Source organism: Lathyrus oleraceus, chromosome 1 (assembly GCF_024323335.1).
Source record: "Lathyrus oleraceus cultivar Zhongwan6 chromosome 1, CAAS_Psat_ZW6_1.0, whole genome shotgun sequence".
Lineage (NCBI taxonomy): Eukaryota > Viridiplantae > Streptophyta > Magnoliopsida > Fabales > Fabaceae > Lathyrus > Lathyrus oleraceus.
Window position 1 is genome coordinate 79727497 of NC_066579.1, and position 72089 is coordinate 79799585.

General features: G+C 34.8%; 1 protein-coding gene and 1 pseudogene across 1 annotated transcript; one reads left to right on the forward strand and one right to left on the reverse strand.

Annotated features, from left to right (window-relative positions):
- Positions 1-13389: 13389 nt before the first annotated feature.
- On the reverse strand, positions 13390-14523 carry LOC127092454 (uncharacterized; annotated as a pseudogene).
- An 18903-nt stretch (positions 14524-33426) lies between these two features.
- Positions 33427-34316, forward strand: LOC127092469 (secreted RxLR effector protein 161-like). The gene is made up of 2 exons (XM_051031351.1): positions 33427-34084; positions 34225-34316. Exons 1-2 carry the CDS (start codon positions 33427-33429, stop codon positions 34314-34316), a joined length of 750 nt encoding a protein of 249 aa, XP_050887308.1.
- Positions 34317-72089: the final 37773 nt, after the last annotated feature.

Here is a 72089-nt window from a genome sequence, read left to right on the forward strand (position 1 = left end):
TATGTTTGTTTGCTTGCTATCCCAGCCAAGTTTTGTCACGTCTCTGATGGGTCTTGGAGAAAATGGGAAACATTTATTGCTTCAGAAATAAAGGACGAGAAACGAGAATCAATGCACTAAAAAAAGAAATTATTTAATTTAAGGGAAAATGGAAAGTTGTGAGAGAGAAAAAGCCACACACACAAACTACCTTTGAGAATTGTGCATGACTTCACTCTTTGGACATAGTCAATTAATTGCTCGTTTGCCACGCCTTATGATTTTTTCAACTCCAAGAAGTAACCATAGCAAACCTAAATAGTTACTTCTCTCTCTCTCTCTCTCTCTCTCTCTCTCTCTCTCTCTCTCTCTCTCTCTCTCTCTCTCTCTCTCTCTCTCTCTCTCTCTCTCTCTCTCTCTCTCTATCTATCTATCTATCTATCTATCTATCTATCTATCTATCTATCTATCTATCTATCTATCTATCTATCTATCTTAAATCGCTTGCTTTCACTTAAATTTCATCAAATTTCTTTCACCATCCTTTCACGTCACTTCTCAAAACCTAACACCATAATCAAACCGAAAATCTCAGGCAAGCGATTCAAGATATGTGCAAGAAAGAATGCCATAATAGTGATCAACTACTCTGACTCGAATGATTATTATGTTAAAGCTATAAATAATGACGCTCAATAGTGGTTCACTATTTTTTTTAGATTGGGGGTCCATTCACATATGGGATTTGTATACAACATGGAGGAGGAAAACATAGGATTTCCTGGCGACATTGGGCGAATCATCAAGTCTATAAAGTGGACAAAGTTTGCAAGCACCCTAGTCTGTACAACACCCAAATGTTGAAAGAGATCTATGCTAACCTTGTTGACACAAAAAATAGGAGAATGAAGGTGGTGTTCAGAGGCTCGAAGGTGGTATATTCTTAGACGACAGTAACATGGTAATGGGCTTGAGAAGTGTTGGTCACACTTACCAATATTTGCTAGATATCTCTAATGAAGGTGACTATGATGTTTTTAAGGAGTCATTGTGCAACCTAGGCACAAGATGGACTGACTCAGGCTTAGAAAAGATAGTCAATAGGACAAATCTCCGCCTTGACTCAAAAGTATGATTCCAGTTCATCAAGCATTCTATTCATCCTACTTCGCACAATGAGATCATGAAGAAGGCCAAGTATATTGCTTCTTCACTGCATTACTTTCTTTAGTGTAGTGAATGGTTCCAATATCATCTTGCAATAAATCCAGGCTTGTCCCAAAAAGAAGAAGGAAATGATCTATTTCCCTTATCTGATTACATCCCTATGTAGAAGGAAAGGTGTATATAAGCGTACAACTTATGAGGTTTTCCATCCCCAAGAACATTTGAAAAATCTTCAATTTAAACACTTATGAAGCCAAAAGTGAGAAAAAGGAAACTAGAGGCAAGACAGGAGGCGCCAGATGGAGAAACCTCCTTTTAAATGGACAGAGTTATGTGCGGATTCCTACTTCAAATGCAGAAGGACCAGAAGGATTTTTATAAGTTTACACGTGATCAATAAGCATGGCAGGGGAGGATGTTTTCCCTTAGCCTTAGAGAAGCCTTAGAAAATCCACCTATTTTCCTTAATCATATTCTGGGGAAATTAGTTCATGAAGAAAACAAGGGTGATATGGAATGAAAATATAAAGGAGAAGATAAGGAGTTGAAGATAAACCAGAGAGGATAGAAAAATAGAAAGAAAAATGCCTCCTTTAGGTCGCATCCAGATTCCAGTTCTGGCATGCCAAAAGAAGAGAGTGTTGAAAAACCCAAGAAAATGCCTAGGAAGGATAAAAAACCAAAGAAAGTGAAGATTAATATGAAGTAAGTATCTGACACTCCAACTAGGGAATTTGACATGAATCAACCAGCTGAAGAAGAGGATTCAGATAAACATGAGAAGAACTTGATTTAATTACTCAAGAAGGTTGACAAAGACAATGTCGAGTTGAAGAAAAAGGAAAATGATAAAGAGAAAGATGTTGAAGAGGACAATCATACACTACTACAAATAATACATTTCATGACAAATCTTTCACCTCACCCAACCAAAAACCGAGGTAAAATGCCAAGGTGCACATGTTTTATTATATTAATGAATAAATACCACATATTCCCTCGGTTTCTAAATATAACTGAGGGGAAAAATAATTCAGGACATGCTTCGAATCCCATCAATAACAGTTTATGTTTTTATTTCTTTAAAAGTGGTGTCTTTTTTTTTAATTAATGATCTATACCTTAACCCTAACTTATATGTAGCCGCTCCAAACTCATACATATCATTCTTTGAGATGGATTACAAGACTGAAAAAAATCTTCAATGTTCTTAAATCTTGAACAAAACATTTTTTCTTCCCTTGCAATCTATCTCACATAATGATGTTGACGCTGTTGTTGTAATTTTGGAATAACCTTCCTATGTTGTAAATCAAAGAAAACATTGAGAAATTTATTGCTTTCCACGGTTGACAACATTGAGAAATTTATTCCTAAACACAATCATCCATTTCTCTTTCATGTTCTCTTTCATGATAAATCATTTTCTATAAAAACATTTGCTCAAGATAATGAAATCTTTCTAGGATGGATTGCAAGTACAAAAAAAAAAATTCTCTTAGTTGTACTAATGAGAAGAAATGGAGGGAACTTTGTTTATTCTCTTTTGGGCCTGATTTAATGGATTGCAAGAAGACGATGACGTTGCTCTTAGGTTGTTATTTCTTTTTCATGATGTGTTTGAGAATGATTAGCTTAAGAACCAATATTGTTGTATATACTAAGCTCATTATGAGCTAAACCTTTTATGTTGAGTAGTGAGAAGTTAATATAATGTATTTGTTTATGTTAAGTGATGTGTTGTTAGTGCCATGTTGTATCATGTGTTAAATTATTATATATATTTTCTTCCTTGGTTGATCAACTTGAAAAAAATAAAAGCTTGATGTTGTGAGAGATCCAACATCAAACGGATTTCATAATAAAAATGGTTGAAAATAGTAGGATAAAGATATTCACTAGATTAGCTTCTTATACATAAGTAGATACAACCATAGAGGTCTTTCAAAATAACACCAGACATGCTTTAGGGTTACAAGCGAGGTTTAGAGATTTATCCCCTTGTCCTAAAGTATACAATTTTGATGATGTAGAGATACACCCTTAGATCACTTTCTTACCTTTCTTGACGTGACATAACTGATCATGAACTCATAAGACACAACATTATATTAATAGACCATTTCCTAACATGCTATCTATTATTGAACTCACTTACTAAATCAACATTGTTTCACTATTGTGTGGTACCAAAGTGAACTTGTGACAACCATAAACTATTTTATTCTTACTCATGCTTATTTACAAAAGATAGCTTTTTACAAAACTGTAGCGATAAATTTTTTGAGATTAAGCTATCGATTAACTTAACTCATAAAGCAATAGTCACCACCATGTTTTTATTGTTTCCAAAGGAAAAGAGAAAAGTACGAACAAACCCCGAAGAAGTTTTAAAACAAAACTAATAAAAGAGATAAGGGTTTGGGGGTTAGTTATCAAAGGGAAGGTATTAGTATCCTAAACATCCATGGTACTCCATGGGAACCTCTTTGAAAATGTGCCTTTTGGTTTGAAAAATGAGTATTGTTCGCAAAGGATTGGAGAGATGGGAAAAATATTTTTTTTTATGATTTTTGTGTTTACCAAGACCTTTTGAAGTCTCATGCCTACGTACCAACAAAGTGAAATGGAGGATCAAAACCTCGTAGTTCGTGGTAAAAATAACAAAGATGTTTGTTTTGATTCATTTTTAATGGAAAGACATTTTATCATTTTAAGGAGAATACTCAACTAGTCACCCACAAGTATGAGAACTTTGCATCCTCATGAGAAGGACTCCAACTTAGATAAGGATCAACAAGCATGCCACTAGCTCTCTTAGATGGAAAAGAATTATCATCAATACTACGGAGATAGAAGAATTATATCTCAACTATGGAAATGAGTTAGGTCTAATACTTTGAGAAAAGTTTTAAAAGGAAAAGGGCACAAAGGGCACAAAATGATTTGAGCGAGTTATGCATATTTTAAGTCTTTTGAAATTGGTCTCAATATGCTTAAGATGAATTAGCATTTATTAAGAGAATGATTTGAAAATATCTTGACAAAAGTCAAGGTTTATTAAGAAAATGATTCAAGTTTTAAAAAAAACAAGAAGGTTTTGAAAAAGAGAGAAAATTTTGAAAATTAAAGAAAGGGAGGAGAAAAAGAGACTATCCTAGAGCATAAAGTAAAAGCTAGTGAGAAAAGATCTAACTAAGAGATAACTAGCTTTATGACATAAGTCAAGCAAGAATTCCCTCCTTTAGATTAAGCATCAAACAAGCCAAATAAGCAAATAAAATCCATATATCAGATGAAACCAAAGTAACTCAACCAAGTCTTCAAAAGGAAGTCCCAATTCAAAGGTGCCAGATGGATTCTAAGGTCTTAAATCACCAGTCCCAAACAAAAGGTCAAGATCCTAATTTTTAAGTCCATAAATTCACAATGAAGCCAAGGATAGTAACCACAAGTCCATGAATCAGGATGACCAAGTTTATTTTTAGGTTTTTTCTTATTAGTGTTTTCTTTACAAAGATATGAAAGCAAAATCCAAATGGACAAAGAAAAAATGACATAATCACAAACAATATTATATGAAATGATAAACATAAATTATAAAGTAAATGACATAAGATAAAAGAGCATAAAGTAAATGACTTGGAAATAAAAGTTAATACAAGTAAAATGTTAGTAAATGAGGTTAGAAATTATAACGAAAGATGGTTTGATCATTTTTTTAAGAACACTCAACTATTCACCCACAAACATGAAAATATGAACCTATACATCATTTATGAGAAGGACTCTAACTTGGATGAAATCAACAGATGTATGCCACTAGCTCTCATAAATGGGAAATGAGCAATATTTTCACACAATACCATGAGGAGTAGGATACTTAAAATCTCTCTTATAAAAATGTCTTTGCTTTTGGGACAAATTTAGCGTTATGTTAAGCAATCGTAATTGAACTTATGTAGAAGTCACAACTATCTGAGGCCGGTCCATAATAATTTTTGTGTTAATACATGCTAGAGAAATGATATGCAAATCATTCTCCTAAATAAGTCAAATTTCACTAAGTCCATAAATGACCTATAATGTCTACAAAATTTTGATGATCCTCCAAGCATAATTGGCTCTTGTCATGTAAAGATAAGTTGTATAGGATGTTGAGAAGAGTTATATGCAAAAATAATCATTCAAAAATATTGAGATTTGAAGGAGTTGTGATCCTTAGAATTTTAACTTCAAATATTGACTTTTTGGTCAAACCTCTTGGAACAAGCTTGTGTACTTTGACTCTGCTTGCATTTCAAAGAACATGGGTGATCATATGAACTCAAAATAAGGTGTATCTAACTTCCTCTTGATTAAATTATTTAAAGCTTGAAGTTTCTTGTTGAAGAAGGCATAAAAATAAACACATGAACCTTTCACTTTCCTTGAGAAGTAAGCAACAAAACTTTGAGATGCTCTTTATTGAAAAACCCTACTTTGCATAATAAATTAAGGAAAATATTTTTTTTCTATTTTTATTAGTGGTTAGATAATCAATTAATCATATAAGCACAAAGGTAAAACAAACCAACAAATAGGTGCTTGGTGATCCCTGCAAAAAAGAAAACCCAAAGATGGATATGGGAAAGACCAAGATGTGATCTTGTTTGTGTGCAATGATGCAAATGATATGTGGGATATTAGGGTTAAAAATTAGGAATGACAAAAACCATTCTAAGTTACTTTCCACTCCCTGTGGGTTCCACATCCCTAATACTTTATCACTTACTACTTAAAACATACATGTATACTTGCACTCGACATCACACGCTTTTAGGCAATAACCCAAACTAATCCAATTATTTCCTCAAGTAACATGTAGTTTAGGCTTAAATGACGGGTGAACATGACCTCCCATAGGGTAAATTAACAACCGCTTTATGCCTCAATCATCATATTACAGCGCGATGACCATGATATAATTGTTGTGGAGGAAAGACAAATGGCGTCTTTATTTGACAAGGTAATTTTTTATTCTCGTTCTTTCCCTAGGGTTTTGGTGAAGTTAGTGAGTATGATGTTTTTCGTCAAAACTTTCTTGACACACTTCCTATGGGAGGAACATGATTCTCCCCACCAGTGAAACCTCTGACGAATGTATTGATCGTGGTCTCTAAGCTTTACTTAAACATCCCTATGGGAAGATGGCGAGAACAAACAATGAGTAACGATGAGTGTGTCACATGTCAATTTTATGAGTGTGTACATTATGTGAAAATCCATAATGATTAAGGGTTTTCAGAGTTGTTTAGGACTTGTTGTGACATTTAGAGTTAGCTCACACAGGGAGGTGAGAAGCTTTGTATGCGGTATTTATGTAAACATGCATGGTTGAGATATTTATAAAAGTTCTTTGACCTGGATCTTAGACTCCATGGAAATAACAACTGCCTCCAAGAGAGTATGGGAGTTGGGCAGTTAATCTCCTATAATTCAGGAGAGCGTGATTAACTCCCCCTACTCCTTCCCCACACTGTTATGCACTTGGGACACGTCACTTCGCACATTCTCATGTTTTGGGCGAGTTATTCCAGGAGTGAATGACATATTTAAGGAAGGAGTGGATGAATTATTTGAGGAATGTGCATCACATTCAATAAATAGACGATTGATCTAGTTAATGCGCGATCAGCAAGATGTTATGAGTGTTGGTGTAAGCCCTAGAGGCCAATACATTTTGGTACCTGTATCGAATAATAAAAGGCATTCTCTTTATTATGATTGATTAATAAAGTACCTGGAATAGATAGTCCGTTTAATGTATTAAGTGTGACTTAATCATGAGAACACATTAAACATAAGGACATTATTCCTAAAGTATCCGTAGTCGAGCTTTAGTGTGAAGTGGGATAACATTAAAGCATTAAGACTATTATGTTTGTAGACTGATGATCACATCTCATGGATCATGGATAAAGAGTTATCAAGTCTTAAACATAGGTATGAATATTAGGAGTAATATTTATACCGGATTGACCCGCTATGAGAATACTATATAGAAAGTTATGCAAGGTGTCATAAGTTATTCTCATGGTGATAATAGTGTATTCCACTCTTCGACCTAAAACCACTATGGATCCTAGATGTAGAGTCGAGTGCTTTATTGCTGATCCAACGTTGTCCGTAACTGGATAACCATAAAGACAGTTGATGGGTACTCCACAAAGCATGCTGAGGGACATGAGTGACCTAGATGGAATTTGTCCATCCTGCATAACAGGATAAATGTCTATGGGCCCAATATTGAACTGGACAAGGATGACACGGTCTATGCCTTGTGTTCAATATAGACATAAGGGTAAAAGGGTAATTATACACATAATTATTATCACAGAAGGAATTGTCAGATCACTTGACATTTTCGTGTCTTGGGTAGCAGTGATGTGTTGCTAGATACCGCTCACTGTTTATTATGTTAAATGCGTGATTTAATATAATTGCCAACGTCACGAAAACCTACAGGGTCACACACAAAGGACGGATTGATGAGAGATAGAGTAACTAAGGAATATCGTAAGGTACGGTACCCTTAAGTGAATTATAGAACATCGTAAGGTACGGTGTACTTGAGTAAAATACGAAATATGGTAAGGTACCATGGGCTTAAGTGATTTTGGGCATATTATAAGATATGGGCCAAAATACACTTAAGTGGGATTTTTAGCTTGAAGCTCACACAAGTGGTTCTATAAATAGAACCCTTGTGCAGAAGCAAAAATTGCGGTTGCATTATTTTCGTTTTCTCACTCTCTCTCTCTCTCTCACTCAAAGCCTTCATTCGTACCAGTTAGCACTGAGATTGAAGGAATCCGTTCGTGTGGACTGAGTAGAGACGTTGTCATCGTTCAACGTTCGTGATCGCTCCGTGGATCTGCATCAAAGGTTTTGATCGTCACAAGAGATCTGCACCAAAGGTTTCAATCGTCACAAGAGGTAAATATTCTATCACTGATCATGACCATTCGTAAGGATCTCTAAAGGAGAAAATTTTAATTTCCGCTGCGTTTTGGACCGCAATTCTCCTTCAATGAGGGCCATTCACCTCCCTCATAATTCCTTATAAGCCCTTTATAAATATACTAATACACAAATAAATACAACTAATACAAATAGCAAACCATTGTTAAAAGAAACACTTCGAATGTAAATACACCTTGGTAGTTAAAAGAAAACAGTTACAAAAATTGTCCTCTAAAAACCTTATAAGAAAGACACAAGTGTATGGAAAAAAAACTAATACAAATACTAAAACAAAGTAAAAAAACACTTCGAAGAAAATTACCCATAGGTAGTTAGGAGCCAACAAGTTTGGAGAATTTTCCTCTAAAAACCTTACCAGAAAGGCACAAATGGTTCCACTATCCACTTGTAGAAGGAACATGAGTGCTTTGAGGACTTATGCCAAAAAAAATTACAAGATAATTTAATAGGATCTATTAATTTCTCAACATAGTACACTTTCGTATGATAGAAAATACTCATTACACAACTTTTAACCCAACAAAATTACTGAATACTAACCATTATCTAAACTTCTTAATGGGTTCTGAAGAAACAAAACATTGAGAATAGGAGAAACAAACACATATTTAATTTGTAGTAGATTGATTTACAATATAGTACTTAAGATCACACACAGGTTTGTTACATAATTTTTTGTTCAAGATCATTAGAACACCTAGCTTATTGATTATTGGACACAATTACATGAGTAGACTATTGGAACATAAAACATAAAACTGAAAATTGAAGGTTCAACAATGGTGGAAGAAAAGAAGATTGAGGAAGATGAAGTTGAGAGAGAAAAATAGAGAGAATAGAGTAATATTTGGATGAGTATGTATTTTTGCATTAACCTTGAATTGGAATGATACAAATGTATTTATACATTGGGAATAAAAGCTACAACTAAAGTGACTCTAAAGAAAATAAAATCTGTTAATTTTGGGAGGGAAAAAAACAGAATTTTAATTTTCAATTAACACACCACCTCACTTTAGTTGTTCCAAGTCCACCATGCTCAAGCACTTCTTTAGCCTCTTGAACACATCATTTGTCACACCCTTTATTAACAAGTCCGCAACTTGGTCTTCGCTTCGGCAATAGCTCAATCTAAGCTTTCCATCACCAACCAATTCCCTCAAATAATGAAACTGCATCTCAATATGCTTGCTCCTTCCGTGTGCAATCGGGTTCTTCGCAAGATTTATTGCGGAAACATTGTCTACAAACAGTGTGGTGGCAGCATCATCACCACATCCCAATTCCTTCAATAGATTCATAAGCCACATAGCTTGGCACGCACCTAACGACGCTGCAATATACTCGGCCTCACAAGAAGAGAGTGCTACAACCGATTCCTTTTGCGAACACCGAGAGATTGGTGTACTACCAAACATAAAGATGTACCCCGCCGTCGGATTTCGATCATCTTATCTCCGCACCAATTGGAATCGGTGTAGCCAAGTAAATTGCACTTATGCCCCGTGCCCGATGCGGGAAAGAGAATTCCGCAACCAAGAGTACCTTTCACATATCTAAGGATCCTCTTGACCGTCGCCAAGTGAGACACCTTCGGTCTCTCCATGAATCTACTCGCAATACCGACACTAAAATCCAAATTCGGTCGCGTATTGCACAAATACCGTAACGATCCAATCGAGCTCCAGTAAAGCGTTGGATCGACATCATCCTCCTCATCACTTTTGCACAGCTGCACTCTAGCCTCACAAGGTGTAATACAAGCATTACAATGCTCCATATCACACCTTTTCAAACCAAACAACGCCTTGTGTAGCTTGTAATACTTCATCTCTTGATCTTTTATCACGAAACCGGGTGGCTGCCCCACATAGACCTCCTCAACAAGAGGACCATTCAAAAACGCAGATTTGACATCTATTTGGTAAGCCATCCAGTTATTGCTATGCGCAATACCAACAACCAAGTGAATAGTCTCTAATCTAGCCACTGGTGCGAATACCTCCTCATAGTCTATACCTTCTCGTTGCAAGAACCCCTTCGCCACTAATCGAGCTTTGTACTTGATTACTTCACCTTTGGGATTTGCTTTAACCTTATAGACCCATCGCACACCTATCGGTTTCTTTCCAAGCGGTAAACCGGCCAACTCCTAAGTATCGTTTTTCTCAATAGATTCCAGCTCGTCTTTCATTGCACATATCCACTTAGGATCACTTAAGGCTTCTTCCTCATTTACCGGTTCAGATTCGGCCATAAGCGCGAAATGAACAAAGTCACCATCGTTATTCACTTCGTTATCTTGGAATCTTTCATAATCTCGGAGTCTATGAGGCAAGGCTCTTTGCCTCACTGGTCTACCATCATTAACAACATCATTTTGCGCTACTGTAGGTGCTGGTACAGCTGTGTCATTAGCCTCAGGATCAGAGAATTCAAAAAACTGTTGCTGCTGCAAATCTTCTCCGTGTAACCGGTTACTGCTATTTGGGTAATCGGTTACTGCTGCATTTTTTGTGAGTAACCGGTTACTGCTATTGGGTAACCGGTTACTGCAACATTTTCTGCATTTTTTACTTCATCAAAAGTCACATCCCGGGTTATGACGACCTTCTGATTTCTTCCATCGAACACCTTATACCCTCCGGTAGAGTGATATCCTACAAATATCAGCTTCTCACCCTTATCATCCAATTTCTTCCGAAGTTGATTCGGTACATGGCGATATGCAATCGATCCAAAAACGCGCAAATGATTCAAATTTGGTTTGAAGCCACTCTAAGCCTCTTCCGGTGTGAGTTTCTCCAGCTTCTTAGTGGGACACCTATTCAACAAGTATGTGGCTGTAGACACGGCCTCACCCCACAATTCCTTAGGCAAATTCTTCCCACAAAGCATACTACGCACCATGTTCATTATTGTACGATTTTTTCTCTCGGCAGACCCGTTTTGTTGAGGCGTATAGGGAGGCAACACCTCACGCACAATTCCCTCAAGATCACAAAACTTCCCAAACTCACTAGAGGCATACTCACCTCCACCGTCCGTTTTGAGAATTTTGAGCTTCCGACCGCTTTGGCGCTCCACCATTGACTTGAAATTCTTGAAAACTCCAAATACCTCATCTTTTCTCTTGATAAGATATGTCCAAAGCTTCCTACTAAAATCGTCAATGAATGTAACAAAATATCGATTACCACCATAAGTCTCTACTTGCATCGGTCCGCAAACGTCGGAACATACCACCTCAAGTAAGCCTTTGGTTCTTCGACCCGCATCTTTGCTAAACACATTCTTGTGTTGTTTAGCCTTCACACATTCCTCGCACAATTCAGTTGGAATACTAATGTGTGGCAGCCCCGTTACCATTTCACTTTGTTGCAACTTTCTTAGATCCCTAAAATTAAGGTGGCCAAGACGGTAATGCCATAACCACTCATCTCTACTTTCCGCGGTAGCTAGACAACGATGCTCCATAACCTTTAACTCAACCTTAAAGGTTTTGTTGGCAGCCATCGGCGCTTTTAGAATCAACACACCATTTGAATCCAAAACGCGTAAAATCTTGTCCTCCAACCGAATTTTGTATCCTCTTTCAAGTAATTAGCCAATACTTAAAAGATTACACTTAATTCCCGGTATATACAAGACATCTTTGATCCTCGAATGTCCACCATTCCTTTTTCCGATCAAAACATCTCCTACCCCTTCGGCGCTTAAAGTGGTGTCGTCGGCAAATTTGACTTTACTTTTTGCCGCTTGATTGATTTGCACAAACCAATCTTTTCGACCCTTCATATGTGTTGAACAACCGGAATCCAAGTACCACTCATCTCTCCCTTGGACTCCATCATGAACGGTAACCAACGCATTTCGATCCGAATGCATTTTCTCGCTATTTTCCAGAACGGTACAGCTGCTGTCCCGCAAACTGTCACTACAGTAGCTGCTGCCCGGAACATCCGTAATGCCATAAATCCCCTCCGTGATCATTACTAGAAGTGTGTCCTCATCATCTACCTCTTCCCTAGAAACCTTGGCTTCATTATTGTGATTCTCGTTCGATTTACCACGACACGAATTTGCAAAGTGTCCAAACTTTCTGCACTAGTAGCATTGCACCTTACTCACATCACGCTTCTTGAAACCATTTCTATGACCATTATCCTTGGAGCTACATTCACCCTTTTCACTCGTCGAATGCTTTGAATTTTACGAATCATTTAAACCAAAATTCTGAAAATTTGATTTACCTCTCGCCGCAAATTTTCCTTTCGACCTCTTATTCTTCTCATTGAAACGCGCTTGCAAAGCAATCTCCGTTTTGGCTTTGTCGGTGCCTCTCTCATCCATCCTTTGTTCATGTGCCTCTAACGAACTTTGCAATTCATCCTTGCTCAAAGTTGTTAGATCCCTTGATTCTTCAATAGCCACAACTATGTTGTCGAAACGCGATTTGATTAACTAACCGGGTAATGCGCGTAATGTAGTCGTTGATCGTTTCTTTATCTTCCATTTGTGTTAACTCGAATTGTCGCTTGTAAGTTTGTAACCTTACAACCTTCGCTTTGACGGCACTGGCATATGCTTTCTCCAAGATTTCTCATGCTTGTTTCGCCGATTCACAATCGCCAACCTTCTCGAAATTGTCGTTATCAACACAAGAATGAATCAAGAATAGGGCTTTGTAATCCTTCTTATTCTCTTCTTTGTGTGTAGCTCTTTGAATGTCGGTAGCCTCTGCCCCTAATTGTGTAACTCCATTGACGACGATCTCAAGCACCTCTTGATAACCAAACAAAACCATCATTTGTTCTGCCAATTTATCATAGTTCTTCGAATCAAGAATCGGGAGATTGGTGGGAATTCGATCATTGGAAACGGTTGTCATTGTTGCAGCGGATTAGGATCGATAACCAAGACTCTTGATGCCAAATGTTGGAACATAAAACATAAAACTGAAAATTGAAGGTTCAACACTGGTAGAAGAAAAGAAGATTGGGGAAGATGAAGTTGAGAGAGAAAAATAGAGAGAATAGAGTAATATTTGGATAAGTATGTATTTTTGCATTAACCTTGAATTGGAATGATACAAATGTATTTATACATTGGGAATAAAAGTTACAACTAAAGTGACTCTAAAGAAAATAAAATCTGTTAATTTTGGGAGGAAAAAAAATAGAATTTTAATTTGCAATTATCATAGACGACATAAAATTAAGGTTGAGTGTCATCGAGCTTTGTCTCCTTGTAATGATAATTTAGGAATTTGTTAACAAATTTAAACGGACTAGAAAACTTAAACATTTGATCACCTTCAATTTTATTACCATTTCCATTTCCATTGATGTCTTTATTGTCAATCAACTCCAATCTTCTATTTACCCTAGCATCATGTTGAGGCACACGTGTTGGAAAATTTGGATTTCTTAGGGCTAAAACTTGTTGCGAGGACGAACCTCCACAAGATTGATGTAAATTTGATGGGTGATATTGATTAGTTGAACTTACCATGGGTGTGTTTCCATGTTGCACTAGATTTATTGATTTGGCTAGTTCCGTGTGCAATGATATAGCTAACCGCGAAAAATCAATGTTTTCAACTAGATTGTTGTTGTTTATATCGTCTCTAGGCATGATCTCACTAGAAGGATCTCGAGCTTCACCAGCGCAATGAGGGCAAGACGTTGGTCTCCAGCTCCCGCTTCTACAAACTTCTTCAAACATGTAAAACAAAGCCGAAGACGGGTGTCTATCCGGACCCTTGACAGTATATTTCAAACTTCCTTCCGGACACATAAAAATGAACGACCATAGACAGGCCATTGTTGTTTTGAGGGCCATTGTTGTTTTGAGTGAAAGCATTTCCACGACTAATAGCATAATAGTGTGCGACAGTAAGTGCAGAGAGATTTTTATTCTCTCTACTCTTTCTCGTCCCCTCGACGATAACTAGTCCTCCCTTTCCCTTCTTCCCATAACAAAAAACCCGCGACTTAACATAGTTATGAGGGTTATCTTTTTTGTTACATTTGTAAAACTTAATATCGTTAAAGCTTGGGTCACACTTGTAACGAAAGTAAAGAAAATTGTTATGAATCTGTTTAGAACATCTCATTATTGACACACGCATGCCCTGATCAAAACATATACCTTGTTGATCTTGTCGTGTTCATCAAGATATTTCTCAAGGTAGAGTGTGCAGCTTGAGCCATATAAAGAGTATGTCATATTCCATTCTTGAATGTTTCCTCCATCATCGTCACTCTCATCGTCTTCTTTTATCATGTCGATGGTAGCATGGTTTCCAAGTTTTAAATGATACTCGTCTCCACAAAGACTGTTTTCCATAGGATTAACACACTTAAACACTATAAATCCTCTTTGTTATATTATTTTTATAAGAAGAAATGCTCTCTAGTTTAAAGGTTATGTTTATTTGGGAAATATATTGACATACAAATAAAAAATATCAATGGAATATTTCAATTTAATTTATAAGTTGATTGGAATTGAAACGGAAGTGTTATTCTAAGCAGGTTATTTCATTAGAGAACATCTTATTGTCTATCCTATATCTGATCAATAAATGAATTCTCTTTATCCTATACTTCTTGGAGCTTATTAGTTGGAATCTAAAGAAATGTTTCATTCTGTAAATTAATGACTCTCAGTCGATGCTAATGTTACTTTAATTTTGTTCAATTATTCTCATTAGACTATATGCTAAATACTTTTTGTTTTTGGGTGATCATATCGATCTCGGCCGATTATCAGAAAGGAACCATGCTCCTCCACTACTATAAAAAGAGTCTTTCACTACGGTTTGAAAAGATATACGATCACAGTTGATCAACCGTGATAAGATAATGTGTGTGAGTAAGTATGCTCCTTTTCACCATTGGTGTTTGCCGCTGTGAGAAACTTGAAAGCGCGCTACATATCACCACAGTTATATTAAAGAACTGTAGTGAAATAGATAAAAGTCATGGGTTCAATCTCGGTCATACCATGGTATATAATATTTAGCACGATATTTTTCACTTTGGTTGACTCTCTCAATCGTGGTGAAATATTTTATTTTTTTAAAATATTATTTTTAAGCAAAATACATTTTTAGCCCTTAACTATACCCAAGGATTCAGATTGGTCGTTTAATTATTTTTCGTATCAGATTGGTCACTTAACTCTTAAAACGTGTCATGTTGATCCTTTTTGTCTAATTAGCGATGAAAAATTCAAAAATTGACCGCTAACTGCGTCGCTAATTAGACAAAAGGGACCAACATGACACGTTTTAAGAGTTAAGGGACCAATCTGACACGAAAAATAATTAAGGGACCAATCTGAACCCAAAGTTATAGTTAAGGCACCAAAAATGGTATTTTGCCATTTTTTAATATTTCATATATTTCTCTTCTTTTTTATCTATATTGTATATCATATTTACTACCACAACAGAATATAAACCAACAAATACACATATTTTTCTAATCAAAATATGACTTATATAACTTATAGTACTAAAATATGGTTTCAATATAGTACCAAAAATGTTAAACAATCCTAAATATTATATACATCAAATCCAAAAATTTGAAAACATATATTACAAACTCAATGTGATGACTCTGACCTATAAAGCGAATTGAAGTAAGATGACCAACGTGTAGAATGTCTTTAAAGTCTTCTTGTGAGAATGGTGTAGTGTCGGTAAACATCTATAAATAAAATTGAAGGAAATTGAAGATGACTTGATTTGAAATAATAACAAACTTTTATACTTGCGGTATAAATCATTAATATGTATTGTAAATATATATTTGATCCCAAGAATCAACAATACCGACAAAGTCAATGTTTAACATATGTTTCATGACATATAAACCACATTTGTATCCTCCTTTGTGTTTTCTCATCTAAAAATGTAAGCATTACATGAATATATAATCACACAAGTAATTATAGATAAATGAATGTTACAAATAATCCACTTACCAAATGCATACAAAATACAAGCCTTTTATTTCTGACCTCGTTTAATGTATTATGTGGCTCCACAATTGTATATATTAAAAACATTTTAAATATATTACATGCTAAGCTAATTACAAAGTCAAAGAAAACATTACTAACAGTCTTATAAAATATAAACTTACGTATTAAGTAGACGTTTCATCGTTAATTCAAGTGGTTTGGCCAAGAAGCAAAGCATAATTATCATATTCGTCCAAAGAGAGATGATGATCAATTGTCAATGATCACTGAATGAACATGGGCATAATTAATATTTGATAAAACATGGAAACTAACTATAATAGAGAATTTTTTTCTTCGAAATTACTCATGAATGGTTAAATGGCCCTAACTAATAGTATGTATTCTTCTCTTTTAACTATGGTGATATGAATTATTCAATCACTTTTGGAGAATTATCTATAAATCAAATACTAAATGGGTCGAAGAATTCATAAATATCCGATTGATTTGATTTTATACAAACACGGTGCAGGTACCTAAAAGGTTAAACAAAATTAAAAAGATAAGTAACTTTTAACATTAAAATCACTGATGTGCATAAATTTAAAATGGACGTTTATTAGAATAGAAGTTATACTCACATGCACCATAATTTAAGATCTATAATTTACATACTAATTTTCTTATAGCATCGTTAGAAGGAACCGTCCTCTCATTTTGGATATGGGTATGGGTAGTTAAACAACTTTCTTTTGTACTCACACCAACTAAACCAACTCTTTCAGACAATTCATCAACTTCATTTGTAATTAGTTGGACGGTTATACCCATCGGTGTCAACTCCTACATCACAAAAATAAAAGAAACACATAACACATAAACAACATTAATCCTATAACAACACAAAACACATTCGAGATACAAAAAACTATTTTCACATACCAAATAAAGCTCCTTTCATTCTTTCTTGTGGATTTCCCGCTCTTGTTGTAATTCATCTTCCAAATTCTTACCGTATATCTCCTCTGACTCTTTCTTTGGGTATTCACGATTCTGTGCTAATTTATCTTCCAACTCTTTCTTTTTGGATTCACGATCTTATGCTAATTTTCTTTACAACTCTTTCTTTTGGACTTCCCGTTCATGTGCTAACTTCTTGTCAGGGGGCTCGCCCACCTATTCCACTTATCCTGTCTTGATGATGGAGATCGACTGTGATCATCACTCATGGAGTCCTGATAACCCATTTGTTGTTGTTTTTCTTTAGTTAATAGTTCTTCAAGTTTCCTGTAACCCTCACGACACAATCTAGGGGGTATTTTCTCTTTTTTCTTCCTTTTTTTCCTGGTTCACTTTTAGCCTGTTATAAGCATAATAAAAATTTAAATTTGCATGGTTGAATCTATAAAGTATAAAAATAAAATTATTCTTCAAAAAATAAGATCACTACTAACTAAGAAATCAGTAGGACTATGATACTTGACAAATTTTACCCAAACCTTCTTGTCAATAAAGTTATACTTCACAGTTGGATATCAAACTTAGGTTTAGTAATGTAATCACACATGAGTTATGACTTAAAGCCCCTCCAACGCTCACCAGCATAAGTCCAAGTTAAATCTTTAAACTCAATTGACAATCTATTATATGAGTTGCAGACTCTTGTTAATTTAGCCAGCATTGTAGCACCTCTTTGTTTTTTTTTTTTTCCTATATAGTTTGAGTTTCATTTATATGAGTTTCATTTGTACTAATTTTATTTGTACGAGTTCCGTTGCTAGATGAATAGTCAATCTATGCTCAAAACAATAACAAAATAAAAACAACACCATAATATTAAATCAATATTAACAATAACATACAACAAACCCTATAGGGTTTAGCCACTAAACATCATCAACAACAACAACAAAAGCATAAGCGTTAATAACAACAACATATATAGGTACTATATATTCAATAAAATTCTCTTTGATTAAGATAGTAAGAATAATCACATATAACCCCATAGAAATAACAACATTGGTTTGTCCTTTAGCATTGGTTTGTTCATTAACAACAACAAAAACATAAACAACAAAAACAACAACATATATAGGCAACAAAAACATTGGTTTGTTCCTTAATAACAACAACAATAATAAAATAAACATCAACATATAAAGGCAACAACAACATTGGTGTGTTCCTTAACAACAAGAAAGCATAAACAAAAAAAAGACATAAACAACAACATATATAGACAACAATAACATTGGTTTGTTCCTTAACAACAACAACGTAACCATTCAACAACAATAGTAAAAACAACAACAATAACAACATCAACAACAACAATAATTCAAGAGCGATATTTTACTGTACATGCTTGGTAAATAAATTTTATGTACCAAAAATGTGAAGAAGATGCCAAATAGCTAAATAATGTGAGTTTCACCCTTCTTTCTTATAAGTTTCTTCGTGTTGCTCCTTCATTTTTCCTACGTGATTTGTTGCTTTAGACGTTTAGCCAAGAACGACAATGATAATAACGAACGAGTTAATGATGAAAATATATGATGATTGTGTGTTTTGTTTCGTAATGGAGATGAAAAAATGGTTAGGGGTCAAATAGTTTCTCAACACCGAATGTTTGTTTCCTTTCTTAAGGAAATGACAACTGAATTGACATGACAAGCTACCTATATTTCTTGAATAAGATTATAATCTTTCACCACAGTTTCCTAAAATAGACGTGGTAATATATGATTTATTTAATTTAATTTTATAAAAAGCCCCAGTTTTTAACCATTAATTTTTTATAGGAAAATATAGCACCATAGTTGGGTTAAGCAACCGTAATGATATCTAGTTTATTTTTTATTTTAAAATATAAAAAAGAACGACAATTATAGTAATGAACAAGTTAATGATGAAACAATATGATGAATGTGTGTTTTGTTTCATAATGGAGATGAAAAAATGGTTAGAGTTCAAACGATTTCTCAACGTTGAATGTTTGTTTCATTTCTTATGGAAATAAAAACTGAATATTCATGAAAAACTAGCTCAGTTTCTTAAATAAGATTATAACCTTTCACCACGGTTTCCTAAAATAGTTGTGATAATATAATATTTATTTAATTAATTTTTTTAAAGGAAAATATATCACACCGGTTGAGTTAAGCAACCATAATGATATCTAGTTTATTTTTTATTTAGAAAAATAAAAAAGAACAACAGTGATAGTAATGAACAAGTTAATGTTGAAACAATATGATGAATGTGTGTTTCGTTTCGTAATGGAGATGAAAAAATGGTTAGGGTTCAAACGGTTTCTCAACATTGAATGTCTGTTTCGTTTCTTAAGGAAATAAAAACAGAATATACATGAAAAGCTAGCTCAATTTCTTGAATAAGATTATAACCTTTCACTACGGTTTCCTAAAACAGATGTGGTAATATATGATTTATTTAATTTAAGTTTATAAAAATTCTCAGCTTTTAACCATTAATTTTTTTTAAAGGAAAATATATCACCACAGTTGAGTTAAGCAACCGTGGTGATATCTAGTTTATTTTTTATTTTAAAAAAATAAAAAAGAACGACAGTGATAGTAATGAACAAGTTGATGATGAAACAATACGATGGATATGTGTTTCGTTCGTACTGGAGATGAAAAAATGGTTAGGACTGAAACAATTTCTCAACGTTGAATGTCTATTTCGTTTCTTAAGGAAATAAAAACTGAATATACATGAAAAGCTAGCTCAGTTTCTTGAATAAGATTATAACTTTTCACCACAATTACCTAAAACAATTGTGGTGATATATGATTTATTTCATATAGTTTTATAAAAAGTCTCAGTTTTTAACCATTTAATTTTTTCAAAATAAAGGAAAATATATCACCACAGTTAACTTAAGCAATCATAGTGATATCTTGTTTATTTTTTATTCAAAATAAATTAAAAAGAAAGATGTCACTATAAAAAAAAGGTAAAAATATATTACCACGGTTGAAATATCCAACTGTAGTGAAATCTAGATTATATTTAATTTAAAAATAAATAAAAAAGAACGGCGCCACTATAATATGGCACTGAGATTTGAACTCATGTACTTTACTAAATTTCACTATGGTTGCTCTTTCCATCCGTGGTAATATGTTAACAATTTTTAATTAAAAATTAAATAAAAATAATTGAGTCTAACTTTAGAGATGTCACCATGGTCTTTCAAAGAACCAGGGTAAAATGGGCGTCGGAGTATATACTTTTTGTAGTAGTGCTTACGAGGATTATCATCCTAATGATGACAAGAGATCTCAACTACTAGTGGATCCAACGAATCTTCGAATTTACCATTAGAATACCTTTGTCTAATAAGTATACCTTTCAATCCAATTTGTCATTTCTCATATCTTTCAATAACTCTTTTTAAATGGAAAATTTAGAAAGAAAGCGAATCACACTCTTTGCATGTAAAATTATGTTTTTTGTTATCGACGTGATTCGGTCTTACAACTTCAAAATCTTTTTCCATGGTGTCAATATTTTCTTTAAGAAATGATTTTTTTTCTTTTGTGTTGACAGTGTTTTATACAAAATTGATTCATTGAGTAGTTCATATATTTCTCCTTGAGCATCATTATAATAAGAAGATGTTTCATTATTAACCTCTTCCTCTTCATCACCAGAATAGTGTGATGCCATCAAAGTAATACTTTCATTCCTTAATTTCCGAATCGGATGATGAACTCACTTCATTATCATCCCAAGAAATACATGCCTTTTTCGGCTTTGACTCTTTTCTTCCTTTGAAACCACTTTTCTTAGTGAGTTTTGGACAATCTGTCTTTGTGTGTCCTTGCTTTCCATATTCATGGCAAGTGACATTTTGTGTTAACGTAGAGACTTCTTTTTTTTTTCTTCTGAAAAAATTCTTCTTTTTGCAAAGTTTAAATATTTATCATTATTACCAAAAAATAAACCAAGCCTTTTTATAAGAAGCATGAAGTTCTCACCTTCATCCAGAGCATCTTATAGCTCTTCCCTTGAGTCAACTTTCAAAGCAATGGTTTTGGATTTCTTCTATTGAATCTCATATTTTTCTAGTCTCCCAAGTTCAATCCCATGCTCTTGAAGTTTTCAAAACAAAGATGTGGATGTCATAGTAGATAAACTCTTCTTTTCAGATATTTTCATCACATTTGGTTTTCATTCCCTAGTAGATAGACTCTTCTTTTCAATCTCATGCTTTTATTTTTAGTGATCACAATACTACAAATAATATATTTTATAACAAAGTTTTCACCTCAACCACTAAATACACGAGTTATAATTCCTGGATGCACCGTGTTTTAATTTTTTTTAAATACCATATATTCCCTCGGTTGGAATACACGGCCGATGGGAAAACTAATTATGGAGACACTACAACTACAGTTTAGGTTTTTATTTATTCAAAAATGGTGTCTTTCTTTTTATTTTATTTTTTATTTAAAAATTAAATGATTTATTCCTTCGGTTACACTACAAATCGAGTGGTTTGATACCCAGATTTTCCTATAAATACATTCATTCATTATGTCTTATCCTAAATCTAACTCATCTACAATCGCTTCAAACTCGTAAACATCATTATTTAGGATGGATTTCAAGATATATAAATCTTCAAGTTTTCTTAATTAGTTAAGAAATATTTCAAGGTTGTGAATTGTTGTTCTTCCATACACGCATGTGAGAAACTAATTTTACCAACCTTGAACAAAATATTTTTCTATTCTTGCAATCTATCTCACATAATGTCTTTGTTGTTATTGTTTTGGTTATTGTTGTTGTTGCTTTTTTTGTTTCCACGTCTTGCAAGACCATTATTATATTTTGGAATAACTTCTCAATTTTGTCAGTTAATGAAAATATTGAATATTCTGATAATATATTGAAAACAAAGTAGTTGTTTCACAAATTAGGATTTTGAAATTTTTGTTTTGAATAAAGTCCTTTGTTTGAATATTGTAGCACACAAAAATTGATGAATGGTAAAAACTTGAAAAAGGAACCAATACATGTTACTTTGAACTTTTTCCATTTACCATTTTCTGTAATATAAGTAATCTATTAACTCGATGGATTTAGCCACCGAGGAGAAAAGTTCATATTTTATTTTATTTTTTATTTATAAAAAATAACCTATTACCTAAGTGTTACTAGAGAACTAAGGGGAAAAGTAACATAGTGTTGTCAATAAATAAATTCTTCGCTATCCATTTATAAATCACAACGTTCAAGATATTACAAACACATCAGTCCACAAGAATCCTTTTACATCCATTAAGAATGCAAAAACCGACAATATATATCATGTAATATACATTATTAAACTCAAATATTGATAATGAAAGCATTTGGATTGAAAGTAGTGAAACTTAAAGAAGTTTGGAGACAATATCTGGGATAAATTGCAATATAGTAGAAAAAAATGGTGCAAGGTTGGTGTTCTTGCATAATCTTTTATCTTGTAACTGAAAAATTATTGTATTTATCTAACTTTTTTTATATCAAAAATAAATGCATAAAAAATCCATTGAGAATATATTGCATGCAAAAACCATTGAACTTTAAAAGCACTGTGTATGCAATAAAAATCCAACATTTGTTTTTCGTTGAGATTCAATGAAACGACTACCATAAATAAACATTTTATGACAAATCTTTCACCTCGCCCAACAAATAACGAAACTATAAACCCTGGGCGCGCCATATTTTTTATTAAATAAAATAAAATCTATTCACTTGGTTGCTTTCTAAAACTGAGGGACAAAGTAACTAAGGGACATGCTTGGAATCCTAACAATTCTAGTTTATATTTTATTTATTTTTTATTTTATTTTATTCCTTCAGATATACTAACAACTAAGGGGAAATATTACTCATTTTTTTCCTATAAAAGCATATGTTCACTTGAGGATAGAGACTTTGTGATATGTGTAACACTGGTTAAGTTATGATATGTCTTCTACTCTCAAATGGTCAAATATTTTTAGAGACTCATGGGTATAAGATTTAGGAAACCCTAAGAGGTTGTAACCACATCTCCATGACTAGGAGAGAGGGTTAGCTACCTTTTTCCTAATAATTGTGGCATGCCTTAGTCTGTATGATTGGTGGAGGGAGAAATAACTTGGAAAATTAAGGTCTTAGCATGAGTCCGAAATTCTATAACCAGATGAAAGAAAATATGACCTTGGAGACAATCAAAATACTTTTCCCAACCCTGAGTCTTAACAACATCCAAAATATCAAATCCATTATCCTTCAAATTCTCAAAGTCAACCATAAGTTCACAGAGAACTTCCAATTTGTTTGCAGAAGTAGTTTATGTGAGTTCAAGTTTATCATAAGGTTCTTCAGAGAACACTTCTTGAGCAGATCCTGAAGAAAATTTTGAAGAACGGTATGGAGGAGATGATGAGTTTGTTGTTGTGACGATGAAGAAGGACCATGAACAGTTCTTTAAAAATAGTTGCATCAAGTTGTTTAGCTTGCTCTTGATATTGTGCCATTGTTGAAGAGGAATAAAGGTTTTGGTTGCCGAGAGTTTTTAGTTTGAAAAAGAGAAAGTGTAGGAAGTGAATGAAGCGAAAGTGTGTGAAGTGGGTTTATATAAGGGTGTTGCAATCATGAATAAAATCTTGAATAATGCAAAAAAAATATGAAGATGGGTAAAACATGAAGATTCTACCTAATCTCAAGAAATTTATTCACCCAATGTGTCAGTCACTCATTTAGAAGCGGTTCAGTTTTCTAAGACAGTTGTCTTTAAAACTGTTCCACTAATCAAGACTGATTGACAACTAATGAAACCTTCCAAGTTCTGTTTAGTATCCCGAAGATAGAATGATTAACCAACTAATTCTTGATTGGATACTTCTAAAGTTATGAAACCTTCTCACTTCAAAAGTACTCACATATTCAAAGTCAAAATATCTCAGAGTCTCATTTATCCATTATGAGAAAAATTAAACATTCCGAGATAATATTTTTTATCAAATAAACGAGTACATTAATATAGTTAAGGATACTAATATAGATAACCCTATATTTGAATTCACATCTCACATATCAATATACTAGTTGTATTTATAAGATTGTCTTATGGACTTCTTTTGTATGGCACCAGCACTATCCAAAAGGGTCTACCGAAGAGGATTGGGACAAGTGTTATTAAATGAAGGAACTATAAAATATTTGCAGTGGCAAAAATTTGGCTACGGGATGGACTTTAAAGGAAACATTATTAAAGACTAGGCTTTTAAAATCCCTTTAAAGAGCTATTGCATATAGACAAATTATACTAAAGTGCTATTAAATGTCAAAATAAGTGTTATTAAATTTTCTTTTGGCGTAGTGCTAGAAACTGTTGATATCAAGAATTATGAGGGAAAGGATGAAAAGAATGATTCAAAACCACCTGTGAAGGAGGTTGTGAAGAAGAGGGAAAAAAAGAGGAAGAATTTAAAAAAGTTTGTAGAACTACTGAAAAAGGTCCATATCAACATCGCATTTACTAAAGATCTATCACAAATGTCCTTGTATGCAAAATTAATGAAGTAAATACTATCGAATAAGCAGAAGTTTGATGGTAAGAGAACAATAATGCTTACTAAATAGTGTAGCACAATGATTAAGAATAATCTAGCCCTAAAACTGAAATACCCTGAGAGTTTCTTTATTCCTTGTGTTATAGGAAACACCATTAGAGACATAGCATTGTGCGATCTTGGAGCAAGCATTAGCTTGATGCCATTGTCTATTCGTAAAAGACTACACCTTTGTGAAATCAAAGCCTAAAAAATGTCCTTACAATTGTCAACAGATCCATAAAATATGATGTAAGAATACTTGAAGATGTCCCAATAAGGATTAGTCAATTGTACATACCACCGACTTTGTAGTCATGGACATAGAAGAAGATGCTCATATCTCAATCCTCTTAGTTAGACCTTTTTTTGCCAGTGTTGGTGCCATAATCGATGTAAAGAAGTGGAAACTTACTTTCGAGGTAGGTGATGAGAAAACAGAATACATATTGTCATAATTCATGAAAAAATTGTCTATTGGCCATTGCCAAGTTGATATCATACATGAATGTGTTAGAGAGTATTCATTAGAACCACTTATGACTGATGGGTCAGATGCATGCTTGATTGGCAGTGTCAACCTTAAGAATGACGAAGCCAAATCATATGAAATCATGTTGCATAAAGATCCCAGTATTCAAAACCAATGCTTCAAATTGCTCACAACACACACAGAAAGCCAGGAAAATGCCAAATATATACCTCAAACCACTTCCTCAAACTCTCACATACAAGTTTTTAGATGAGGAATAGAACCACCAAATCATCATAAACATCAAACTATGAAAGATTAAGACTGAAAATTTATTAAATATCCTAAAAAAATACCTGAAAGCCATATGGTACACCATCGAGGTACTGAAACTCCTAGATGTTGGGGGTAATATATCCAATCTTTGACAGCAAATGGCTTAATCCTATTTAGGAAGTATTCAAGAAAGGGGGGAATAATTTTGATTAAAATGACAAGGATGAGTCAGCTGCTATGAGAGTCGTAACAAGATGGAGAATGTGTATTGATTACAGAAAGATAAACAAAGCTATAAGAAAGATCACTTCTCATTCCTATTTATTGACCAGATGTTAGTGCTTAGCAAATCACTCACTCTTTTGATATCTGGATCGATCCTCAAGTTTTTTACAAATCCCTATTCACCCAAGAGATAAAGAAAAGACAACTTTTACCTGTACCTATGGAATGTTTTCCCACAGGAGGACGCCTTTTGGACTTTACAATGCGTCAACTACTTTAACGTTGCATGATATCAATTTTCTCTAACTTCCTTAGGGACAACATGGAAGTCTTTATGGATGAATTTTATTCTTATGGATCGTGTTTTGAAGATTTTTATGCCAATTTAGAGAAAATACTTGATTTTTTTAAGACTTTTAGTCATAAGTGATGGAGTCCCATTTCATTGCAAACCAATTTGAAAGTCTGCTAGAAAAATACAAGATTAAATATAAAGTGGTAACACCCTATCATCCGCTAACAAGTGGTTAATTTAAAGTATCTAATAGGGAGATATATCATGGAAACGACAATCTTCTTCTCTATGAAAGACTGTGCAATAAAACTTGATGATGCACTATGGGAATACTAAACGACTAATAAAATGCCAGTTGGAATGGCACGATTTACGCTGATGTAAGGGAAATTTCGGCACCTACAAGTAGAATTTTAACATAAAGCTTAATGAACAATAAAGGCCCTAAATTTAGATATCAAAGTCGTTGATAAGAAAAGTAAGGTGCAACTCAATAAGTTAGAAGAGATGATATTGGACGCGTATGAAAATGCTAAGTTGTATAAAGAAATGACTAAGAAACGACACGCAAGCGGATACTAAAATAGAATTTTAAAGTAGAAGAACTTGTCTTACTTTCAAATGAAAATCGAAGAATGCATGATGTAAACATGATTGAGTTGCCAACCAAGATTTGCCCAGGTTTTATTGAATGCATGTTTGATCAAGAGAGATGATGCATGAAACTGGGGGATGCATGAAGGACTTTTCCCAACACGGTTTGCATGATGAGAGAAAAAGCTAGAGAGAAGTCAAAGCTTCTCTCTCTAGAGATCTCTTTTACTTATTTGCATGAATGCATGCAATTACACAAATTAAAATATTAAAATTATAAACTTCTCTCCTATTAATGACATGATTAGTGAAGTTCATGACTTAATTCATAGTTAATTTTTAGGTACATATATGGTTTATTATTGACTACAGATTACACTTTTCACTTTTGAAAAAAGTTAAATTGATACAACCATTATAATATCCCTTAACACGAGAATCATTAGCAACCACACATTCTGAATTCGGCTTAAACCGATCACCTTGCTGTGGTGGAAAGTAGTCATTGTCTTCACTTTAAGACGTCTGCATGGAAAAGCCATTACGTTGCTTCTGAATATTTGCACAATGATGCACTAGGCTGATTCTCAAGGCCCTCTAATGTAATTTTCATTCCCACCTCAGTTGATGTTTGTATCTTTACCATCACAGAAATGCCAATATCCATTGTTTGACTGAAAAAACTTCCATCATCAACAGCAAAATAATGTGCCACAATCACCATATAAGGCTTTTTCTTCATGCCCTTGAGAATATTTCCCATGTCAAATTATACTGCACACACCAATATTGATAAGTACCTGAAATATATACAATACTTAAAATATAAATAATAGGGTTACTTTTAAGTTCTATAGTACCTATACTTTTAAAGAAATACGTTTGTTTGGATGTCTGATATTGACCCAATATTGGTATATGTGATTATATTTATTTTATTTATTTATTAAAATTATTATAAGTGTACAATTTATGAGTGTCAAGTTTAGTGTCTGAATCAATGTAATTGTTTCATAGATTTTAATTCAAGATGGATTACATGTAATATAGGTTGTATGTTGAAGATCAAATAATTACAATTTAAATAGAATTACAATCAAAAATTCAAAACTCCCAAACGGTTTTATGGTTGACCAAAGCTTGGAATTTAGAAGTGAACTCTTTTCAAGCTTTGTTCTCAATGAATATTTATAATAAATTTTAAATTTTATTTCAATATTTTTAATAAACTTTAATACTATTTATAATTAAATATTTCAAAATTCATCTTACGACCATATCATTTATTATCAAATTTTTTTATTAAATATAATTCATTATCATTTATGAAAGTGGATCTTTAACAAATATTTTTGTGCATCACTCTCTAACACAATACATTGATTTGATTGCATCGATCCCAAAATAAAATTCATGTATCTATTCTCAATATATTTTCATATATCGATGTCCCTTTTAGCTCTTCACCGAACCTTCCCCTCCCCCATGTCAGCCACCCGCAACGCGTTGTCGTCACCTCTGTGACAACCACAACCATTGTTTTTCCCTTGAGTCTGACATAATATCTCTCTCTCTAAAATAAAAGGAGAAAAACATAACACAAAAAAGGAAAATAAAAATTCAAAGTTAGTTGCTCATTTTTTTAACAGGGATCAATTTTTATTACTTGTTTTAGACCTTTAAAATGTCTTAACCGGCCTTGCCCCAATACTACACAAGAAGAGAGAGTCCTGATAAGGTAACCAGATAAACCAAAGAGAAACCACCACCAAACACTCTAACAAGAGGCCAACGAAGCATCCAACACATTTCCGGAAAGTAAAAATACACTTAAAAATATATTAGCAAGGAGGTTTCGACTCATATTCTTGTTTCTAACAAATTCTCCATTTCCTCAACTTCCAACCAATAAAAAGAAACAAAATAATAAAATATGTTTCTACTATAGAAGAAACTTATGAAGAAACACATCTACTTTATAACATACCCACCTTAGATCTCTTTTACCCAGACTCCTTTGACGAAGTATGTGGGAAGGAACAAATTTGCTCTTCCTTGGATCTTGGAGGAGGTGGTTATCCTCCTAAACTTCCTCTTTTGACCCATTATAGTGGAACACATCATACCCCATGTTTATGGATAAGCAAATAAGAGAAGTAAGTCAGGTATGCAAAGCCCAATAGTTCGACCTACTATGGATACTCATGCGGCTTCATGGCCCAATTCGGCGACCTAGGGATTCGTGGGACAACTTTCTCTTGGCACTATGTTGGCCCTTTAATGCTTATTTGATGGACTGTCCTCCCTATGGTTCACAATAAAATTATACTGGTACACTTTCACACTTCCACTATGGTATTTCTATTAGTTGTAACATACCAACGAACCTTTGATGCTCAAACTTCACGGGTTCACATATCAATCATCGACCCACAAATTCTGCTATATTTTTCTTCATTCCTGGCCATGAGAAATCTCTTTTTAGATCATGGAACTTCTTGGTCGAACAAGGTTGAATGGTGAAATCAATTTTACGAGCTTTATCCTTCCCTTGAATAAAACAACCTCATCTGATGATCAAGTGAATCCTAACTGATTTTCTTTATCTTTTAAGTTTGTATCCATCAACTGCGCTTATCTTAGTCTCTCCCTTAGATCCATAGAATATTTGTCTTGATCGAACAAATACTCCAATATCTTATGAATACTGAACATCTCAAGATGTACTCCATAAAGATAGTGTCTCCAGATGTTAAGTTAAAAAAATACTCAAATCTAATTCTAAGACATGATTCAAATAATTATCTTCATGCATTTCTAACTGCCAAGATGCATAAGCCACCACCTAACCATTTTGCATTAGAATGCACGCTAACCTTTTTTTGAGGAATCACTGAAAACTTTGTATTTCTGAGTAGGATCAGGAATAATTATGGTCGGAGCAATGGTCATCTTCTTAAACATTTGTAAACTCCGTTCGCATTCTGAATCCCATAGAAACATAGTCTCCTTACGAGTCAATAATGGGAGGGTTATTTGCAAAAATCCCATGATGAACAACTACTCCTCTCTCCTTACGAGTCAATAATGGGAGGGTTATTTGCAAAAATCCCATGATGAACAACTACTCCTCTCTGTGAAATTAGGTTCCCAACAAACCTTCCTCCCGACATCAAAATTCCACATTGGCTGAATTAGCGAAAAGTTTCTTTTCTCGTAGAATTGAAACTACAATCCTAAGATGCTTTTGTTGAATAAACTTTAATGTTAGAATTAATAGGTTTTATTAATAAGTTAATGGAGAGATTTGGAAGGTCAAGAGACAGTGGACAAGTTAAGGGAGAGACTAAAATTTGTTCCTTTTTACTCAAGGGAACGTTTATCAGATGCCATAGTGAATATTTGTTCTTTTTTTACAATTATGTTCCCTAGAATATCAAAAGTTTTTGAATATGTATAAAGACCAAAATTGTACTCAATGAAAATACGCAGAAGTTGCAATTGATTTGTCTCCTTTTATCACAAATTGGTATCAGAGCTAATGGCAAACATGATGAATCAAATGCTGTTGCCACGGCTAACGAAGTTAAATTACGAAAACTGGAGTATCCAAATGAAAGTTCTTCTCGGATCTCTAGACGCGTGGGAGGTAACCAAAGATGGGTTTGAAGAACCAACAGATGTTGAGGGATATACGGCAGCTCAAAACAAGGCGTTGAAAGAGACGCGATCGAAGGATAAAACGACACTATACATGCTGTTTAGGGTTGTTGGTGAATCAGGCTTCGAAAAGATTGTCGATTCGACTACGTCGAAAGAGGCGTGGGACACGCTAGAGAAAGTGTTCAAAGGAGCAGATCGAGTAAAGCAAGTTCGACTCCAAACTCTTCGTGGCGAATTGGAGAGGATGCAAATGAAGGAGTCAGAAAATGTATCTGACTACATCACGCGTGTACAAAAGGTGGTGAACCAACTCACGAGAAATGGCGAAATAGTAACTGATGCACGAGTTGTCGAAAAGATTTTGAGATCTTTAACAAATAAGTTTGAGAATATTGTGTGTGCAATAGAAGAGTCGAAGGACCTTTCGACGCTCGCAGTCGAAGAGCTCGCTGGTTCCCTCGAAGCACACGAACAACGTAAGATGAAAAAGAAGGAAGAAGGAGTAGAGGACGCAAATCAAACCAAGGAGCAAATCAAAGACGAAAAGGTACTTTTTTCTCAAAACTTTCGAGGAAGAGGACGAGGTCGTGGAGGACGTGACAGTGGTCGAAGTGGTAGAGGCAGCAACTTCGAGAGAGGACAGTCGATCCGGCAAAATTGGCGTGGCAGAGGACGTGGTCAAAGAGGTGGTAGGTCGAACCATTCCAACTTTGAATGCTACAAGTGTGGGAAGTATGGTCATTATGCGAAGGATTATAACTCATTCAAATGCTATAACTGTGATAAAGTGGGACATCTTGCAAAAGATTGTCGAATCAAAAAGAAGGTAGAAGAAACAACCAATCTAACTTTGGAAGCTGAAGCAAATGAAGGTTTTCTCTTGATGGCTCAAAATGAGATCAACTCAAATGACAATGTTTGGTATCTTGACTCAGGAGCAAGTAACCATATGTGTGGTCACAGACACTTGTTTAAAGAAATGAGAAAGATTGAAGATGGAAATGTGTCTTTCAGAGATGCATCGAAAGTGAAGGTCGAAGGCAAAGGAACGATTCGTTACCTGCAGAAGGATGGGTTGATTGGATCAATTCAAGATTTTTATTATGTAGCAAATCTTAAAACCAACATCTTGAGTTTGGGACAACTTACAGAAAAAGGTTATTCGATACTTATGAAGGAAAGAATACTGCATTTGAAGGACAAGCTGGGACATCTGATTGCTCGTGTCGAAATGGAGAGAAATCGAATGTACAAACTGAATCTGATAAACGTTCGAGAAAAATGTTTGCAAGTAAATGTCGAAGACAAAGCGTCACTATGGCATCTACGCTTTGGTCATCTACATCATGCTGGTTTAAAAAGGTTGGCGAAAAAGAACATGGTGCATGGACTACCAGATATGGATTATGAAGGAAAGTTTTGTGAAGAATGTGTGCTTAGCAAACAAACAAGAACCTCATTTCAAAAGAAGGAAGAATATCAAGCTAAGCATATCCTTGATTTGATTCACACCGACATATGTGGGCCAATCACGCCAGAATCTTTCAGTAGCAAAAGGTACTTTATTTCCTTTATCGACGATTACTCACGGAAGACATGGGTTTATTTCTTGAAAGACAAGTCTGAAGCATTCGAGGTGTTCAAAAGGTTCAAAGTAATGGTGGAAAAGGAAACCGACAAACACATTAAAGCAATTCGATCAGATTGAGGTGGTGAGTATACTTCGACAGCCTTTATGAAGTATTGTGAAGAGCAGGGTATAAGGAGATTTCTAACTGCAGCATACTCACCTCAACAAAATGGGGTGGCTGAAAGGAAGAATCGAACAGTCCTTGACATGGTTCGTTCAATGCTTAAAAGCAAGAACATATGCCAAAGGAATTTTGGGCAGAAGCTGTAAAATGTGCCATTTATGTTCAGAATCGATGTCCACATTCGAAGTTAGAAGATAAAACACCACAAGAAGCGTGGAGTGGACAGAAGCCAACAGTTTCTCATCTTAAAGTATTTGGAAGTGTGGCTTATGCACACGTACCAGATCAACGAAGAACGAAACTTGAAGACAAAAGTCAGTATTGGGTATGATGAAAAAACAAAAGGGTACAAGTTATTTGATCCCATAAGAAAGAAGGTGATAGTGAGTAGAGACGTTCGAATAAACGAAGCAAGTAAGTGGGACTGGAACAGTTCGACAGAAGCTATTGTCGAAGTTGAAGAATCATATGTCGCTGTACCACCAAACATTTCGACAAAACTTGGAGATTCTGACAGTGAAGATGAACCTACACAACCCAGAATGCGAAGTTTGCAAGATCTATATGATTCGACAAGTGAAGTGCACCTTGTATGTCTCTTGGCAGATGCTGAAAACATCAGTTTTGAAGAAGCAGTACGAGACAAGAAGTGGAAAAGTGCCATGGACGAAAAGATGAGGGCGATTATCCACAACAACACTTGGGAGCTAGTTGAATTGCCAAAAGGTAGTCAACCCATTGGTGTAAAGTGGGTATTCAAGAAAAAGATGAACGCTCAAGGAGAAATAGAACGATACTAAGCGAGACTTGTTGCGAAGGGATACAAACAGAAAGCAGGAATTTGCACCTGTTGCAAGAATTGAGACAATTCGACTACTCATATCTCAAGCTGCTCAATTCAAATGGCCAATATTTCAAATGGATGTCAAAATAGCTTTTCTGAATGGTGTACTAGAAGAAGAAGTCTATGTCGAACAACCACTCGGGTACATGAAAGCTGGAGAAGAGAAGAAGGTACTGAAATTGAAGAAAGCGCTATATGGGCTGAAGCAAGCACCGCAAGCATGGAACACACGTATCGACACATACTTCAAGGAGAACGGGTTCGAACAATGTCCGTACGAACATGCCCTCTATGTGAAGAAAAATGGAAGGAATGTATTACTTGTTGCTCTCTATGTTGATGATCTTATTTTTCTGGGCAGTAATGATCAGATGATAGAAGAATTCAAAAGCATAATGACACGTGAATTCGAGATGACAGATTTAGGCCTGATGAGATTCTTTCTTAGTCTGGAAGTTCGACAAGAAGAAACAGGAATCTTCATCTCACAAGAAAAATATGCAAAAGAAATCTTGAAAAAATATAAGATGGAAAGCTGTAATCCGGCTTCGACGCCAATGGAACCAGGAACAAAATTGTCGAAATTTGATGGAGGAGAACGTGTCGAAGCAGGCAAATATCGAAGTTTGGTAGGAAGTCTTCGCTACCTCACATGTACAAGACCAGATATCTCATTAAGTGTAGGCATTGTAAGTCGATTCATGGAGGAGCCAGTTTACACACATTGGAAAGCATTGAAGCGAATTCTGAGGTACATCCAAGGATCAGTGTCACTTGGGATGTTTTACTCGAATTCAGAGAAATACAAGTTGGTTGGTTACTCTGACACTGATTGGTGCGGAGACATAGATGATCGAAAAAGCACTTATGGATTTGTGTTTTTCATGGGAAATACTGCATTTACTTGGCTTTCTAAAAAGCAGCCAATAGTAACACTTTCGACATGTGAAGCAGAATATGTAGCAGCATCCTGGTGTGTTTGTCATGCAATATGGCTCAGAAGATTGATGAGTAAAATGGAACTAGAACAGAAAGATGCAACAATAATACAAGTTGACAACAGGTCAGCAATTGAGTTAGCAAAGAATCCAGTAAACCATGAAAGGAGCAAACACATTGACGTTCGCTTCCACTTCATTCGAGAACACGTGAAGGAAGGAAATGTCGAATTGAAGCATGTAGCAAGTAAGGACCAAGCAGCAGACATTTTCACAAAACCATTATCAAAAGAAATCTTCGACAGAGGCAAGAAATTGATAGGGATGATGAATAGAAGAAACATTTAAGTTTACAGAGGAGTTTTGTTGAATAAACTTTAATGTTAGAATTAATCGGTTTTATTAATAAGTTAATGGAGAGATTTGGAAGGTCAAGAGACAGTGGACAAGTTAATAGTATTTACAATTATGTTCCCTAGAATATCAAAAGTTTCTGAATATATATAAAGACCAAAATTGTACTCAATGAAAATACGCAGAAGTTGCAATTGATTTGTCTCCTTTTATCACAGCTTTGTGTAATCTTGTGAAGATCACTGCAAACTTATCAAGATACAGCTGAAATACACAGTTCATGTAATCCATGAAAACCGTCGGGGCATTGGTCACTCCAAAGGGCATTACAAGGCAGTCATAGTGTCTATATAGAGTCCTAAAAGAGGTCTTCGGTTTATCAGAACTCTTTACTAGTTATGCTGATATCAAAATCCCATGTTAATCTTTGAGAATTTCGTGGCTCCTTTCAACTGATAGACTAAATTGCCAATGAGGTAACATGTTTTTGTTCTTGATGGCGACTTTTCTGAGCTAGTGATAGTCGGTACATAACCTCATTCCATTATCCTTGCTCTTCACTAACAACACTAGAGCACTCCAAGAGGACACACTTGATCGGATGAAGTGTTTTTCTAAGAAGTCTTCCGATTGAACACTACTAAAAAGTTCGCATTTAGTGATCGAATTAGAAACTGAAAAAACTTTAAAATCAGTCACTATAAGTATAATGTTTAGTGACCAATAAAGCGACTTTCATTTTTTGGTAGGTAAAGTACTAATCGCTATCCTTTAACGACATATTCAGTGACCGAATTTTAGTGACTCAGTTTATGACGAGAATAGAGATCGAATTTGTGACTATTTTTAATTTGTTAAAAAAATGTAGAGTGAGTGTGGCTGTAATGTGCAGAAAAACACATCCAAGTATAATTAAAAATACATCGAACTATTAAAAGTTAAACCATAAAAATTATAGGATGTAAATTCTTTGACTACTTTAAGACAATCTTATTTCATAGAAGTATTTACTAGAATGGCAAACATTGCAACTTGCAAGCTTGTAAGAATCACAAATGCACGATTTGTATAGACATGCCTCCACAAGTAGCAGTCTGGAATAGGCAAACATAGCATGCTACATTTTCAGATAATACAAACAAGCCATAATAATCAACACCATGTTGGTGCACATCGCCTCCCACTAAACACCCAACACCAAAAACGAATCCATCTGTAAATTAACTAAAATCTGCAAAAACAAACCAAACAACTCACACAATCCATCAAATCTAGTTTCCTCACTTGATTCATTTCATGTCTTCAAAAGTGCGAACATGCTTGTTTCTGGTAAGAAATTTAGTCCACATCCACTGCAAAGCATAATGAATCTAAAAAGGAATAAAATAATATACCATATTCATATTTGAATGTACTTAGACTTCTCAATGAACTAATTGATAGTGGATAATGAAGCTCATTAGTTAAATACTTGATACATCCTTTGAGTCTTTCATCTCTAATGTTCCTCAGGCCATATAGATCTACGACTATTGAGTCCTGCAGTGGAATTTATAAGAATACAGTTCAGGAAAAAAAAAGAGATTTTTAACCATGCGGCCATTCTCATATCCACATTAGCGCATGGATTAGTTTAACAATACTCATAAACTACAAAAACCATTCTTTACAAGAACACGGTCGATAGTGGTCTGTGAAACTATCCGCAAGCAAGTGAAATTTGATCGAAGGCCTACTTTCTACAAGCACAGGCTGCGACAATTCAAGATAAATGTCGCCGGAACTTCCGTAGTGATTGAATGGCGACAATTTTGAACGAATTGCCCTAACTCTTTTAGCGTCAAATTCCTTATGAACTTTAAACATAGTGGCTTCGAAGACCATCATTTCTTGTGACTCGGCCTCTAAAGCCGCTATTAACTTGTTTTTATCCACATAAGTCGAAATTCGAGCCAAAGTGCTCGACTCACACATCATTTTCGTTTGAATTAGACCATCTGTTGTATCCTCTGATGGTCTCATATTCCCACACAAAGCTATGCATAGGGTGCAAATTTACGGAGTAGTATACATCAACCCCTTTGAAGTCGAAACTTGACCCTTCTGGGGCACACGCAAAAATATTCGTCAACTGATGATAAAAATTTCTTCTGTCGACATGATTTAGATCCACACGGAAAAAAACTTTGATCTACTTCTATATGGTCCACGATACTGTCGGGATTCTAGATCGTGATTCTCTTGTGCATGGAAGAAGGCACACATCCAACTTCATGTATTCATTCCCGACCTAGTAGTAAATTGTAATCTGCCTTAGTCGGAATCACAATGAACAAGGTAGATCGAGTGGTGGTTCCTACAACCACGTTAACTTGAATAACTCTCAAGGATTTATTGGTCTTCCCCTCATAGTTTGGCAAGACCATTTTATCTGATTTTGAATCTGTATCGTATTTTCCAATCATCCTAAGCAAGGAATGTGGCATAATATTGATAGAGACTCCATAGTCTATGAGAATCTTATTTATTCCGACACCCTCCACCTTAACCATTAGATGTTGATGCACTAACATGACTTTGTCTTCATTAAAAGAGCCATCATTTGGGACATAGTAACATAAAGGCCTAAGAGTATTCATTTCTCCAACTGACAAATCCTCCTCTTCATTTACTTTTCCTTTACTTTTGTAACTGTATCATACTCCAATGACAACACATATATCATATTACATATGATATCCAAATCATCCTTCGACATTGAGTCAAAGTCATTGTTTTCCATCTCTTTGTCTTCGCCGACGAAGATCTTTGGTTCTTTTTCCATCACTGGTAGTAGTGGGGGAAACAACCTCTACTTGACAGTATTTCTTGCCGCCTGTCCATAAACGATAGCTTGAACACTATATTATTACTTGCACTCCCTATTTCGAAGACATCTTTTTTATTTCTCTGATGCGTCCTCCACTATGTTCGATTCATGGGATTCTTCCCCATGTTCTTTTAAATGTATGAGTATTTCTTGGATGTCTGAGAGTTATCGAGATATGAGGATCCTGCACCTACTTCTATCACCTTCCACTTTCCCTTATCAGCAGCTGACTTTCCTACAGGTCCAACCCACTCCCTAGGGAGAACATTAGCAGGAGGGACATATGTCTTAGGTCTATGAGTTTTTTGAGGGACTTTCTCTTATTGAAAAATAACTCCTTGTATTGGTCTTGTCGACCAACTTTGATTGATAGAGGTTGGTTTTTTCTAACTCTTTTTAAGTCTCATTGTCAAAAACGGCGCTGCAATATGGGCACAACATGATCTCATAATCCTTAAGCTTGCACTTATTTAAAAAATCAATGAGTTCTTCCTCAGCCTTAGGAAAACCCTCCTTCATTTTCTCTTCATAACTGGTTTCAACCTCTTTTGTGTCGTCGGTGATATCAACCATCAACACATGAACAAGCTCGACAAAAAAAGCGTCCTCGACCTTGGGATCAACTTGTTCCTCCGGTTGAGGTTTTTGCTTATCAACAAATTTGAGTCTCCCATCCTTCAATGCTTTTTGAACAAGGTCCCTGAAAAGCATATACTGAGAAGTTTTACGATCTAGAAAGTTATAAAATTTACAAAAATCTTTTTTTTTTATTGTTCTAATGGAGGTGTTTTAAACACTTTAGGGATTACAATTTGACATCACTGACTAAGAGATTGAAAATTTTGTCACACTTAGTTACATCAAACGTATAAGTTTTTGTGACAAACTTCTCGTTTTTTGGTTCGATAGGATTTTTCCCGTTCGAATATTTTCGCACTTTGACTTGAGCACTCCAGTTCTATAGATAAAGTATATGAATTTTAAGACCTCGATTACAATGTATGGATATGCTATATATACTAAACTAAATATAACCGTCTCCGACAACTTAATCCTATATATTAAATTATATATACTATAGGAATTAGACACGTCTTCAAGAACATTCAACTTAACCCTCTGATGCATTGTCATGTTGTCAGTAGTTAAAGACTTCTAAAAATCATTATTCCACTTTCATAACTTCTCTTAGCGACTAATAAGTGTCTGCTCATCGAAGGTGATTGCAGTCAGCGCTAAAATCCCTCTCAAATCTTTGATTTTCAAAATCTTCTATGTCTTTGAAGTCCATCAAACACTTCGTCCTATCTAAAAGATTTTGATATGTCATTGAATGTCCTTTTAAATTCTTAAGTCCCATCTCATTACCGTATATTGGCTCTCCAAAATTTATATGCAAAATGTCTCAACTCATGATAATTTGGTTGTGTGTGCGCATTTACAAAAATTTATTTACCAATATTGTAAACTTCTATCTTATTACTGACATAAGTACATTTGAAATATGACTTATTTTTATTGATTGCACAAATGATCTGTATGTTACTCAACATTTTTTTCTTAATAAATCAAAGGGTTAGATTTTTCACATTCTGAAAAAGTTAAATTGCCTTCCAAACATACTACCATTATAGTTTCCATTAACAAGAGAATCATTAGCAATCACATATTCTGAATTCTGAATTTCCATAATCAACAGCATAATAATGTGTCAGAGTCATCATAGAAGGCTTTTGATCATTTCTATTCTAACACTGCTCTTACTTACTATACATCCAATTAATCTTTTTTTATTTGATATTTGACTTTAAAAAAAAACGAAAAATAGATATGTATGATATTTTAATAGTTCATGAGATAAAATCTAACTAATTAATCGATTTGAGAATTTTATCGAGGCACGCCTAATTCTAGCAAGCAAACACATATGATCGCATAAATGACTAAACCTAAATGGTCATAGAGGGCTCATCACAAATACAAAAATTAATGCAAATAGGATTTAAACAAATTACATGAGCTAATACAAATAATAAAAAATTTAAACGAAGAGCAATATGTATAACAAGCAGATATATGGGTATGAATTAAAGAAATTTGTAAAGCTTAAATTCTTGAGCTCAAATAATCCAAATACAAATTTAAAATAAAAGCAAATGGGGTGAATTAAGGAAAAAACATTTAACTTTACACCCCTAATTAAATTTGATACATTTAAAATATTTTTACCATTATACTTTTTTTAAATTAGATTTTTTTTTTAAAATTTAACTATATTTAGTGAAATTTTGCGGTATGAAATTGAAATTTTCAAATTTTCCATTTTGTTTTACCGAAAATTCTGAAAAAAAAATGTAAAATGCCAAAATTTTCATAATTTTTTTATATTATCGAAAATTTTGAAATATCTTTTTTAAATTGAATATGAACTACCGAAAATTGTATTATAGTTGAAATTTCCAGTATAAAATAGAATATTTAGAATTTCCGATAATATTTTTAAATTAGATATTTTTTAAATTAAACTATTTTTAGTGAAAATTTGCGGTATGAAATAGAAATTTTCAAATTTTCCATTTTTTTTTACCGAAAATTCTGGAAAGAAAATGTAAAATGCCAAAATTTTCATAATTTTTTTATATTATCGAAAATTTTGAAATATCTTTTTTAAATTGAATATGAACTACCGAAAATTGTATTATAGTTGAAATTTCCAGTATAAAATAGAATATTCAGAATTTCCGATAATATTTTTAAATTAGACTTTTTTTAAAAAAATTTAACTATTTTTAGTGAAAATTTGCGGTATGAAATAGAAATTTTCAAATTTTCCATTTTATTTTTACCCAAAATTCTGAAAAAAAATGTAAAATGCCAAAATTTTCATAATTTTTTTATATTATCGAAAATTTTGAAATGTTTTTTTTAAATTGAATATGAACTACCGAAAATTGTATTATAGTTGAAATTTCCAGTATAAAATAGAATATTCAGAATTTTCGATAATATTTTTAAATTAGACTTTTCATTTAAAATTTAACTATTTTTAGTGAAAATTTGCGGTATGAAATAGAAATTTTCAAATTTTCAATTTTTGTTTACCGAAAATTCTGAAAAAAAAATGTAAAATGACAAAATTTTCATAATTTTTTTATATTATCGAAAATTTTGAAATATCTTTTTTAAATTGAATATGAATTATCGAAAATTGTATTATAGTTGAAATTTCCAATATAAAATAGAATATTTAGAATTTGCGATAATATTTTAAAGTTCACATAAATTTTAGAAATTCCGATATATCAGAAATTATAAATACACCGAATATTTAGCGTGTACCAAATTTTTTGATAGGCCTACCAAAAATTTCGTACAAAAACTTGTTTCAATTTTTTTTAGATACGATTTTAGGTTTAATTGGGAAGGTGACGGAAGAATTCTCCAAGAGAAGGGGTGTGTTAACAGTCTGGGCCCCAAGGCCCAATCCATAATGCCAATTTAAAGTGAAGAAAAAAAGAGTAAACCAATAATAATAAATAAAAAAGAGTGGATTTATGTTATATGCGGAAACTGGCGCCTGAATGTTGCTTGCGAAAAGAAAATTTAATTTTTTAGCTAATAAGATTTGAACACATAACCTTTTGATTACGAGTCAAGCACATTACCACTGCACCACAAACCCTTCATATTAATTTATTTCATCATATATTTAATATATCGTGTATAATTACAGTAGATTAATAAATTACTAAACCTTAGTTAAAATTTTTTTCCCTTAGTTTTAAAATAATGTATAATTACAGTAGATTAATTTGTTTTATCTCAATATATTTGTCTTTAACTATTTTCACTTAGAACTTTTATACCTATTTTTAAAATTTTAAATTAACTAAATATATATTTAATTTAATTTTATCATTGTTTTAAAATATATAAGTTAAGAATATTATTTAATATTTGCATTTTAATTTCTTAAGAGTACAATCACAATTTTATATTATAACATTAAATATAAAATATAGATAATATTCATTCGACATATTAAATATGAACGTAGATAGTTAAGATATTTATGTTTATTTAAAATTCATTATAATAAAATTAAATAAAATATATATTTTTTATTTTATAAAAAGAACTATTTAATAAAAAAGAGTATTGTATAAAAGAATATTTTAATTTTATAAAAATAAACATTAAATAAAATAATGGATGAAACATAGTGTAAAATTAAATTAAATATTTTAACTAATTATGTTTCACGCTTTTTATGGAAAAACATAAACACAAGAATGAACTCTCTCGGATAGTGTTCAACTCTTCTTCAAAGAACTTATAAGAGCAACTCATGACTCTTTTTCTCTCTCTCAAATTGGACTTCTCCATTCATTCAAAATATCGGCTCATGCCTGATTACGGTTTTATGGTTTCATTTCGGTTTTACTATTCGCGAACCATCAAAAATCCGTTCAGGTTTGGTTTCTATTTTGATTTGAGGCTCACGTTTTGGATTGATTTAGAATGGTTTCGCGTTTTGAATTTTCGATTTGGATCCGAGTTATGTTGTAATTTATTAAACACAAGTGTGTTCCAAAATGACAAATGGTGGAAATGAGTTAATGCTAATAAATGCATGAGATAACTCTTCATGAATTTTGAATTTTGAATTTTGAATTTTGAATTTTGAGATTGTAACTCTTCATGAGATGTTGCAAACGCGAAATCATGCAACTGTTGGTGAAACATGCTGCAATTGGAAAAGGACATTGCTTCACCAAGGGTCGCTACCTTGTGAAACAATATCAACATGGCCTATAAAAGCATAAATCCGGATTCAGAATACAACACACAAAATCCGAAAATCCTCTAAATAATTCCAGACGCTCTTCGCTGCATTCGGGTTTTCGCCGGTCTTGCGCAAACTCGATAAGACTGAATTATCCTGGGTATTCCTGCATCAGAACTCTAAGACAATCGAGAGTGCTTGAAATACTATAAGGAAAGTATTACGTTCACGATTCAAGCCTGGATCCCTTTAATCTTTCCGAAATTTCTAACAGTCTTATAGTATCTCAAATCATGGCCACCGACGCTTCTGTTTTAAGCATCAAACTGATGAATCAGGACCTTGTTAAGTTAGATCGTTTCGATGGAACAAACTATACCCGCTGGCAAGACAAAATGACATTTCTCCTGACCGCCCTGAAAATTCAATATATCTTGGATCCTGATCTGGAGGAAATTCAAAAACCAACTGAGAATGACACTGATTAAGTAAAAAAGGAGAGAAGGAAACGAAAAGAAGATGAACTGCTTTGTCGTGGACACATCTTGAACACATTATCTGATTGTCTCTATGATCTCTACACCAATACTGCATCTGCAAAGGAAATCTGGAACGCACTCGAATTCAAATTCAAGGCCGAAGAAGAAGGTACGAAAAAGTTTTTAATATCTAAATACTTTGATTTTAAGATGTTGGACTCCAAGCCGATTCTTGCACAAGTACACGAGTTACAGGTTCTCGTGAATAAAATAAAAGCCGTGAAAATTGACATTCCTGAAGCATTCCAAGTCGGTGCAATAATAGCAAAATTGCCACCTTCGTGGAAAGGATACAGAAAGAAATTGTTGCATAGTTCTGAGGACTTTTCTTTGGAGAAACTTCAGAAACACCTTCGTATCGAGGAGGAAACGAAGGATCGAGAAAAATTGAGTCTGCTGGATTTGCTAAAGCAAATGCTGTTGCCGCTAAAGGAAAGAAAAAATATGATGGCATGAAAAACCATCTCGGCCCAAAGAAAGAACACAACAAGTTCAAAAATTCTGGCGAACCAAAAGGTACTAAAAATGGTTGTTATGTATGTGGCAAACCCGGACATTATGCTCGAGATTGCAAGCACAATAAGTCCAAAAATGAGGTCAATGTTGTTCATGCCGATGACGACATAATCGCTACGGTAAGCGAAATTATGGCAATTAAAGGCAAAGTGCAAGGATGGTGGTATGACACATGTGCAACTGTGCATGTATCTTATGATAAAACAACATTCAAAACCTATACCGAAGTCAATGATGGACAAGAAGTGAAAATGGGAAATGAAGTGCGATCTAAAGTCGTTGGAACAGGATCCGTCGAACTAAACTTCACTTTCGGAAAGAAAGTCACTCTTGTTAATGTGCTTCATGTTCCTGATATGAATAGAAACCTTGTTAGTGGGGACTTATTGGGAAAACCGGGTATTAAATCTGTATATGAATCGGGCAAATTAATATTGACCCGTAATGGTATATTTGTAGGAAAAGGATATTCCGCTGAAGGAATGATCAAACTTTTTACTACCGACAATATTATTAATGAAATTTTTAATTCTGCTTATATGCTTGAATCTATTTCCTTATGGCACTCTAGATTGGCACATATTGGTATTAGTACTATGAATAGACTAATTAAATCCGGTTTGATATCATGCAACATTCATGATTTCGAAAAATGTGAAATATGTGTTAAATCAAAAATGATAAAGAAACCTTTCAAAAGTGTTGAAAGAAAAACAAACGTGCTAGATCTTGTGCACTTTGATTTGTGTGAATTTAATGGTATGTTGACCCGTGGGGGAAACCGTTATTTTATAACGTTTATCGATGATTGCTCTAGGTTCACACATGTATATCTCTTAAAGCATAAAGATGATGCTTTTAATGCCTTTAAGACATATAAAACAGAAGTAGAAAATCAATTAAGTACAACTATAAAAGTACTTAGGAGCGATAGAGGCGGAGAATATTTCTCAGCAGAATTTGATGCATATTGTGAAGAATATGGCATCATACACGAATGTTTTGCGCCCCGCACACCACAACAAAATGGCATGGCCGAAAGAAAAAATAGAACATATCAAGAGATGATAAATGCTATGTTAATGCATTCAGAATTACTATTTAATTTATGGGGTGAAGCACTATTGTCCGCATGTCACACAATGAACAAGATTCCTTTAAAAACAACTGGTATTTCTCCATATGAGAAATGGAAAGGAAGACCACTAAGTATTGGTTATTTCAGAGTGTGGGGGTGTGTAGCTTATTACAAGAACATGGATCCCAAAAGGACAAAATTGGGTCCTCGAGGAATCAGATGTGCCTTCATAGGATATGCATCAAATAGCAAGGCATACAAACTTCTAAATCTAGAGTCTAATGTAATTGTTGAATCCAGAGATGTGGAAATCTTTGAAAATCTCATCACAAAGGATAAGGGACCTGAAAATCCCACAATTGAAGAATCTCGTGACAAAGATTCGACACGAATTGTTGAAACACAATCAGAACCAAGGAAAAGCAAAAGGGCATGAAAAACTAAGGATCTAGGACCAGATGAAATCAATTCCCAACTTATTTCTCTTTATTTAGTTGAAGGAAATAGCAAGAATGATGTTCATAAAATTCCTGTTATTCTTCAAGTAGAAGATGATCCTAAAACATATAAGGAAGCGGTGGCTTCTAGGGACGCTTCTTTTTGGAAAGATGCTATCCAAGATGAAATGGATTCGATTATGTCAAATCATACTTGGGAACTAGTTGATATTCCGAAGGGATCAAGACCCATTGGATGCAAGTGGGTGTTTAGAAAAAAGTATCATAGTAACGGTACATTAAACACCTACAAGGCTAGACTAGTAGCAAAAGGATTTGGACAAAAGGAAGGTGTCGATTATTTTGACACATATGCACCGGTAGCAAAAACTACGACAATTAGAATCCTGTTTGCACTAGCTTCCTTTAATAACCTTATTGTTCATCAAATGGATGTTAAAACAGCATTCCTAAACGGAGATCTCGATGAGGAGATCTACATGGAGCAACCAGAAGGCTTCATGCTTCCTGGAAATTAACAAAAGGTATGCAAACATGTTAAGTCTCTATACGGTTTAAAACAGGCATCAAAAATTTGACACCGCCATAATTTTAAATGGGTTTGTTCCAAACTCTTGTGACAAATGCTTGTACACAAAGGTGCGCGAAAGTGTTGTGATATTTCTATGTCTATATGTTGATGACATGTTGATTATCAGCAATGAAATGAATGGAATATTAGAAACAAAGAAATTTTTGACTTCCACATTCAAGATGAAAGATCTTGGACTAGTTGACATTATACTAGGGATCAAAGTAAAACGAAATAGTGGGGGTTATGAACTTAATCAAACACATTATATTGAGAAAATGTTGGAAAGGTTCAAACGCCTAAACTTTAAGGAAGTAAACACTCCATTCGATCCTAGTTTCAAACTTCAAAAGAACAATGGGAGAACCGTGGGACAACTGGAATATGCAAGTGCAATTGGATGTCTAATGTACTTAATGCAATGCACCAGACCTGACATAGCTTTTGCAGTTAGTAAGATGAGTAGATTTACTAGCAATCCAAATGATGAACATTGGAAGGCCATAACTAGGATTTTCGGATATTTGTTAAAGACCAAAAATATTGGCCTTCATTATGGTAAGTTTCCTGCCGTACTAGAAGGATATACCGATGCAAGTTGGATATCAAGTGTCGGAGATTATAAATCTACAACTGGGTGGATATTCACATTAGCTGGACGTGCGATTTCTTGGAAAAGCAAGAAACAAACATGCATTACTCTCTCAACCATGGAATCAGAGTTTGTGGCTCTTGCGTCTGCTGGACAAGAAGCGGAATGGTCGAGGGACCTCTTATTGGAGGTTCCGTTAGCTAAAGACAATGTTTCAAAAGTATTGGTGCATTGTGATAGTCAAGCCACCCTGGCTAGAGTGTTCAGTGAAGTGTACTATGGAAAGTCTAGACACATAGGTCTTAGACACTCTCTCTGAGAAAAATGATAAATGATGGGATCATTTTAGTAACATATATACAAACAAGCTATAATTTGGCTGATCCATTTACTAAAACATTGGCCAGAGATTTAGTAAAGACTACCTCGAAAGGTATGGGATTAAAACTCCTTGAATAAGGGTTCCAACAATGATAGCAACCCAATCTGAAGTTAACACATCTTAACCTAAGATTCAATAGATAATAACAAGTCGTTGATTCGGAAGGTTATGCAACATTCCGCGATAATGTTGACGATTACAAACTGAGGGTTGAGTTTTCAAAGAAACTCTTAATGAAGTTATATATCAAGGAGGATACGTATCTCAAGAAATAGATACAAATTGAACTTCACCTATATGAATTTCAAGATGGTGCCGTCTTAAGGTGAGAGTTGGAGTTTCTCTCATGAAAAATTCATGAAAACAGGAAAAGCACATGGCCATAAATAGTGCTAGGCGAGATATGTAGGCGAAGAACCTCTAAAAGTGTGTGTATAGCAACGTCGGTCTGATCACATGGGATAATGGTTCAAGGCATAGCTACCTAACGTTCCGATTAGGCTTTGCGTTGTCTTTACTAAGGTTAAGTTCAAATCGAAAGATACCTAACTGTATTAACACTTTTTGCTTTCTATATTCTGGAATTGGATTTGTCATTATTAGAACAAGTGGGGGATTGTTGTAATTTATTAAATACAAGTGTGTTCCAAAATGACAAATGGTGGAAGTGAGTTAATGCTAATAAATGCATGAGATAACTCTTCATGAATTTTGAATTTTGAATTTTGAATTTTGAATTTTGAATTCGGAGATTGTAACTCTTCATGAGATGTTGCAAAGGCGAAATCATGCAACTGTTGGTGAAACATGCTGCAGGCCAACCATTGTGATTATTGGAAAAGGACATTGCTTCACCAAGGGTCGCTACCTTGTGAAACAATATCAACATGGCCTATAAAAGCATAAATCCGGATTCAGAATACAACACACAAAATCCGAAAATCCTCTAAATAATTCCAGACGCTCTTCGCTGTATTCGGGTTTTCGTCGGTCTTGCGCAAACTCGATAAGGCTGAATTATCCAGGGTATTCCTGCATCAGAACTCTAAGACAATCGAGAGTGCTTGAAATACTATAAGGAAAGTGTTGCCTTCACGATTCAAGCCTGGATCCCTTTAATCTTTCCAAAATTTCTAACAAGTTACACTTCTGTTTAGGTTCTCGGATTTCAACAAGAATCAAACGCAATTGACATAATATAAAGGGAAGGAAGGTTTGGAATGCTTACCGGTCGAAATGAAGTGCAAGAAAAATACAGATTACTGCAAGATTCTCGCAATTTTTGGTGAAAATGATGAATGTGGTGAAAAGTGATGGATTCTCATTAATAACGAAGGCTTTCTCTTTTTATAGGTAGGGTTAGTAGTTCAAGGTAGTTAGAATTAGTTAGGAGTTAGTTTGAAATGGAATGAAATGAAACTACCTAGAAATGCAAATGTAAATGTAATAGTAATGTAATGTGATCCAAATGTAAATATAATTAGTTTGGAGTTAGTTTGAAACATAATGCAAATGTAATGTAAATTTGTAGAAATTTGAGTGAATTTGATTTTAAGAAATGCAATGAAACTATGTCATGTTGGAGAAAGAAACAATAAGCCATTTACCTATTTTGTTCTTTAGTGCTAAAATCTTGATTTTTATTTAACTTTATATTCAGGATGTATGTATGATGATTATCTAATGATATAATGCATGGATTATTATGATGATGACTAAATTGGAATCCCTTATTTTGTTTTGTCTAATATAATGCATGGATTATTATCATGATGACTAAATTGGAATTTATATTTTGTTTTATCTTATATGCAAGTTAGAAATTTGATGAAAAAGTCAAATGTATGGGATTTTCCATATGACCATTTTTATTAAATGAAATAATAATTTATTTTATAATAAAATGCATGTGATCAAAATGTAGAAACAATACATGATATTTTAGATTAAAAGTTAAAATGAATAAATCAAAATATTAATAAAATGCAAAATATGAAAAATGTGACAAAAATGCAAGTTGATCAGGTGAATTAAAAATGTCGGGATAAAATTAAGATATGACAGTTGCCCATATTTAATTATCTTTAATTAAAGAGTATGAATGACAATAGTCTTCGTATATTCGTGATGAAAGATAATTAAATATAAAAAAGACTCCAATTTTGTCCTTTGAAAGAAACAAAGCGAGGTAAGGAAATTTATGAAGAATCACTTTCACTGGTGATATGAAAGGTCAACACTCACCCAAGGGTAAGTATTTTACTTTCAACAACAAGATCGGAGAATCAACTACTCCATTCGTTTACGTTGACGGGTTGATCGACAAAAGGAATTGGATGATCAACTACTCTCCCTGTTTATGATGGTAGGTTGATTAACAATTAATTGAATGATCAATTTATCCAACCGTTTATACTGACAAGTTGATCAACAATGAATTATATGATCAACTGCTCCAACCACTTACATTGGTAGGTTAATCGACAATGAATTAAATGATAAGCCACTTCAACCGCGACTGACTGTAACACACCAGTTTTTAATTAGATATTTTATTTAATTATTGACGGGTTTAATTATGTGTTATTCATTATATTTAAATTATTTATATTATTTGGTGCTTAGGAGTATTTTGGTAATTTAATAATTATCAGGGTTATAGGATTTGAGAACAGAAAAATAAAATGAGATTCATTGGAATTATAAGTGATTAGATAATTTTAGTCATTTAGTGATAATATGAGAAAATAGAAAATTAGATGTTTTGTATGGAATATTTAATTAAATGGAATTTTTATTTAGTTAAAATAATAAGAAATTAAGAATTTCAAGAGTTCGATAGAAACTATAATATATTGAGGATAGAGGTGGAGTGGTAAGAAATTGATTAAGTTGAGCAGAAAGTGTAATAATAAAATATTTTAAAATTTATGTAAAATAAATAGGGATATTTGAGGTGAGGATAGGTTACAGTACCTCGGGCTTTATTTCCCTTTATAGAAAATCCCTAATTAGAGAAAATGTTTGAATTTCAAAAAATAATTTCAAGTGGGATTCTAGCAAGATTGAAACGCTTACCACCGATCAAAGGAAGATTGAAGGAAAATGCATTTTAGGGTTGTGATATGAGAGTTTTGAGAATGTGTTTATCAGTTTCCATGGTGTTAAAATTGTGGTGGCATAATGGTCCATATTTAGGGTTTCACGAAGAAATTTTCAGATATGACACAATTGAAATTAAAATCTTATTTTTTGGAGAAAAGAATTGAGGGTGGCTTATTGAGGGTGACAGTGAGCAGGTGAGAGGGTGAAGGTGGGAGACTAGTGATCAGTGAGGGTGAGGGAGTGAGTGGGAGAGTTGAAACAACCCAAAAAAATGTTAGTGAGTTATTTTTGTTTTATTTTTAAAAAGAAAAAATAAATATTACCTACGTTCTTTTATATAAGAGACAACTTATTTTTTAGATTCATTGAATAATCAATGTATTTGGTCAGTATATAGACTAGATACATTCATTATTCAATAAACCTGTAAGACCCCAATTTTGTCCCTAAGATCCCTCATGGCATCATATCATAACATTGCATTGTCTCAAGGATCATTGGACACCTTGCTTCCTTCCCTGTGGGTGGGATCTCTTTGAGAGTGGTTCTTGATCACCAAGCATTGTTTGCATTTGTATATCATTGCTTTTCTTTTAATCACTAACCAAAAATATACAAAAATATGTCATTAACCTTTGTTACTTGCAGCTTAAGCAATCAACAGGTCAAGGCAATTCAAATGAATCATGTGTGCAAGAGATGAAATTTCCATTGAGATATGGATCATGTGATCGTTATTTTGAGCTTATGTGAGCTATAGGTTCATTTTGGAGCAAATTCCCAAGTGGCAAAGGCCCCAAATTCATCAGGACATTTTCAGGTCATCTAAGGACCAATGCAGTCAACTGAAAAGTCAACTGTGGATTTTGAATTGAGAAATTGAGTTTCTTCATCCCATTCATGTTCAAATCATGCTTATTAATCATGCCAAAGATCAATGTTGAAGAATTTGAGATCAAGTCAAAAGTTTCCAAAAATGGAAAGTGACCTATAATTTCAACTTTCTGAAAATGGAAAGTTTTAGACCAACTTCAACTCAACTTTCCAACATCAAATAAGCTTCAAATGAAATTTTGTCCAACATGAAAGTTGAATATCTCTCTCTCCCATTTCCAAAAAGTCCAAGATCATGAGTATTTGATGAATGGTTGAGAAGATATGATCAAATCATTGCCAAGTGTGCATAGAACTTCAAATGGCCATATCTTTTGATTCATAACTCCAAATTTGGTGCCTCTTTTTCTAAAATGCTTGTCATGACATGAAGTTTCCAAAACATCCATCACATTGCATGAATTTCCATCATATGATCATTTGTGCATTCAAGTCAATTTTGGAGGGAAATTGCAAAATTCAAAAATGGTGCATCATGAGAGCTTTCCACCATTGCCATTGTGTTTAAAAAATGATTTTGAGTGACTTTGATCAAGCACATGACACTGTTCACGTGGGTTTACTACATGCACCATGCATTTTTGAAATTTTGCCAAACACCTTATTTTGCCTAATTTCAATTAACAAAATTAAGTGTGGATTAGCAATGTGATTAGGAGAGCATATAAATACTAAAACCTAACAGAATTTCAGGGAGTTTTAATCATTTTTCACCATTTCTAGATCCAAATTCTCTCTCCCTCCAAAATTTTCTTCTAATCAAAATTCAAATTCCTTCAACATAACACCTTGTTTTTGTTGAAGATTCATGATCAGTGAGTTGGATAGAGTGTGAATCCAGTGTTTGTTTGAAGAATTCGAGCATAATCAAGTCTAATTCAAGTAAGAACTCAAGAATGGAAATGGACTGTTAAGCTAGATCTACACGGTTTCAAGCTTCAATTCCTTCACCAAACATCACAACAAGTATTCTGGAGTTGATTTGGATCATTGCAAGCCTTGAATCGTGCGAATCCAGAACCTGCTCTTCAAGAGGTAGGTTTTTCGAAGCTTTCAATTCTCAAATTCGTTGCCATGATAATGTAGATCTCATGATGCTGATTAATCTGATGGAAATTTCATGTGAAATGATGCATTATTGACTGAGATATGTGTGATGGAATTTTTGTGCACCAAACTGTTTTTGTTCGATCTGAATTTGTTGTGAGGGTTTAACATGATTTGATGCTGGATTCTTAACCTACGTTGCATAAGGAGTCAATTGATGTATTCATTTCATGATTCTGGAAAAAAAATTTGAGCCTTGCTACTGTTCATCATCGTCTTCGTGAGGAAGACGATGTAGCGTTCGTTTTGCGTCCGTTTTGCCACCGCCTGGTTCGTGCTGATGCTGGCCTAGTGCTTTTGTCTTATTCGTCCATATAAATGCCTTGCTAGCGTTATGATTGGTCCATATTTGTTTGATTGTGCCACGCATCCTTTTGACCTCCACGTCGTTTAATGAAACGACTATGTTTCATTGTGTAGCGCACACTCATTAATGTATACCGGCTTCGATTCCTGGCGCATCACATTTTCAAATTAATGCTTCATATTGCCTTTCCCTCCATATTTCATGCTATGCTTCATTTTCATTTCAAATTTTTTCTTCCAACTTTGAAAAATCATAACAATTTGAAAAATGCTCCAAATAATCCCTGGTTTTTTGCTACTTGTTCATTGAGATGTCCTCTATTTGATGATGTTAAATTCTGAAGTTGTGCATGGCTGGATTTTGAATTGTGTTAGAATAGGTGAACATGTGTACATTTGTGACATTGCCTTGTTCTTTCCATTGTGAAATGCTTGATATTGATCCAATTGCCATGAAAATTTTCATGATGCTTCTTAACATGTTGCTTGACCTTTGAGGCTTGATTGTGCATTTTTATCATTTGCCATTTCTGTTTTATACACATGTTTGCATGGTGTGACAATTTGTGTCACACATTTGGTTGTCTTACTTGTGCAATTTCATTTCCATATCAAATGATCTCTGTTGATTCTGATTTTTTGTATGATGATCATGTTGGATGTGTTGAATGCTCATAATTGTTTCTAGAATTGTTTGAATCATTTCTGTTTTGATTTGGAATTTTCATTCTCAATGTCCATTTGAATGCTTTGAAATTGTCTTTGACTTCCCTTGCACATGAAATGCCTTTTCTCGATGATTTTGTTTTGGTACTTTTTAGGACATGTTAATATGTGTTTGAAGTTGCATTGTGTTGAATATTAGCCCCTGTTTTGAATTTTTTCTTCACCTTTGACCCTAGGCTTTGACCTAGTGGTTTGTACTTACATGTGAGCTTTGAATTTCAGGACCAAGCACTTAATCTCCATGGTTGATGTTGCTTCATCATTTGAATGTTGATATTTGCTATTGATTCCTAACATTTGGTTGTTTTATAGGTTGAGGATAATTCACTTGAGTTTGCCTTATGGCTTATATGTTGTACATTGGGATTGTCTGTTTGTTGTTGACTGTTGTCTGTTTGTCTGAATACTGTACTGATTGGTTTAGTTGTTTACACAGGTACCTAAGTTGCTTTAAGTTCATTTGAACTTTGCTTTGCTTTGCTAGTGGTTGGCATACCACTTAGGTATAATCCCTTGATCTTCATGTAGTCTGGAAGACCTGTCATGTTACTTTGGCAGGCACCTGTCTGAAGCCCTCCTTAAGAGGCCATGTTTTTGTTTGTTTAATTTTGTGCCAAGTAGGTTAAGTCCTCTTAAGAGGAAATTGGCAGATAGAAGGGATGTGCAATCCATCCCCTTCTATTCAGTTGTGTCATTCACTTTGCTCACACCATGTGTTGATGCATTTTGAATAAAAAACCCAAAATCTTGTCCATAGAGTCAGTCATTTGTGGAGAAGAGTTCCTTCATTCAGAACTCCTACACTTTCTATTTGATTCAAGCTCTCCCAGGCCAGGGATAAGAGCTATGAGGCACACCCCTCATCTCCATTTCATCTGCTTCACCCTAACTCTCAATGTTAGGGTTAAGAGCTCAAAACACCCCTTTCCAGTTGGCTTGTTTGTCGAGGTTGATGTGACCCCTTGACTAAAGCCTAACCTTGCTTGAGCCTCTTGATTGATTATAGTGTGTGCTAATTGACTGCTTGTTTGCTTGTTTGCCCATATGTGCATAATTGTTTGTGTGTGCCTTGGTGCATTGCTTTCATCTTTGAGCATTAATTGTATATCATTTCATGATCATTGTTCATACTTTGTGACATTTTGTTTTGTCCATTGAGGAGTCAATTGTAAGTCCATTTATTGGCAGTTGTTTCCTGTGATCTGGTAGGAGTTGGGACTAAGACCATTGATTGGCATCCCATTTCCTTGGAGTCGAGTGTAAGACCATTTATTGGCAACTTGTTTCCTCTTGCTTATTGCATTTGTTTTCCTTGCTTTGTGAGACTAGTATAAATCCATTGATTGGTATCTGGTTTCCATGTTTTCTTTGCTTTGTGAGATTGGTGTAAGTCCATTGATTGACATCCGGTATCCATCTTTGCTTTGTGAGACTAGTGTAAGTCCATTGATTGGCATCCGGTATCCATCTTTGCTTTGTGAGACTAGTGTAAGTCCATTGATTGGCATCTGGTATCCATTTATGTTGGCTTTTTTTTCTGGTACATTGTTTATCTGTTATTTGCTTGTTGCCTTTTCCAAAGGAATCACTTGGATCATCTACATATGATCTCAAGAGGTGAACATCTAAGAAGTTTTGCATCCCTTAATATCTCACCTTTTTGTTCTTTAAACCTCCATTTGCACGTTAACTCAAACCAGAAAAATATTGTGCAAACATTTTCATTTCTTTTCAAACTAGAAACCTAGGCCTTAAGCCTTTAATTTTCAAACTTCATTTTCACAATACTTCTTTTGAATTGAATTCTAATCATACTTTGACTTCTTTTTGTGAATAATCCTAATTGGCTAATTCCACTCATTCAATTATTTTGTGGCTCAAGACCACTTCTTGATAAGTTTTCATACATTAGCCATAGGTTTGAGTTATTCTAGTGGTTGATGTGAATCTCACCCTTTGTCCTTAGTGATTGAATTGTAAGACTTCTTTGCTTATTATAGGGCATGGTCCCTCACTAGCAAGTTGAAGCTTTTCTCGCATGGTGGACTTGTGGTTGTATAGGTTGAGTTTTCTCCCGTGGATAACGAAAGACCTTAGGGCTTTTGTTTAAAATCAATCCACTTACTTTTTGGAAATCTTTTAGCCGAACTACAAGGTTTTGATCCTGTAAAGGTACGTAGGCAATGGTTATCCATCCAAACACAAAAATAATAAAATTTGTACATTCTTCTCTCATCCCCTCATTCATGTTTGCATAAGAAATGTTTCATAAATAATATCTTTTGCAACAATTTGTGAAAAGGGTTCCCTAGGAGTACCTAGGATGCTTTGGGTGCCTAACACCTTCCCTTTGCATAATTACCCCCTTACCCAGATCTCTATACCCCTTTTATTAGTTTTCTTTGCAAAACTTCTTAGGCTTTTGTTCGCTTTTTAGCCATTCCTTCGGATAAATAAAAGTGCAGTGGCGACTCTATCTTGTATGTTTTGCCTTTGGTTTAATCAATAAATCATAAAGTAATGAATACAACGCTACAAAACCTAAAAAGTGTGTTGTCTCTTTAAAAAAGGAATGGAGGTAGTATTAATTATAAATTTTTGGTTACATTTAATTGATATATCAAGATTTTAAAAATCGGACCGGAGATTGAACCGATAAAACTTGTGATTTAAGGTTCCATTGGTTCAACCGATTAAACATACGATCGAACTGTTCATTAAATAAACTAATAATATAAAACTAAATTTCATAAATATGTCACACATAATCATATATTCACAACTTAATAAAATAAATATTTTTAAAATTGATTACAAAATTTAGTATAACAAATCGATAATATATAATAATAATATTAGATAGTTATGCATTTCATTTCAACATTCATTTAAGAATAATTTGACCAAATTAAAGAATAACAATAAATTAATTTAAAATAATTCAAACCAAAGTTTAAATAAAAAATAAAAAAATAAAAATAAAACTTAAATAATTAAGAATACTTAAATTGAATAAGATAAAATGTTAAAAATAAATAATATAATATACTTTATTAAACAACAAAAAAACGAATTTGAGTTAAATTACGCCAAATAAATCTTAATTGATAGCAACAAACAATATTGATTTGAACGATAATCAATATTGAGTTGAATATCGTGACTATGTTTGAAAGAGGCGGCGTGATGATGATGTAATGTGGTTGAAGGAAAAACTATAATAGAGTGACAAAACTTAAAAGTTCGTATGATTGTAAAAAAATACGATTTTTTTTTGTGATTAGGAATGTACGTTACGTTTTGATATTAAAATAGTAATTTTTTAAACAAAATTTTTAAAAAAATGATCAATTTGATGCATTTTTTTGAATCGGACGATTTTAAAAAACCGACTCCGATTCTTTGGTTCGAATGGTTTTGGACCGTTCGATCCGGTTTTTCTGGTTTTACTCCAGTTTTAACCCACTAGTGGTTTTAAAAGGTTGACCCAACCAGATTTATCTTCGGTTCCCGATCTAACCGGTTGAACCGGACAGTTCGGTCTGGTTTTTAAAACATTGTGATATATGTGGTGAGCGTGGATCGAACACGGAACCATCATTCTAGGTTTTTTTATAGAGAGTCTTATAATAGCACTTTTGGATAAGCGTTATTATCAGAGTACTCCTTTTGGTAGCGTTACGTAGAAGTGTTATTGGATGTCTGAGTTTTTTTTTAAATCTTGCTCTATAATAACACTACAAAAAAAAGTTATCATAGGTCTCTGTTTGAAAATTTTAATAGAACTTTATAAAAAAAGCACTATTAAATTAATGCTATTAAATATCAAATTTGTGGTAGTGTATCTATATATTTGAGAGTTATAAGATAAAAGTGTGTTAAAGATTGAACTAAGCATGATACATGGTCATGGAAGAAGGAAGAAGAAGATGGAAAAGAGCTTTCTTCATTACTCACAAAGCTAGCTATTACAAGAGTACACAATTGCTTATATAACAAGTAACTAGCTATGGATGCATTCTAACTTATTCCAACTGTCAAAGTAGAAAACAGTTGGAGTTAGTTACATCAACTAACTAACCATTTCTCTCTTTACATTCAATATCCCCCCTCAAGCTAGAATGAACATCAATCATTCTTAGCTTGCTATGTAAGTTGTAGAATGGTCCAGGATATAGATATTTTATGAGTATATCAGCCACCTTCTCCTTTGAAGTGACATGCATTAAGTGGATTGTGCCTATTAGAACTTTGTCTCTAATCACGTGGCAATCTATATCGATATTTTTTCTTTTCAAGAAAGAATGGGTTAGCAACAATGTGTACAACTGAGGTGTTGTCATAGTAGATGATGACTGGCACATCGTGCTGGAGCTGAAAATTAGTGACCATGTCTAAATTCCATGAACCTTCACATGTTGTTTAGGCCAATGCCTGATATTCTGCCTCTGAGGAGGATCTGGACACAATATTTTTCTTCCTCCTTTTCCAACTGACAAGTGACTTTCCTAGGAAGAAACAAATCTCTGATGTGGATCTTCGAGTATCAGGGTAAACATCCCAATCAGAATCTGAAAACCCTTTGAGATATAGTGTGGATAATGAGCTGAAAAACAGTCCTTGGCCTGGGTGATTTTTGAGAAATCGAAGCACATGTAGACCTGCCAACATATGCTTATCAGTAGTGGCATTAAGTAATTGGCTCAACTTGTTTACCCCATAAGAAATTTCAGATCTTGAATGGGTGAGATACAACAATCCCCCAATCAGACACCTATAGGTTGTAGGTTCTGACAAGGGTTGGCCATAAATTTTGTGGAATTGTAAGTGTGGTTGCATTGGTGTGTTGCAAGGTATGGTTCCAATTAATCCCGCATCATGAATTAAATTGAGAGCGTACTTCCTTTGGCAAAGTGAAGTTCCATCACGAGTTCTAGAAACTTCAAATCCTAAGAAGTATTTTAATACTCCTAAGTCTTTGATGTTGAACTTGTTATCTAAGAGAGTTTTAATGTGAATGATTTCATCAAGATCAGTGCCTCCTAATACCGAATCATCAACATATAAAAGGATAAATATGAATCCTTTGTGAGATTTCTTGATGAATAGGGAGTAGTCAACTTTGGATTGATGGTATCCTGATGATGTAAGTATGTCAGCGAGTTTTTTATTCTATTGTCTGCTTGCCTATTTCAAATCATTGAGGGACTTCTTCTATTTACACACAAGATCAAGATGAGACAATGCCAAGCTAGGGGGAGATTTCATATAAACTTCCTCATTGAGATCTCCATACAAAGAGGTTGTGTTAAGATCAAGTTGAAAGAGAGGCCACTTGTGAACTACAACCATGGCTAAAGCACTCTGATGGTTGTCATTTTTATCATGAGACTGAAGGTATCCATATAATCAAGGCCTTCAGTTTGTGTGAATCCTTTTGCAACCATACGTGCCTTATATCTCTCAAATGTACCATTAGCATGCATCTTGAACTTGAATACCCACTTCCAGCCTATGGCTTTCTTGTGGGAGGTGAATGAACAAGCTCCCAAATTTTTGTTTTCATCAAAGCACTTAACTAAACTTTGATACTATTCATCCAATTATCATCACAAACAACTTTCTTTTAGGTTTGAGGTTCAGATATGGTAGACATTTTTAGAGTGAAAAGTTTATGTGCATAAGAGAATAAATCATATCATAAGGAAGATGATAGAGGATACTTACATGATGGGGGTTGATTGGTAACAGTTGTTGATGAGTAGTGGATTGTACTTGTCATGAGATTACAATGATAATCTCAGAGATAATTTGGAGGCTTAATATGTCTGATAGATTCTCTTAAGGGAGGATTTTATGGTTCAGTTGGTGCTTGGTTGACAGGTGGGGATTCATACATGGTATGTTGAGGTTCATCATGAATGATAGCAGGGGAGATGATATCATCATCATGAAAAGTGAGGAGTTTTGTCAAAAAAAATCATATAAGTAAGAATGATTGGATGAGACAGACGGAGGACTTATATTTTGAGTTTGATATGACTCTTGTTAGTAAGGAAATATATGTTCAAAGAAAACAACATCTCTTGAGATGAAAACTTCCTTGCATTTCAAGTCAAATAGAACGTGTCCCTTCACACATGTTTTATATCCTAAATGAATACACTTCCTTTACTTGGAATGAAGCTTTTTCTGTTAGATTTAAGTGTTGAAGCATAACATAGGGATCCAAAGATTCTTAAGGTGGATATGTCAGGAAATTGGTTATGTAACACTTGGTATGGTTACTTATGCTACAACAAAAGATTTGGTAATCTATTAATAATGTGGATTACATGATTGATAGCATGAGCCCAAACAATATCAGGGAGGTGTGCTTGATATAGAATGGCTCGAGTAATGCCAAGGATGTGTTGGTGCTTCCTCTCAACAATGCCATTTTGTTGAGGAATACCAACACATGATGTTTCATGCATAATGCCTGATTTTTGAAAAAAAATATTTAAGCATGAATCATTCTCATTGTCTGACCTAATGCATTTGACCTTTGTGTTAAACTGAGTATGGACCATGGATACAAAAGACTTAATGAGCGATGGTGTTTCAGATTTTGCCCTCATAATAAATATCCAAGTAAACATACTTTTGTCATCCGCAAAAATTAAAACATATCTTAAACCCATCATGTATGGTGTATATAGAAGATTGTAAGACCCCAATTTTGACCCTAAGATCCCTCATGATATCTCATCATTTGCATTAGCTTTGGGATCACACCTTGGTATCCTCCTCACCCATTATTCATTTGGGTTTGCATTGGGAGAGATCACCAAGCACATTTAATGGTATCATACTTTGTTTTCTTTTGTTTACTAACCAAAATACCAAAAATATGTCTATGTGTAGCTTTATTTCTTTTGTAGGTAGTGTGTGTGTGTCCACCTTGTTGATTCCTTAGTATTGACATTAATTTTAGAAAACAAATAATGTAATCATCTCTGTTGTTTTAATATGTTGGGTTGAAGAAATTCAACATCTGGACCAACATGTCATGTACGATGTCACGACATCAGGTCTGTGACATCGCACATGTGTAGAAAACTGAATTAATTAATTCAGTACATATTCTGGGATCAGCAAGGATATCTGGTGAATATCATAACTCCCATGTGGAGGTCTTGAAGACTCAATCAGAAGATATATAGGCTCAAAATATGGAGATATATATGGAGAGATTCTAGGATTGAAGACCTTGTTTGTAGCAGAATTTTTCTGCTGAAGTTGTAATAGCAAAGAACAAGTCTGCTGCGATTTCTGAAGGCCCAAATCCAGTTGGGTCATTAGGTTATAAATAGCTGATTGTAACCTAGTATTTGTAAGCCTCCTAGAATGAAAATTTAGGGGTGTGTGTGAGGTAAACCTCCCAATCTGTGGGAAGGTTACCATATGGTTCTCAGTGGTAAAAGCTGAGAGTTTTGTAACTCAAAGCCTGTAGGCAAGAGTGATTTTGTTCTTGAATGAAGCTGTGAAGCAAGTTCAAGGTGTGTTAACATTACATTGTACTTGTAGTGATAGGAATGGAAACTGGAGGTTTCTATCTAGGAGTTCCTAGGTATAGATTGCATTGGGTAGATATTAAGTGAAGAGTTGTAAATGGGTGAGTTTAACTATGAATTAATACTGCTAATAGTGGATCTTCTTCCTAGCTTGGTAGCCCCCAGATGTAGGTCATGTTGGACTGAACTGGGTTAACAATTTCCTGTGTTTGTTTTCCTTCTGCATGTGTTTATTACTGCCATAACTCAGCAGGTATTCCAGTCAGCTTATCAAGATGATTACTGACCTGGCATATAGCCTTCTGTTTGAATGTCAATCAGAAAGCTGTAACATTCATCAGGGACTGAGCATACTGAATGATAAGTAAGTTAACTTTAGTTCAGTATTTATTTAAGTATGTTCTCTTCAAGGACAACAGACCTGGCTGAAGGATCATAGTGAAACTGTCAAACTGGATGTTCTAACAGTTGATACTGAAGGCTGATACTGAAGTAGAGACTAGTTGGTCTTTTACAGTATTGCAAACTTAGCACAGCACGTGTCCAGGAACATAACAGACTCAGCATATGTTCTGGATGTCGAACTGAATGTTGTGACATTCATTCCCAACAGCAGGTGCTAAAGTGTAGGATGATTGGTTTTTCTGGTTCAGTATTTTTCTCAGGCTATTCTTCAGGGATTCAATAGCTTAGAGAAAAACCAGGAAACCAACTACCAACCTACAATTAATGAACCTAACAAATAGCCTAGTTGTTAGCAATCTAATAAGTGGAAATTAGATTGACGTGTTCAACCTTTAATTCAGGAAATACAAGTAAAAGATATACACACTGGAACAATGTAATAGATGATGTCCTCAAACAACAGTAAGACATCATGCTGATAACTGTAGAAGAAAACAACAGAAGTGAGTGCTAGGGTTGCTTTCTGTTGAGTCTTTCTTCCTGATGCACAGAACCAGGTGTTCATACATTCTAGGGTGACATAGAATGAGATGTCGTGACATCTGTGAACTTGTGCATATTAGTACAGTGGTTAATAACTATCTTGCTGTATTTAGTTACAATGTTAGATCAGATGTCATGACGTGGAATAGAACATCTGATATCTGACTACACCAGAATTTCAAGTGGTATCAGAGCAGGCATCCTGTTCTGCTTCTGGATGAGATCCATGGGTGATACTTTCTGGTATCTTGCAAGGAGTTATGTTAGTACTGATGCTGGAACCTGGGAAAGGTTCTGTAATTTCCCTGAATGGTCCCTTGAAGTAGGTGGATGGACTGTTCATGACAGGAATGGTGTGTACCTGTCTCTGGAGGGTGGTAATTGGCCTGTGTGTGGGACAACTGTGCCAGTATTGAATCACATTCAAACTTGGTATGGTCTTGGAGGCTGATCTGGTGAAGTGTGTGTTCATAGGTTGAGTTGTATTATGATTTCCGCTGCATAATACCTGGCAAAACTCAAACTTTGATGTTGTTTCCCCTCATGTGGATGAAAGGCTACTGTATTCAAGATCTCATCATAATCTACTGAAGATGTCAAAGATACTTGAGTCTCCTCAAGTCCACTCATCATGACGTTCTCACTTCAGGATGGTAAGAATCACTTAATCACTGATTCTTTTACTCACTTGAGTAGGGTGTATGAAGACCTTGAAGACCTTCAAGGAAGGTTTGTTCCAAGGAGGTGGAACTAATGTTCTATGCGATGTTAGAACATGTTGTCCAACAAGTATGCAGCTACTGGTTGAAGAGCAGATGTTTTTAGGTATCAAACAAAGGGATACTTCTGTTTGGAACCTACTCCTGACCTGGAAGAGGAGACATCTGTGTGTGCTATGTTGACAAGGGTAGGGTCAACTGTGTGTGTGCTCAAGAAGGTCACCCTTAGAAGTTTGATCTCTAGAAGTTGAGCTGGTTGAGATGTGACATTGTGCAATCTCCTGCAGTTTGGCATATTCCTGTTGATTGATCAGGGTTGGATAGCTGTTCCCTGAAGTACTATGTTGTGTTGGAAGACAAGTCCCCTGGATGTTAGTAGTCAATAACGGGATAACCTGATTGCTATACCATTTAAGAGGATTGGAACCATGAATCTTGTTATTCAAACACCACGTTTCAGAAGTGGCAATTCTTTCGAGGAGTGAGAATATGAAGATTCAGAGGTTAGTTGAGGTAGTATGCTCTAGCAATGCATATTTACCATTGACTGGTGCTGTTTTGTATCACTAGTACTTATGGTCAGCTGGAGTCTGATTGGTGTGATTGGAGTATGTATAGGTATAACTCATAGAGTTAGTTGCCACTGGTAGGGATGGTGTATGTCAGGTTGAGACATTTATATACAATGCATGGTTATTGGTGTGGAGTTTCCATGATTGTTAAGTTGAGGGGGAGTTTTGGTTAACCTCCTCAAGTCTGGTCAGCCTAGGGTCTGGTTGGCTGTTGACCTGTGTCACATGGGTTCTGGTAGTTGTGTGACACATTTGCAAGGAAGAATTCATCTCTCTCATTCCGAAGGGTGAATTTAATCTGGGAAGACTTTCAAAATTGTCTAGGTGCTTGCAAGCAGAAGATGTTGACACAAGAAGAGTACTTTCAAAGTATTCTTATGGTGGAAGTATCTGAAAGGAAAATTGGGAAAGGATTTAAGATCAATGTCTACTTGTGCCAAGTACAAGTGTTTAATTGATTATCCTTGGAGCTCAAGATAACGGATGTTCTTAAAGATGTTGGAACATCACTTCTTCAAAACCCTGTGCAGAATCACAGGAAGGATAGTACATTGGCTTATGATCTATCTCTTTGGTGGCAGCAAAAGCATATGATCTCTGAAAAGGTTTCCTGGCAAGAAACATGATTCAGCCTTGGTATGTACAAGAAGAAGAAGACATCATAGTCTTGATGGGGGTTACTTGGATCAGTTTATTTCTGATCTAGGTAAGGAAGTGCATCAGCTTATGCACACTGTGGAGTCAAGAACTAGTGGCAGCAGTCTTGACATCATGGAAACAGCCTTGCCTTAGGATGTGGAATCCTTGGTAGAGCTGAAGGGTTAGTTTCTAACTGGTCCTTCTGAAGACTCATACATCAGAGTGTCTGATGTCTTTGGAGAAGAAGTGGGGATTCATCAAGGTGTGAGCTTGGATGACTTAACTGCAAACCTGCAGGATGGAGGTTGTTTACTCAAACTTGGTTCCACAATCAAGTGTATGAGAACATTGAACTCTGTTCTGTGAAGGGAGGAAGTTCTTTCAAGTGGCAGAAGAAGGAGCTGAATTCAACAACTAGATGTCAAAACACAATGTTGTGACATTTGGTTCAACATCAGATTCTTAGTTGGTGAGGTGGCACATCAACTTGAGATAGAAAGGTCTACAGGGTTGTAGATTGGATACTTCAAAAAGCTTGAAGTTCTAGTCTCACTTGGAAGGTCAGAATATCTTTGGGAGAAGTCTAATAAACTAGGGGAGGTCAAAAAGCAGCATTTGACCTTTTCATATGAGGATTCATGAAGGAGGTAATCAACCAGTGGCAATTGGTCTACCTCAGAAGTGAGTTCGAAGATTCAAGATAATCAACATATGGCAGCTGATTATGCTTGAGGAAAGTCTGAGACAAATTACTCTTGAGTAGAAAAGTAGTAAGTTGAAGACTAAAGAAGGTGCTTTCTATTCATCCCTTGGAGCTTGTGGTAGGAGTTCTGAGCTATCTATGGAAGATTATCTCTTGTAATGGGATGAAAATGTATATTTCCCAATGAATGGCTGAGTTCTTCTTGATCAACCCGATGACTCAGTGATATCTGAAGACTATCAGATGGTGTGCCTTGTCTTGTTGTGAAGGATGTCCCAGTTGATGTTAGAACATCCAGTGAAGTGGTCTTCTGTTCTGGTTAGAAGAGAGATTGACACAGAGTATGAATGTGTTCAGCTAAGAGGGTTGAACAGAGGGTGTGCTCTTGAAGACATGAAGATGCGTCTTGTGTTTTCCATTCAACAAGTGGTCTGGATTCTCTATGAATCAGGAAGTATGTGAAGGTTCAACTTTGGGATGTGGGATATGCCCATGTGTGATCTCTAATCTTCAAGAGGAGAGTGGGGTGTCCATGACAGGGGGAGTTCTGGTCGTGAAGATGCAAGTAATCATCAAGCTTGTGGTCTATGTGTACTCAGATAACCAGGTATGGCACCTTGTCAGCTATCAGGATGCTGTGTCAAGGCTGAGTGAGCTGAAGAATGTCTGACCGAATGTCATGACATTGCCCTGGAAAATGCTGCTAATTCCTTCTAAAACTTAAAGTCAGTAGGAATTATGAAGGTGATGTGTCAAATTCTGGTAAATCAGAATAAGCCAGATGGCCACAGCTGTGTGGTACAGAGGGAGTAACCATCTGCTGAAGTGTGGGAATTTGACTGTATCAGTGCCAGATGTCAAGTCTCTACTGGAGGTATGACAGGAACCTTGGAAAATGTTGAATACTAGCAGAATGGAGGAAAAAGCCGCGTGAAATGTTAAGACATCGCGTGCAACGTGTCTGACTGCATATATGGAATGGTCTCCATGCACTGGAACGGCTGTTTTGGAAAAGAAACAGTCAAGAGCTATAAAAGGTATTCAAAGATAATCTGAGATTTTGTTGGTGATTCTCTGACTGTTTCTCAGCAAAAATAAACGCATCTTGACCAAGCATTTATTTCTACCGGAAATTCCTAAGCACGGGCTGGACTATTTAAAGGATGCAATAGCCCTCTTCCTCTCACAAGAAAAACACTCCATTCTCAGAATCATGGGGTATGTTAAGGTTTGGGCAAGCTGCGCCTGGATCTGGTTTTGTGAAGGGTGCCTTTACAAATGTTTAGCTAAAAAGGGGGAGAGAAATATAGTCCTGGGGTTGAGAATGTACCAGAAGCAAGCCAACTGTGGATGTGGCAGCAAACAGAAGTTGGCATCAGGCACAAAATCCACCAACTGGGTTTACCACTTGTGTCTTGTGATCTGAGTTAAGAAGACAGTTGTGCCTTGTGATCTGAGTTACATTGTCTATGTACTCAGCATTACATATTCTTCAGGAAGCTCTCCGGTTAAGGGGAAGGGTTCTGGTACAACTGAGTCTTGTCCCTCTTCTTCCCCATGTACACCAACTTTGGTGTTTGTGGTGGTGGAGCCAATGACGGAGATGAAGAGCATTCCCAAATTGGGATGTTTTGTCCAGTGTATTGTTTATTTGTTTTAGCTAAAATTTGCCAAAGGGGGAGATTGTTGATTCCTTAGGATTGGCATTAATTTTAGAAAACAAATAATGTAATCATCTCTGTTGTTTTAATATGTTGGGTTGAAGAAATTCAACATCTGGACCAACATGTCATGTACGATGTCACGACATCAGGTCTGTGACATCGCACATGTGTAGAAAACTGAATTAATTAATTCAGTACATATTCTGGGATCAGCAAGGATATCTGGTGAATATCCTAACTCCCATGTGGAGGTCTTGAAGACTCAATCAGAAGATATATAGGCTCAAAATATGGAGATATATATGGAGAGATTCTAGGATTGAAGACCTTGTTTGTAGCAGAATTTTTCTGCTGAAGTTGTAATAGCAAAGAACAAGTCTGCTGCGATTTCTGAAGGCCCAAATCCAGTTGGGTCATTAGGTTATAAATAGCTGATTGTAACCTAGTATTTGTAAGCCTCCTAGAATGAAAATTTAGGGGTGTGTGTGAGGTAAACCTCCCAATCTGTGGGAAGGTTACCATATGGTTCTCAGTGGTAAAAGCTGAGAGTTTTGTAACTCAAAGCCTGTAGGCAAGAGTGATTTTGTTCTTGAATGAAGCTGTGAAGCAAGTTCAAGGTGTGTTAACATTACATTGTACTTGTAGTGATAGGAATGGAAACTGGAGGTTTCTATCTAGGAGTTCCTAGGTATAGATTGCATTGGGTAGGGATTAAGTGAAGAGTTGTAAACGGGTGAGTTTAACTCTGAATTAATACTGCTAATAGTGGATCTTCTTCCTGGCTTGGTAGCCCCCAGATGTAGGTCATGTTGGACTGAACTGGGTTAACAATTTCCTGTGTTTGTTTTCCTTCTGCATGTGTTTATTACTGCCATAACTCAGCAGGTATTCCAGTCAGCTTATCAAGATGATTACTGACCTGGCATATAGCCTTCTGTTTGAATGTCAATCAGAAAGCTGTAACATTCATCAGGGACTGAGCATACTGAATGATAAGTAAGTTAACTTTAGTTCAGTATTTATTTAAGTATGTTCTCTTCAAGGACAACATACCTGGCTGAAGGATCATAGTGAAACTGTCAAACTGGATGTTCTAACAGTTGATACTGAAGGCTGATACTGAAGTAGAGACTAGTTGGTCTTTTACAGTATTGCAAACTTAGCACAGCACGTGTCCAGGAACATAACAGACTCAGCATATGTTCTGGATTTCGAACTGAATGTTGTGACATTCATTCCCAACAGCAGGTGCTAAAGTGTAGGATGATTGGTTTTTCTGGTTCAGTATTTTTCTCAGGCTATTCTTCAGGGATTCAATAGCTTAGAGAAAAACCAGGAAACCAACTACCAACCTACAATTAATGAACCTAACAAATAGCCTAGTTGTTAGCAATCTAATAAGTGGAAATTAGATTGACGTGTTCAACCTTTAATTCAGGAAATACAAGTAAAAGATGTACACACTGGAACAATGTAACAGATGATGTCCTCAAACAACAGTAAGACATCATGCTGATAACTGTAGAAGAAAACAACAGAAGTGAGTGCTAGGGTTGATTTCTGTTGAGTCTTTCTTCCTGATGCACAGAACCAGGTGTTCATACATTCTAGGGTGACATAGAATGAGATGTCGTGACATCTGTGAACTTGTGCATATTAGTACAGTGGTTAATAACTATCTTGCTGTATTTAGTTACAATGTTAGATCAGATGTCATGACGTGGAATAGAACATCTGAATTCTGACTACACCAGAATTTCACACCTATGCCTCCTCAAGTTCATATCTAGGGTTTGACACCCTCAATGCAAGAGGTCAATCAAGTAAAGGTTCACAATTGTTATAAGTATCATATATTGATCCCCATGTTCTTTATTTGTCATTTTGATCAAGAATTAATTAAGAATTTGAAGCTTGTTTACATTGGGAGACCTAATTCATCTGGGTATCTTGTGTACTTCCTCAACAAGTTTCTTCAACAATTTGTCAAAGGTATTATGGTTTACTTCATTATACATCATACATCATATCAAGTATATATGATTCTCCATGAGCCCCAAAGAGCAAAATAACTCCAAGTTTGCAAGTTGGTTCAAGGAGGTTGACTAGAAAGGTCAACTAGTCAAATCTAGGGTTCCCTATACTCTATCTCCTACAATTTTTGTTATAAGAAAATGATTTCAAGAAAAATGTCACTCTTTATGATATTCCAAACAACTTTCATGTTGACATCAAGAGCTATTTTTTTTTTCAAGTCATTATTTGTGGTGAAAGATGATAGGTCATTTTGTTTGTGCCCTAAATGCAAGGTAAATTTCCAAGAACCATAATTTGCTCAATGTTTATGATATGAAGGCCATCCAAGTTTCATGATCAATTTCAATATGTCTTCTCCAACTTTGATTCATTGATAAGTATCAAATTATACTTGCAATGGCATGTACCAAGAGGAAACATTATAGGTAATTTTGGGCCATCATCATTGAATAAGAAATTTTTCTCAACTTCTAAAATCCATAACTTCCCCATGAAAGATTCAAATGGTGTAATATTTGTGACTAAATTGAAGAGGAATGAAAGAGCTACAATTTGAAGAAGGAACCATTTTCGTTTGAAGTTCATAACAAAGGTTATTCAAGGTGGAAAAAGTGATCATTTAACTTTTAACTTAGAAAATTTTCAACTATGTTTGATTTCTCCAGCTTCCACCTCAACATTCGTCATGATACAAGCTCCAAATCGGAAAAGTTTCAACAACAAAGTTTCTCCCCTTCACGTTACCTTTCCAAAGAGTCAAAGATCATGGCATTTGGAGCATTTTTGAGTGACTTGTGCATGGGTGTAATGCATGGCCCCATTTGGAAAGATTTGTGATCAATTTTCATTTCAACATTGCATGGTCCCACGGTTTTGTTTCAGCATCATTTGGAATTGAGTTTGGACCTTTTGACATCATTGGTTGGGCTTTGTGAACGCCCATGCAAGCATGCATGAGAACATTTCTATTTTTGGATTTTGAATGGAAGTATGTGAAAATTAATCCTCATGCTATAAATCCATGTCCCTTGAGATCAGAAAGGGATCCTTCTTGCCCAAGCTTTGACCTGCTTCTTTCCTAAACCTCCATTAAAGGATAAACTTGAGGTTTCTCTTGAAATCTAGTTTCAATTCTCATTCTGTTTTGGAATTGAAACTCCAAGAATCCAAGTTTTTTCAATCATCCATTTCACTTCCTGCAAGTTGTTAGAGTCGAGTAAAAGAAAATTGGAAGCAAGATCAAGCTCAACTAAAGCAAACCGAAGATGAATTTTCTGATTTTTCTTTTCTTAGATTCTCCCTCAATTCTCCGTTATCTTTCTTATTCTTTGGTTGTCTGAAGACCTACCAATGTAGGCAACAAGATTGAGTTGCTTTGAGGTCAAATATAAGCAACTCAATTCATACTCCTCAATTTTCAATTCCCTGTATCTTTCAATATACTTAGAATTGGAGAGTTTTGAGGGTAAATTTGGATTCTTGGCATTTTTCTCTTCAAATTAGTGTATACACTTTTCATTTTGGTGAAGGTTAATGGTGGACTAGTCCGGTGAGATCCACCGAAGAAGATGACCAGAGCCCTAGCTCTGGTGGTGTGTTGGCACCCTCTCATCCCATTGATCACGCTTCAGTGTTATAATCATGGCCCTTGGTTTGAATGACTCACTTTGCAGCGTGTTGACCGGAGTCCACCATGGACTGCACACGTGTGACCATCAGATATGTCACCTCAATTAATGAGGGAGATATGATGACCCTTGTTTTTTCTTATTTTTTTTATTGTTTTTTTATGTTTAATCCTTTTATCTTGTTTAATTCATATTAAATTCATTTTTAATCCAAAAAATATGGGATTTTCACCAAAACTCTTTAAATATTTTCCTCTTCCATATTTTGAATTAAAATCATTTTTTGGATTAACTTTGGTATTTTTTGTGACTTTCGAAAAATTCCAAAAATACCAAAAATATTTAAATATTTTCCTCTTCCAAAAATCTTTAAATATTTTAAAATACTTCTGACTTTCCAAAAAATCCATTTTTTTTTTGTCTAAGGTCCTTTGACCTTGTTTGACCTAGGATAAATCCCTTGACCATTTATTTGGTGATTTGAAGGGACTTGAGGTTTTTACTTTTGAAAATTCTTTTTAATTCAATTTTAATTTGATTTTTAATTGCTTATTTGTTTAAAAATGTTGTTGAGCCATTTGATTGACTTTGTGATGTCTGACTTTCTGTTTGGCCTTGATAATGGTTGATTTGGACTTCCATTTGATCAATACTTTTGGATTTAGGGGGTTGATGAAATGTGCATTTCATCCCCCAAAATGAATGGATAGTATTGATCAGATGAAATTCCTCTTTGATCAATTTGGGTTTCTATTTTCCCCTTTCCTCTTCATCTTCATCCCTATTCTTGCCCAATCCCTCATTGACCAATGAATTCTCTTCATGTCTAATGCTAGTTGATTCATCAATGACTTTGTGTCAGATGAATCAAAATGAGCCTGACTGATAAAGGTAATTCCCATTTTATTTTTGTGTGGTATGTTTTAGGAGATTGGTTCCTTGTACCAAGTCTCTCACATGCATTAACACCGATATCTTTATTTCCCGACCTCAGATAGTTATGAATTCTACATAACTCCAATTAGGATTGCTTAACATAGAGCTAAGTCTATCCCAAAAGGCGTAGCATTCTTGTAAGTGAGATTGGAAGTCTCCCATTCTTCATGGTATTGTGTGAAGACTTGACCTTTTTTTCCATTCATGAGAGCTAGTGGCATACTTGTTGATTTATCCAAGTTGGGGCCCTTCTCATGGATGATGTCTTGATTCATGTATTCATACTTGTGAATGAATGATTGAGTGTTCTACAAATAATGACTTAAACACTTAAAAAGCCTTCACTAACATTGACAAACTTCTTATTAATATTGCTTTACTTTCAAGTCATTTACTTAATGCAATCTAAATTTCAGTACCTTTATCATTCTTTGGCATTTACATTTCATGTAACTTGTTTATGTTTTAACCCTTTTCCCTTTGCTCACTTGAGCTATATCTTGTGATTGTATATATTGTGTGCTTGTGATTTTGTTCTGTTTGTGGTCTTAGGACCTTAAAATACCTAATAATAACAAAAACCCTAAAAAATATCTTGGTGGACTGTTGGACTTGATCTGAACTTTTGGACTTAGAATATGCATCTTCCATATGCTTTTAGGACTTGGCTAATGCCACTATTTGAGATTGAGCTATCCTTGACTGTGCCTTTCATCTGATGCAAACCTTGAGTGCTCCTGGTTCATCTGTCACTTTGTCTTTGTGCTTGATTGTTATACTGTTATTATTATTTATGTTTCATGATTGTTTATGTTTGATGATTGTTTCTGAGATTTGGCCAAGGAATATTTTCATCTGATATATTGGAAGACATTGAAGACTGCTAGCTATTGGAGTGCTTTCTTGGATATTATGGCTATCTTTATTTGATGCCTTGGTCTTCATATGATTTGATTGGATGTTTGCTTATGCTTATTGCTTGCTCAAAAGTCCAAAGGAAATGGGTTTCTATCTGACATTCTTGTCTTGTGAATTGCATCACATTGGTCAGATCTTTTCAACTCTTAACTTTTAATTTTTTCTAGGATAGTCCCTTAATCTCCTCCAACTTCTTCAATTTCAAAATCTCTCCCTCTTTTCAAAACTTTCTTTGTTTGTGTTTTCAACTTAGACATATTTTAATAATTAGAAACTTCGACCTTATGCTATTGAGTTTTCAAAAAAATCTTAATCAAACATGTAAATAAACTTAACCATATTGACCCCAATTTAAAAAGACAAAAATAATTAACAACGTCATTCAAATATTTGGGCCTTTTTTTGTGCCCTTTTCATTAAAAACCTTTGTTAAAATCAATTCACCAACTTCTTTGAAATTTGTACCACAAACTACGGGGTTTTGATCCCTCATTTTTATGTTGGTACGTAGGCATAAGACCGAAGGTCTTGTCAAACATAAAAATATAATTAATGAATTATTTTCTCATCCCCTCACTCTATATTTTTATCAAACATCATTTTCAACCAAACCACATGCACACAAAAAAAGGTCTCCCTAGGAGTACCTATGACACTTTGGGTGATAATACCTTCTCTCTGTGTAACCAAGCCCCTTACCTGTAATCTCTGACATTTTATTAGTTTTGATTTGAAAACTTCTTATATTTTGGGTTTTGTTCGTACTTTTGCCCTTTTCCTTTGGAAACAATAAAAGCGCGGTGGCGACTCTGGTTTTATTGAGTCGAGTTTATCCATAGCTCGATGGTCATGAATTTACCGCTACAAAAATAAACTGGAGACTCTGCTGAGGAGTACTACTTAGTGGATTTGACCTACTTTTATGTGTGTATATATTTGTATATTTGATGTTTGTTTGTATATATTGTTTGTACGATACTATATCTGTTATGCTTGGTGATCTCTATGTGGTAAGATAAGTTCTAACCCGAACTTGAGTGAAATTTAAGATAGGAGGGTGGTATAGTCATGTTGGCTTTGAAAGAGTAGTCCGAAAAGAGTTGACACAAGATCCCCTGGCCAGTGAAGACCTCTTCGGAGTTACTGATGTCACACGAGTAAGTCGTGGATAGGCATTACTTTCTCTAATTTAGGGGTCCAAGAAGCTGAGGATCGTAGAACATTTAACCCAACTTGGCCTATTTTAGGACGTAGTGCGGAGGCTGCTCAAGTGTAAACTTGATAACAGTTGTTACACGATACTACACTCAGACGAGTTTCTCATGACAATACTATGGGTTGATGAGTTAGTCATCCTAACCTATAATATCTGATAGATGGGATCACGACTCTAGGAACTTTTTAGAACATGATCTACAGGTTTTTATCCTTAGTACACTCCTTCGGGATGGTTCTTAACCCGACTACATGCTAGTGGCTCACAACAAACCCTTTGATTCTTGGTTGATCTGATCGGTCTCATCAATATCAATGGAACTTGGGTGTTGATAAGGTGAAAACCATAATCCACCAAAATGGATGCTTGATCTTGATGATGACTTGATCCATCCCTTGACCTTTGTTTGTGTTTTCCTTGTGCGTGATTGTTG

What these genes read in the sequence shown, in the direction of transcription:
- LOC127092469 (XM_051031351.1), top strand. Translation starts at nt 33,427, where the DNA reads ATGGAAAGCTGTAATCCGGCTTCGACGCCAATGGAACCAGGAACAAAA. An exon ending in CGAATTGAAGCATGTAGCAA is followed by an intron (nt 34,085 to 34,224) that starts GTAAGGACCAAG and finishes CTTTAATGTTAG; the next exon opens with AATTAATCGGTTTTATTAAT.